We start from the raw sequence: 72,089 nt of genomic DNA on the forward strand, positions 1-72,089 counted from the left end.
ATCCTTACCATTGGTATACGAGAACACAGAGCCACCACAACAGTGCTCTAACACACTGGACAGGAAGTGCGCTCGTACTACTCCAGTGACCCACACGGACCACTTTGCCAACTTAGCAGTATGTATCTCAGTGGGAAAGAGAAATCTTCCAGAGACAGGCACTAGCCAAGAAAGCTCCATGACGTGCAGCAGAGCATCAGAGAGCTCATTCAATCCTCTTGGGGAGGCTGCAACAGCCATGTTAGAAGGATCTTTCTATTAGATCCATCACTTTTTTCCTTAATGTATCACTGCTTCACAAAGAGAAAGCAGAAGTGCTAAGGATATTTAGATAGCATTTCATTTTCCTCTAACACTTACTGCAACTCCTTTCAAAATCAAGCAGACTCTTTGCACTGACATTCATAAGGCACTGACTGGATTCCTAAACTCTAAATATGTAAGTTGTTTTTAAAAATCAATCACATTTCACAAAACAAGTAATTCTCAAGCAGCATAGGTTTTGGGTCATGTGAAATACTGAGGAAAAAGCTGATACACCAATACTCCATGTTCAGAAAACATCTGCTCATGTCAACAGACAAAAGGAGAAATAATTATACCTTGGTGAGCTTTAAAGAATTCTAAACTCCTTCAGCAACACAGCTCAAATGCCAACAAACATTTTAGCTTTTCTATTTCACAGAAGAGAGGAAAAAGCATCTTCCAACTTCCTTACCCTGGGACAATGACACTTATGTTATAGTAATTTGCACAGACCTGTGACCTTCTCTAACATTTATTTTCAAGAATCTAAAGTTAACAATCTTGAGATGTACAAAGTGGTTCGTGGTACTCCAATTCAGTGCTCTACGCTGGATGCAGGAAAACGCATAAACATTTGCGTTATTCTCACTTTGCATTTGCACGTTTTTCCTCATAACAACTCTATTTTTACTCAAAAGGAAAAGTAAGGATTCCAGTGAACGCGTATCAGGGCTCAGAGCAGAGCAACCTTCACTGTTACAGTTTGAATCCAGCACCAAATTTGGGGACAAAGTCTAACCATCTAGCTTAGTGTCAAGGCAACCATGAGTACCAACTCAATTCAGAAAGCACACCACCAGAGTCAAAAAAAAGTAGAGTGAGAACTGAGATGTTACTTGACAAGACTGCTGCATGCAAGAGTTGCTAAAGGGGACAGCTATGCTCAGAAGCCAAAGGAGCAGAGAAAACTATGGTAGAAATAGAGTGCAGGAACAGATGCAGGCACAGATGAGTAATAAAAAGCCAGAGGGAGTGCTGTGACACAAAGCAGAAATGAGAACCTTAATAGTAAGATGTCTGACGGAGCTAGCCTAGAACACACTAGGCATCGTCTAAGGCAAAGTTAGCAGGAGCCATGCTGCTTAGAAGAAAACTTCAGCTTAACACCAACTACATCCTTTGACCCACCTAATCATCTTCCTTCTCACATCAGAGAGCATATACCATTACAGTATTGATGGCCAAGATGGTATCTTACAGGAAATGCAAAGTACATTTTAACAATTCAGTTGCATGGTGTTTTATCACCTGTACTCAGTAACTTCAACATACAAGAAACTATGTTTGAACCCAGATATTTAGAACTGTATGTACAAGGCAATATCTTGTTGCAATATTAGTCAATGAAAAAGAAATTACTTGTGTACACTCAATAAAATCAAGTATCTTCTTCACCAGTAGAAAAACATTTCACAACTGCTTTGTTGCAGAGAGGCAGGGAAGCATGAAGAAGTTGGAGAACAATTATTCCTCACATTCAAAAAGTAGGAGGGGCATACAATATCAGCAGGTAGCAGGTCTGGTATACACAAAGAGAAATAAATTTTCTCTGTTAGCACCTAATTAAATTGTAGGATCCATTACTACAGGATGTTGTAGAGTATAAATGGTTACTAAAAGAGATTAGATGAATGCATAGAGAACAAGCCTGTTGCAGATTATTAAACACAATTGTTAGAAAACAGCTGGGTCAGGAAGAATCTAAATGGCTGCTTGCAGGTGTGATATGCAGGAAAGTATCACTCGATACATGACCAGATTGTTGGACCCTTTGCATCCATTCCTTGCTCGAACAGGAGTTGGGACAATAGGCCAGACAGACCTTTGTCCTCACTCAGGAGGCAAGTTCTTTTTCTATAGAATTGCCACTGCCCCTTCCTTCACTGAGGCAGATCTGTGACTACTCTAGCACTCTGACTTACATGCCCATATGTATTTTGATGTGTAACTTCCCAAAATGATTCTTGAAAAAATCTGCTAAATCAGCTTGTTACAGGACCACCTACAAGCTCACAGGCTTATCATATATTTACTTCATTAAATCTTGAGAGATTTGGAAATGATTCAGATCAGTTCAAGAAGTTTGGATTAATGACTCCTGAGAACCATATCAACAGAAGCTAGTTATTCTACAGTAATAAAGATTTTCTTAAGGCTTAGTAGATTTTATATATATAAATATATATAAATATATATATATATATATATATATATGTAACACTCTCAGGTGTACACTATTCCCACTGACTCAGTATTCTCAATCCTTACTGGCTAGAATGATGCAGTGTATAAACTGCAGCATTCTCCTTTCTCTTCAATATTTAACAGGATTCAAAAGAACAGCTAGAACAACACAGAGAAGCTGTAAAAGCCAATTTCCCATCACCTCTGCACTCCTTTGATATCTCTGATAACTTTTCTTGCAAATCTGAGCAACTCAAATGATAGAGATCTATTGATACATGTGGAAGCCTGAAATGCAGTTTGCTTCAGACAGTGTTGAACACTCTACACTGCATTTAAATGTAGGCAGATAATTTGTTCCAGCATACACCACTCAATATAAAGAGTTCCAGGATACAATTGCATTAAAAGAATTATATAGAGAGAGTAACAAAGCCAACACATTATTGCTTCAGTCTTACATGAAATGGAAACTCATCTTTCAAATGTTCTATTCAAAATTACATACATTTGTATCATTTACTCTGTCAATCAGTGTCTCCAGCTAAGCATGTGAAATACAGTAAGCACCTCATTCAACAGATTTTTCTGCTCTAAGGTAGTACTCTTAACCAACAAACTGAAATTTTAAGATAACTCCTTTCATGAGTTCCCTACCTCTCCCAAGTCCTATTATTTCAAATATAAATACCAATTCATAAAAATAACATTCAATTTAGATACAGAATTCCCAACAACTCAGAATTTTTATTCCTACAATTTTTATCTCCTTAGGAGAATAATCCTGATTTTTCTTGGACATAGAGTCTCTAAAAGTAAAGAAAACAGTTGTAAAAAAGCAAAAGAAACTATGATTTGTAGTGCAGCTAGAAATCCTTGCTCTTAGAAATAAGGGTCTGAGGCAAAACAGTGAACCTAGTTTGCCAAAGAGGAAAGAAAACTGACTTTTATAAACAGCTAATAGGAAAAGCCCTCTGTCAAGGGAATGCAATTTTTATAATCTTTGCTTTAAACCAATATTAATAATTTGTTAATAATTCAGTTGCTTTTTGCATTTTATTTTTAAAATCAACAACACTGATTTATTAAGTACACACAATTTATTCTGATTTACATTTTCGTTCCTGAAAGCATAAGATAGCTAGCTGCATTACCTATGGTCTTTTAACTGTTTGCTCATTAATAACAAACTATTTTAAATACAACATGCACATTTAATTTGCACTTATTAGCTTTCACTCAGACCAAAATGAATTAAAATATTTAGTTATGCACTGTCTAAAATACTTTGCTAGATACTATAAAGTACAACATCAGAACTCCAAGTATAATTATTGGAATCCACTATTTTTGGCAATAAGTTGTATTATTAATCCAAGGGACTTTTTATGCAGCCAATCCTTAAAAATCCTTTACAAATTTTACAGCAATGCACTTTTCATATATTTTAACACACACAGACTCTGATTGAAAAGAGTCCGTAAATGAATCCAAGTTTCCTCGAGCTGTGCTGACAATCTGGATATTTCTTCTAATAGCCTTGGCTCTGATGAGAGGATCTGAAGATGCAACTGAAAATAAAAAGGAGGAGTTAATGAAATAAATTCAAATGAAAACAAGAAATTAGTGAAATAAATACAGATGATCAAAATTTAGAGTATCAGCTTCCTCGTTCACTTCCACAGGTTTGCTTTCAGTAATATCCCCAATAAAGAAAAGATTCTTTTCTTGCAATTGATTCCCTCCATTTAATGATGCCTTCATTTTGCCAGAAGTCTTCTTAACCATTTTACTCCCATATACATTACATAAGATACAGCAACAATATTGTCATTAATACATTACTGCTTTACTAGTTGTACTTCTGCTGCTGAATCTATCCTAATATACACTTTTCTAGACAGCAACTTTTCTCTCTTTCTAATATGCATCATGAATTCTTCTTCAGACCAGGAAGGCTAAATGCATGCCCTGAGGTCAATGAAGTTCATTATTTAAGCAACTCGTGTTGCCTAATGCAAGAAGAATGATGTCAGCACACTGATACAGGGAGAGGATGCCTCTACAGAATAAAGAGCAATCCTGGAACAAGGCATAATGAAAAGAAACCTCTCAATCTTGAAAAGAGGCAATACATTTTTACTGCTTAATGCATGAACTAGTTACTTCCTTTGCTACAATTTAAATCCAGGAGTTTTGCTACAACAAAAGATATTTGTGCTCAGGTATCACTGGTAAGTTTATATTAGCACTTCAGAGCAGGAGTGTATTTCTGAGTATGAAACTAAACTGGAAGACGAACCTCTAGCACGTAAGGTTTCAGCTACTAATGGACTAGGACTAGTCCATAATAAAAAAAATCACTAAAGGTATCAGGACCTCACAGTCCTATTTCACTTTACTCCTATTGGTCTGCACTACTTGCTATGTAGATGGATTCTGCCTAACGCGAAGAGAGGAAAAAGGACAAATATACACTCATATTTGTCTAGCATTATACTCCCTCTATTTTTAAAACCAATTCCTGCAGTAGCACTATTAAGAAATTTAAGTTAAGCAGACATTACCAGCTGTCTGAATGGTTATCATCGCTTTTCCTTTTAAGCTGTAATTATCTTTTCCCTACAGTTTCATAAAGTAGAGCATACCTTCACCAGGTAAACATTTTCATATCAGAAAGGCTGCACTCTTCTACAGAACTATCTTTTAAGAGTAACTACTATTGCACATTATCATGGTAACTTCCTAACTTCCCCATATCTGAGAAGAATTTTTTATTAGTTCTGTGCTGCTTATTAACAGGTAACAAACAAAATCATCCCACTGACATGCAAAGTAGAAGTCAGGCTTCCAGTGTGTCCAACAAAATGCCTCTTTTACTTTCCTAGACATTGCACATTAAACACTTTTCTTGCTTAAAATGAAGCAAATTACAGCTTAGCCATTAACAATCATTCAGAATATTAGGTATGTTACAAAAATTTATAACAATCACGTGTAACAAATACTAGACTAAAGCCTGTCTAGTATTGTCCTTTTCACCATATTTTTTGAGTCTCCCCCCCCCTTTTTTTTTGGACTATGACCTGCTGAGTTGTCAAATTAGCCAATGCATTGAGTAAATTGGTTTTAAAACCATCTCCAACCAAAAACATTTAAGATGATTATTCAAAGTAGACAATTTGCACAGGCAATTTACATCTTGTTACTGGGCAAGGATCATGTAATGACTGACACCAAGTTTTAACAGAAAATCATTACCTTTAAAAACAGTGCAAGGTATGCTTGAGCAAGTTCGAAGTTGCGCTTCTTGTCCAGCATCATCCCAATCATTCTCAAAAAGCTTAGCATCACCTCCATAGAGCCGCCACCTTCAGGGGCCAAAGCCCTTATTTCTATCTCAATATTGGATGGTCCCATCTCCTTCAGTAAATTAAGTGGAGCTGTATCTATGTTAAAGTATTTAGGAATAAATTAGGAGTAATGTTTGCCGAAAAGCACTTTAGCAATCCTTCACATGGACTGAAGTATTCAAAATTCTTAAGCAGTTATTTGGTAACAATGTCTCAAGTTTGTATGGTTTCCCTATTTTATTTTTACTCAAAATGCCATCCTGCCTTTACTTCACTTTCTCATCACATGCTACAGAGCATGTCTAATAAGACAGTTGTATTGAAAAGTTTGCTCCAAAAAATGCAAGCGGTATCTTCATATTTGTATTAGCTTCATTTTTTAATTCTGTTTTAAGCTGTACAAAGTTTCTGATTAACCATATAATACTGTCATTTTGCATTGTTCCTCAACAAGAAAAGCTATTTACTTGGACTTCAAGTGGTAATTACAAATATATCCTAGAAGAGTCAAATTACATAGTACTTTTGCTGAGAACCCTTCTAAATTTAATGTTATTGAGATTAAGCTATGTTAAGGATAATCTGGTCCTTCTATGGGAATCATTGGTTTTGTTAAGTAAATTTCTCTTGTTTTCTCTGAGAAAAAAAATATTTTCCTTGTAAAAAGGATTTACAAATCCTTACAAATAACTTTCTCTTTCTTTGTAAACGTGCTTCCTCAGTGTTTCTCCAATCCTGCATGAACTCTGAGAATTTTATCCATATGCTTTATAAAACATATAAACGTAAAGCACAGAAATAAAAATTTACATGGTCGGAAACACAGCTCTTTGTAACAAAATTTTAAATGTTGTCTTCTGATTAGCACTTCAGTTTCTGAAATTTCTAAGAGAATGTAACTAATGGCAACAAGCGTTGGCTAATATTTCTTAGATGGGATATTTGATTCTACCCGCAAACAATTGATTGCTGAGAAAATCATTAGTGAAATTGAGATATTAATAGTACTGAAAACATTCATTAAATAATTTCTAGGCCGTAAGAGATTTAAAAAATAGAGAGTATATTATGGAATCAATACACACAAAACTTGGAAAAGGTGTGCAGCACAACTTATGTCCCACTGTCCTGCTCTTACATGCAAAACCAGCTTCTATCCTAATGGTACGCCACGATGCCTTTGAGTATATGTTATCCATTTACATCTCCTAGTTGCCTTTGAAAGAGGCACTTGTAAACTGGCCAGCACAGAGCTATATTACACACCAGCAACTTCCTGGATCTGGACCAGTAGGATTCTAGGCCTGGGATTACAGTAAATCTGCCTTACAGCAAAGATACGGCCTAAGGGCAGCCCTGGGGACCACAACCACAACACATTGCTCGGTCTACCTGCTCCCCAGTATAGACAGCCACTGTACTTGACTAGATTTTTAAATATTCAGCCACGTCTCTCTCTTCTCTGAGCATCTCTGAAGGAATTGTGTATAATCCTATCAATTGAAATACTAACACATTGGATAAAAACACATCTTGTTTGTGACAGATGTCTGTAATATAGTCTACACACAGCATTTTAAGGGCAGTTGAGTAAGCTATTCATCTCAAAACACTTTAAGGAGGCATGGAAGAACTTGCAACAGAATTGCCTGTGCACAAGCTTTCAGTGACTGCCTATTCACATTTCCAGGACAGCTATATTAGCAATCTTTTCCAAAAATCCCAGTTTCAATGATTCTGTAGGAGCACAATTTAAACAAGGATAAATAGCAGGTACATTCATCTCCACAGGCACCTTAAGAGACTGAACTTAAAAATGAATTGAGTGTCAAAAAAACCAACAGATTATATTTATAATCAGTTATTTCTTCTTAAGCTTTAAATTATAACATAATTACAATTAAAGCTGCAGGTTTTCCTGAAATTTTAGTGAAATAGCCTTTGGAACAGAACTTTCTAGGAAAAATACCTTTTTCATGTTTCAGTAGACCACCAGTTTATGCCTTATCAGGTGTTTCCCTTCCTTTCTGACTCTACAAATAACACACAGCATCTTTTCTGGACAAGACCATCACACTCTCCAAGAATGTTTAACCACCTCAGGAAAGTTATCTGCTTTCTCTATACAGTTTTTAGCCTGACTTGAGCTTCACAGTGCTGGCAAGATGGGCAATCATGGATCTTTGGACTATTTGGCTATTTATACATTATTCAGTTCTATACATAACAAGTCATTCTCCTTGCCTTTGCTGCTGTACTATGAAGATTTTTCCTTCACATTCCGTATCAATTCTGCCTTTAAAAAACAAACATTTGTCAAAATATTAGTAGCTTGTACACTTTCATTGAAATATCTTGTTAACTTACATTCATGAGTGTTCAGGGCTTCTTCAAGATGAATGCAGAAATCAGATTTCTGTGCCAGTACTCCAAGGTTTACTATCTTTGACTAGACCATGAAAGTATAAGAGTATACATGAATATGCAAACACATTTTTACATATCAATTAGATTCTTTTCCTACTGACAGCACAAGAGATTTGAAGAAACAAAGCATTGAAGTTGGTATTGTCTCAGAAGACTAAAAAGTATATTTAAGATTTGCTTGGAAGAATACACAAGGTGTGCAGTATTATATCGAGTCTTGGTTTTACCTGTGTATCATTTTCTTGTTCTGGAGCAGCGTATCGTGGTATAAGACCAGGAACTGTTGGGATGAAGAAAGGGGCTGACTTGGGAACTTTTGGCGGCTCTCTTGGTTTATTCTTTTTCTGTTAATTAGATATTTGAATTAAAGTCATCATCATAGTAAGAACAATTGGGAGGATTTTTTGTTAAGAGAATTATTTTAAAAATTTTTACTGTGAAAATTAAGGCCTGCCTGAAAAGTAAAGAGATAGGAAAAGCACTTTACTACTTAATATGAAGATATTTAGTTGAACAACTCCCACTCCAACGCTAGAAACTGTGAAAAGCAACAGTCTTCTGCAAAATCCTAAACAACACAAGAAAGGTGAGATCAAGTCTTGAAAAGATAAATACAGCTCATAGGCAAGAGCAAACACATCTGGCTGTATGTATTGTGTTTTTTTCCCCACCTTCTTCTCTTAGTTACGGGAATGCCTGACAGTGGTTTGGAAGCATAACCTAGGACAGCTTCACAGCCACTTATTAAGTTCTGTTGACATGTAAATGCCTTCCTTCAGATAGCTATTTTAAGCCTTGCATGAATAATAATTTGAAAGTTACTAAACAGCCTTCCTTCTCAAGGATTTCTTGAGCACCACAGAAATATTTAATAAGACTGTAAGAATGTAAATCTGTCTCACATTACAGAAGAAATAATCTCTATTTAACCTACTCTGAAAAAAGCACACAACCCTGACAGTGTGCCTACGTTATTACCTTGATGATATCAAGATTGAGGAGATTCTTCCACCTTGACTCAGGTAATAAGGACAGGGTTACCAGCTGCTCCCCCAGTTGCTCAGGTGAATCATATTCTATCATTTCACCACACATTTCTTCAGCTTCTGCTGCATCCACATCTTTAGAGAACAGGTATCTATTGTTAAAATATGCACTTCACATTTTTTTTTAATTAAAACATGAGTATTTCTTTTGCAATTTTTGAAAAATGTGCATATACAGCATCCATATAAATTAGTGCTAGCATAACATATAGCTGACAAGCTACAGAATCAATCTTTATTAACTTGGTGAAGTAATTTATTGAAGTTCAATAGCAAAAATAATAGAATACTTTAAAAATTTTCTTGTTAACTGATTATTTCAAAATATGTACGCAGTGATCTAAAAATTTTCTTGTTAACTGATTATTTCAAAATATGTACGCAGTGATCTTAATTCTGAGTTACAAATTTGGAGAATCTTTGCATTTTAATGTGCACAATATTTATAACCTGTTCACAGGTATTACTGAAGCTGCACATAAAAATGAAGAAAATCTTAATATTAAAGCACACAATAAAATCTGGGTTCTGTCTATAGGTCTGCTCTAGACTTCTGTGTGGTCTTACCCTCTTTCACTTTCTTCTTCCTATTTGCAAAAATCATTAGTATTACAATGGCTGAAACTATGAATGTCAGAGAAAAGCCTAAAGCCACAAAGAAACTTGAAACATTAAAAGCTTGGCGCAGCCAAACAGAAGCCTTACATTTACTGAAGAGAGGAAGTGAACTCACGTGTTCGGCCCAAACCAGACACTACTTACAGGATTAGAACACTCAAAGTTTTGGAATGAAGTCCTGTCTCCTTGATTTAAGGACTTGAATTAAGTATTGTCTTAATGAAGCTGTCATGGCTGAGTAAGTTCCTCGCTTCTTTATGTGGCTGATACACAGAGCTAGCAGTGTCTCTCCTCCAGAGAGATCTAAACACAAGCACTTAGCTTAGGAGAACTGCTAGACTCGAGCAGACAAGAGCTCCCTCTAGAGGTGCAACTATTTCTCTCTATTAATTGTATTAGAAATAAAATTTAGGCCTTTTTCCCACTGGGAATTCAACAAGGATACAAGCTAGGCAGGCTGAACCCAGTTCTCTTGCCATCATGACAACACCCAGCACTAAAAATCCTATGGAATATATGCAGACATAAAAGTTGGGGGGAAGGGGAGCAAACAACAATGCCTGCCACTGAGGTTTCACTGAGGAAGCTACATGTCTTCAACTAGAAATTCAATACCAAAAGTACTCTTTTCATCTGAGGATTACCTTGCACAGGGCAGGTTCCAGGAACTGCTACCATAGAAGGTTCATAATCCGCTGGAAGGGGCCGTAAAGAGACGAGTGAATACAGAGAACGGTTTGACCTGAAAAATAAGACATTTTAAAAACAATTGCGAGGTGAATGGGAGAAAATATTTTAGATAGGATTTTAATGCAATCTGATACTACGACACAATGACAAAACACCAGGTTCTGTTCAAAATTAGATTTTCTCATCTACAAGGTAAACAAGAAATAAAATGTGATGACATGTTTTCTAAAAATCTGAAACATGGAAGCTATGCTTAAATTTTACTGTCAAAAGCCTTTAATACGTATGCCATTATGAAGCAAGATTAATTCAACTAGTTTGAGTATTTGAAATGGCAAAATTGCCTACCAAAAGTTTACTGTATACTCAATATATACAATGCATTATGCAAATATAAATGATTTATTCTGCTTTCACAGAATTTCAGAGGGGTACTCTTAGAAAAATTCCTTGCAGTTCAGAACCACGAAGAAGTTATCTGTAAAGAGAATGCACACAGATCATGTTGCTAAATGACTTTTGTCAATATTAACCAAGGCTAAGAAAACCACCTGTGTTATGGACAAGGAAGAGCATTTTACTTAAGCATAGAAAGGTCGAGCAACTGACCACTCCAGAAGTTAAACCACTGCAAAAAAACAAACTGAAAAAATCTATCTACTACATGGAACAAAATCAGACCAATTAAATCATGCGTGTCAAATCAGTCCTAGACCTAACCATATGCCTCTAAGCCATATCAGTAGATTGAACTAAAACGCATTTTTGTTCACATCTGTGCTGATGATTAATAAACAGAAATAATCACAATTTCCAAATTCTACTCAAAAGTCTCAGACAACACCGTAGAGCAGGACAAAAACAGGAGCCTTCAGAAAGTGATGCTATACGAGAGGCAAACATTTTGAAGGGCAAAAATATTAGTAGAGTCAAACAAAAAAAATGAGTAGTGATATAATAGGAATTCTTTAGAGTAAAACGGAAGCATTTAGAAAAAAAAGAGTTCAGTTAATTATGAGTAAAGGTCCTAATCATAAGAGATTTCAAGGTTTACAGATTACAACAGCAGACAATATCTCAATCTTATTTGGAAATAGAGAAGACAAGTCTCTAGAGGGTACTTTACAGAACAATTCTGTATTTGCCATTGAATTGATTACAAGAATTATTCTTCATCTCATAAATTCTGTATAGAAATAGATGTATTATATACTCACCACAAATAAATTCCAAGCTCATCCACATGTGATGAAGCTAGAAAATCTCCTGTAGGAGACATAGTAATGCTCACAGCTGCCGAGTCCACCAAAAAACAATCTATGAGGCTAAGGAGAGAAAACACAACGCACGAATTACAGCATGACTGTGACTGAACGCAAGCAAAACACTGGAAGCATATAAACAATCCAGATGACTAAAAGTGTTCAAATACTACATATATGAACATAACGAATGAATGACACTGGCCAACCCATCACACACTAACCTCTCTAGAGCTCTATAAAATCGGCTAGAGCTGGTACACTTGTGCTACTTCCTTAGACATGGAGGTTTTGAGGAAAATATGATGAGCCATCTGTCCACATTCAATTCCTCAGGCCTAGCACTAAGCTTTTCAGTGGCAATAGATTTTACACTTCCAGTCAGCCCCAGGCTGTTCTGACCTCATCTTTTAATTCTCTATCATTAGTTGTCAGCTCCCTCAAGATACTTCACACACACACACTTGGTTAAGTGTGTTCCTGAAGTGCCGAATGAACTATACCCTGCAAAATCTGATTACCTGCAACAATTTGTCTTGGCATACATCAAGCTGGCATCTCCAGCATGATACACCATTCCCTGATCACTCCTTTTACTATTGCAAAAAAAATGAGAAAATATCACATAAAAAGAAATGTAAAATATTTTGATGTCTGTGATTACTCTGTAATGGTAAGTCACTTTTGAGTTCTAGCCCTTGTCAAAAGTCCTGGGTATGCATATCACAAGAGACCTCTGTCAAAGTCCCGGTTCTTAGCACTGCTTGTCATTTGCTGACACATACATTTCAGTTACTTCAAGTCTCTGCACATTTCTGCACATTCCAGTGCTATTATCACTGTTAGTGAATTTAATGTCATCATTCAGGTAACAATGAAAAAGAGGAGAAAAAGTTATAATCGGAAAGTTAGAGGGAAAAGGGTCACCAAGGAGATAAACTGATATACTGAACCAACTACTTTTTTCTCCCCTTAGTACTGTTCATCTCACACACAGAACGAGGTGTGCTGCTGGAAAGAAATCATATGTCATTGTGTAACTGTAGACTGTATTATAATATGCACAAATAAAGTAGGAAATAGAATTTATGTTGCCCAGGAACTTTAATTGCATCTTTTCCTATTTTGGGGTGCTAAACGAACAACTTTCAAAATACAATTTTAAGAACATTTATGTAATGCCCCCTTAAAGAGCAAGAACTCAAGATTTTTCTTGCTGCAAATATACTGACATGCATTTGTAGGAATACAAGAAAACTTTTTTTCAAGATGACATTTTTAGCATTTAGAAGACAAATACATAAGCAAATATGGAAAGGAAACTCAGAAGCAAACCATCTACACAAATTTAACGTTTATGCCAAATTTCTTTTCAACTGTTTGTACCACGCACACTATTAAGAATGCTCTGTCACAAAAATCTAACATGTATGAATAGTAATACTACATCCATTACTCAATTTCTTTTCTTACTCAACCAACACTAAAACTCAAGTCAAAATATGAAAGATAACAAGTCATTTCATCATTATTTTAGAGCCAACTTTCTAGAACTGTAGTCCCAGCTTCCTTAGAAAAAGAACACAAGCATTTTTTTGGAAAAATTTAGTTTCTACCTAGCTTCTTTAAATAACTCCAAGTATTCCATATAAACCTTCTCCTAACAGGTTTGCACAAGTTATTTTGACCCGATCTTGGTATTTCAACCTCAAAAAAGAATGGTTTTGATTTGTGTTAAAAAGTGATTTCTTATATTACTGGTCATAAGAAGAGTTTGATAATACTATTGGATATACACTGCAAGAATTGCTCTGACATAAGGATAATGCTCAAACAACAAAACAACAACAAAGACAAACCAAGCCTCCACAAAAAGAAAAGCGAAACAAGGGAAATCGAAAAATGTGTTAACATACATAGAAGTCCTAATGGAGTGTTAATTCTCCCCCAACTCATATCGGCCAGGTGACAGTCTCCTTCCATTCTGTCCCATCCCAGACTAGTGCCATGTACCACGTAAAAATAGGTCAATTGCTAGCTGAGACACAACATACATTTTGTAGTAAAATGAAAGCTGTCATAGTATGCAAAACTACTTACCGAACCACATCAACAAAATTAATCAATCCAAACGAAACCATTCAGTCCCAGGTGTCACTAGAGCTGCACTCAGAACACCAGTACTTTAAATGACAAAGAATCAATCTGATGTGCTGCTAAAACAATGCAGCAAATGTGAAGTTACTTTTTTGCCCGTTTCTTCTGGGCTCTTCAACAAAGTTGTGCACTTGGCCAACTTTTCATTCTGAGAAGATTACTCAAGAGTCGATCAAACAATACCATTTTTGGCAGTTACAACCAAGTACAAATTAAAAATATAACTGATCTAAAACCTTGTTGTGTTGCTAATATTAATAGAGTTGAGAAGACGATTTGTATTTTTCTATTTACAAAACAACTAGATTAGCACTTCAGCATATTACAAAGCATTGATTTCAAGTTATCTCTTGACATTTATATCACAGTGCTGCTTCTCACTTAAGAACGAATTCACACTTTTACTGTATTTTATCATCAGATCTTCAGGACTCTGCTTTTCTAAGATTTTATATTCTCAGCGAAAAGCTCATATTTGCTAGCATCACACATAACACTGGGTATATGCAACCTGAAGACAGATAATAAAGCCAGGGGGCTTTTCACCATTTAACAAACAGAATGGGAATTAACACAACTGTCTGCTATAGGTGTTTAAACTGACTCACCATCCAGAAGGGAGGTCCCAAGTCTTAATGGTACAGTCCATTGATGAAGTTATTAGCCAACGACCGTCAGGACTAAAAGTCTATAAAAAAAATACTCAATTAAAGGCAAAACTGACAAGACAGTCTATAGAACAGGTCTTGTTTTACACAGGTCAAGATTAGATTGCTCTCTAAGATCACAATGCAATGAATGGCCGTAAAAAGAAATCTGACTATTTTTTATTAAGAGAGATAAAAAGATCGAAAATATAAGCTATTCTAGAATAAGTCTGCATATACTGATGAAGGTTACATATTCTAGGTCTCGTGCACGCATTTATGATTAAAGCCATAGAGCATAAAAGCGAGAAAAAAAATCATATATATATACTCATTTCCTAGTACTCAGAATTAAGTCAGAAGCTATAAATGAGTACTAAGTAAACACAGAACACTTCAATGAGCACTGCAAAGTGCTGTTTCACACGACAAAGTAGGGAATCTTAAGTGTTATATAACTTCAGAACTGTTTATATCTTATATTTAACTGGTATGTTCTGTCTACACAAACGGTTCAAGATTGCTACACAGTTTTATACCTCAAGGTGACTTTCAGTGTTCCTAGTATTTATGTTTTTCTGTTAAACTGAAAATTATAGCATGTCATAAAATTAAAACAAAATCTCAAAGCATGCTAAAAATATACGATCTTTTTCACACTGTACATTAAGTTGCAAAAAAACATGACTACAGCTGCTATAGAGTTGACATATACTTTTTCTGTTGGCAGCTGAACATAATACTCAATGAATTAATATATGCAGACAAATTTATCATGTTTAAAAACAATTAAGTATTTGTATATGTCACTTTCTGTTGTGGAAAATAAATTAACAATTACCATGTCATTAATTCGTCCCTGGTGTCCTGAGAATCTCCTGACAATCTTCCTGGTTTCTATATCCAAAACACTAATACCGAAGTCATCAAAGGCAATTCCCAGAATACCACTGCCAAAAATGAATACCACATTTGACAATGAAACTCAAAGACAAAGGAAAACTATATCCTAAACTTGCTCCAAAAAAAATTTTATCCTGAGATAATCTCAGAGAAACAGGATTGTATTTCTTCAGCTTAACAAAATTGCTGGTACAAGTAGTAGACAGTTGTACTTCAAAACATCAGAAACTTAGGCTCTGTTAGTATCTGTCCTAGTCTTAGGCACTTACAGCAAAACAATATGCATATGAAATAGCTTTAGTTTCTTACCTATCTCTGTGAAGTAGTATTCCACTTGGAGAAGAAGAAAGATCAGTGGAGTGAACTAGGTCTTTAGTTTTGAATTTCCAAAATTTAATTAATCCTTCTCTTCCAGCTGTGATTGTCAGCTGGTTTAATCCATCCACTGCTACTCCTCTAATGGCCCCTTCATGTGCTACAGATCAAGGTAAAAAAGCTGCACTTCAGAATTCAAACACACTATTTTGTATGTATAGTATACGCATACTACATACACTAAATGAGCAGTAAGTATGTGATAAAAAATTCCAAAGTCGCTTGATAAACTTATAATATTCAAACAGTTCTCATCAGCAGAAAAAATAAATCCACAAAACAACTTGCTTGCAAGTACGTGCTGTACAAGATTTAGAAAGCAGCAGGAACATACCACACGAGGACACATGACATGAAATACATATATGCACAATTGTTCAAAGGAAAAGCTTGAACACCATCACTAATGTTGAAGTCCTATGATTGCATATACTATTATTTAATTACCCAGTTGCAAAGAGATTTATGATATGTGAAAGCATTCCCATACATGAAAGTATTCCTTCATTTTTTAGTGAGAAGCACAAAACAGATGGAAAAAATTAACTCAGAGAGAGAATACTATCAGAAGCAGCCAAGTACTGGAGATGTCTCAAGAATAGCTGAGGCCAGAGGATCTCATTTTAGTACCAACTATTTTGGTAACTGACAAATTTATGTTGATTAAAACCAAACAGATGTCCACATCAGAACTATCAAACCTAGCAGGGATCCTTCCCTTCAGAGTAGGTTTCACATTACTTCTGCTGACAGTATAGGGAAGGATAGCGTAGGGTAATGCAGAAATGGAAAAGTAAAATTCCTGAATTCAACTCAGAAAATGTTTAATCTCCAAGATGACAGAATACTAATTTGTTGCTGTTCTGCTAAAAGGAGATATTTTAAAAGTGTAGCAATTCTCACCTCTTCCTTTGCCATAACATCCTCTGTGAAGGCCAGACTGCATGTTATACACATCTACCTGCCCTGTTGACATCCCAATTACAGCAAAGTTGCCGCATGCAGTAATATCAACAGCCTTTCAAAGGAAAAAAAGACAAGCGAACACAAAAAAAATTCTTAAAAGTGTATATCTCATTAGCAAAGTTGTTAAAAGCTACATGGCTTATTTTAGGAATGTAAATTTTTTAAACGTTTTTACTGAACATATTAAAGGAAAGCTGCACAGAATAAACAGTATCTTATCATCTCAAAGAAGCAGAGAAAGGAGATCTTAAAGTAAGGAAACTGGCAACAAATAATAAATGAGATAGCACATGCTTAAAAAGTAAATAATGAAATTCTGACTTATTGACATCCATTTCTTGTTAGAAGTCACACTGTAACTTAAATAAGTAACCTATATTATTAAAACATCTGTGAACTCAATCCCTAAGATAAAAGTCAACATGCCTGCTACCACTCCCCTTAAATGCCAGTACTGCCAACAGCACTACAACAGTGGAAGTCCACACAGAGCTCAAGCTCTAAGAAACAGAGAAACAATAGTCCATGCCTTTGAAAGGGTAATGTCCAAAGGATCTGAAGATCTAAGAGAAACCACATATTTGCAAAAGGACTTATGCATCTACCACAAACCGCTCGGTACAAGATTAAACAGTTATCACAAGATAAAGTAGCGCTATGAGCTCATAGCACAACAGCTATGCCACAGTCACCATTCCTGTTGCAACTTCTGAAGCCACATTAAACATTTATACTTCTTTCACCAGTGCTTGACTTTCACTGTGTGCAGCTTGAGTTGCAAGACATTTTAAAGGGAATTTCCTGCTGCAATTTGAAACTATACTTTTTTATAAATAGGGAATGTATCTTCAACAATTTGCTTTCACAGAGCAAGTATGAGAGTTTACCATTAGAGGCATATAATCAACTCGACACCATTAAAAGAAATTAAAGGTAAATATGTAATACCTAAGCAACTGAATCAGAAAACAGAATCTGTAGTTTACCTGAATGTTTAAGGAAAAATACCCACTCAGTACTTTTCTTAAAACCACTTGCATTACAAAAAAATAGGTAGGACACAATGAGCTTGCAAAAAAAATTTTGCAAAGCGATCAAATAAAACTTCTCTAGCTAGTACTTTCTCAAATACTGCTTCTACACAAACAACCAAAATGGCATGCACTGTAACACTGGAAAAACATTGGTGTGAGATACTTACCGTTGCATATATATCAAGGGGTTTGTTTTTGCTAAATGCTTCTGGCCTCAGTTTATGAATTCCCATAGAAGTTTTCTGATAGTTCCATGTTGTACAGGTTATATACCCTTGATGGCAGGCAACAATACCATCCCAGTCATTCTGACGAGCTACTTCTGCAGTTCAACACGCATTCATTTTAGAAACAGTACTTTTGAAGTCAAATAAACTTCTCTTATATCGCAAATAATAACATTTTAAAATATCTTTAGTCAAAACAATTTATCACATCAATGATTCATGTTAGACATAGTCAAAGAGCTATCATTAAAAAAAAAAATTACCTGGCAAGCACTACTGCATAAGCTATTGTAATAGGAATTCTGCCAAAACAAACATACAACATCTTTGTATACTTGAGCAAATATGGTTTGAAAAGCATATTTAAGCTTAAATGGTTTAATTTAACAGTTCATGCAGCATATACTTACAGCTGAAGCTGTAAGCATTTTCTTAAGCTGCTGAATCAGCAAAAGGCACTCATTTAACATTCAAAGTAGGGCCTTTTCTGCATTTTTCTGCATTTGCAGAGAATTGTTTCCTCAAAAGTTCAGTACAAAAATTTTGTTGTCAGAATCATGTAGGAATCTAAGCGTTGAGTAAGTTTTCATTTTTTCTGGATTTCTATTCATTAAAAATTAGCATGAGGGATCAAAATTATGTATTTCCAGACCTTTAAAGAATAAAACAATCAGATACAAAGCAGTTCACTTCATAAACCAAAGACAATATAGTAACAAAGATGCAAATCAAATTAAAATGTACTCAAATGTCTGCTTAGCTCTCCAAACACATTTAAATCAGTCAGGCAGAAGGTGTAACACTCATTAAAAAGAAGGAAAAAAGCACACACATTTACAACAAGTACGTACAGACACAGTGTATAATTTCAAATGAATACATTTTGCTAAAACAAAGAGAGGAAAAAAGAAAGTGTAAAAGACTACTGTAAAGTTTGCTTGACAAGAACAACAGTAAATGCGGTGCATGTTGATTTTATTTCCAAATATGCCCCCAGTTGCTTCAAAACAATTGTCAGTTTATATAAAAATCTGGAATCTTAAAAATAGGGTAGCGAAGACAGTATCATTCAGAACTTCCGGGAACAAAATAAGAGCATTTGTTAAAGGAAAAAAAAAAAAAAATCTCTGCTGTTCTGTTCACGTATCTCAACCCTGACTTGGAACAATCACTCCTAATAGCAGCAAGTAAGCAAAGATACCTGCAAACAAAAATAACTGACATCACTAATGAGGTTACTAACATTAACGCAAACTTCTGCGCTCACTTCTGTGTACCTAGTTTCACAAAGTGAAGATGGTGTTTGTACTTCTGGCTTAATTAGGACTCCATGCAGGGAAAGCAAGGCTGGGGATCAGTAACAGATGCTTCTGCAGAGTTTACTAAATAATTAGACAAGCATCTTTTAGCCAGTTCTCAAAGGTAACTGAACGGTAACTTTCTCTCCCATAAACCTACTTGAGTTATCACTGGGAAAACAGAATGTGAGCATTAGCATCATCTACTCCCTAAAGCACTGAATACGATGATTTTCATTTTCTAAATTGAAGTTAATGTTCAGAAAACTTGTGGTAATTCATTCTTTGGTAATACACTTGTATTGATGGAGAAGGAGAAAAAGAAACTTACATCCAGACTCTTCATACAAACATGTTTTATTCCAGAAAATGTTAAAAAGTAATAGACACAAGCCTTTGCTTTGATTGGATTGAGTGTGTCAATATAATATCTAGCACAAATAAGTAAAACCCTAATTAAAATATTTATATTTTAAGCTGCATAAATGAGGAAAAGCCCAGAAAAGTTAAATAGTAATTTGTTTCTGTTCACACAGATTAAGTGACTAAGTTGAGCATCTTGGATCTTCAAATTCCCAGTACCCCAATTTCTGTCTAGTGTTAAATATTTAACTTTTTTAAAAGACCTAATTAAGTAAACAATTAGTTAATAATCCAATGACAGTGCCACTTGTATTGACAAAAATTAAAGAAACAGTAGATAACAACTAAAGAAATTAGTTCACAAATAATGAAGGTAAGAGCATTTAGGAATTTTGAAGATCCAAGTATGCAAGTTATTTCCATTTTAATGTTATAAATCAAATGTGCATCATACTGCATCTCCTTCATCAGCTGAGGAGATCAGCTTCTGGTCCTTTATGAAGTTAAACTTCAGTTGATGAACAGACGTGAATAAAAAATGTCTCTCAAATGTATTATACATCATGCTTGAGGCACCATCAAAAAATATGAACACATTTCTTTGCATACTGCTCACTACATATGAATTCAAACATTAACATATCTTGAACTCAAGAATGGTTTTCATGCTGGTAAATTTAATCAAAAATCCCAGTAATTTCTCAGCACTAATCATTTAATATCCGTTTCCACATCATACTGCAACTCAACACCAAGCCCTGAATGCCTAAATATGAAAGATAGCTTTTAATAGCTGTTCTGTTTCAAAAAGTTAGGTCCACTATTTGCAAACTGAACCACAAACAGAGTAATTGAAATATGACTTTGAAAAGTGACTCAAAGAATGGAATCTGGGGATCAAAGTCAACCTTTACACCTCAGCTTTCCTTATCTGACTATGATCTTCATCCCCCTAATTACTGGTCCTCCCGCCTGGAACAGTATGGATGCTAGATTTTCACTCCTATACTGGAGTTTTTCCAGCCAAAAGCTGGTTAAAGGTGTTTGAAATGATGCTCTTACTGGAAACAGGGGAAAAAAGGGGGAAAAAAAAGAAAAGAAACAAAGAGATTACAAAATAAATTCTTTTTCAAAGAGTTTACCACATAAAATGCCATTTTAAACTGGCATTCCACAGTTCACAAAGTGCCACAGAATCCCAATAATCTCATCAGTACAGAGTGGACTTTCAATCCATTAGTTTTTTGAAGGTTAAGAGGTAACAATGAACACATGATGAGCTCTGCGATGTATCTCAAAGATTACTTACCTGAAGCAAAGGTTGTAATTGGTGGAAGTGCCATTGTATCATGCTGAAGACCTTTCCTTTTTGATTTCTTTTTGTTAATTGAACCTTAAAAAAAAAAGTATTTCAGAGCTAGATATAAGAAGATTGGTTTAAAATGGGCAATTCACAAAACAAAAGTTCCTACTAAAAGAGAGAGTAAGTCAAAATCATTATCTTTTTTTTTTTTGAAACTGACTTATTTCTTGAAACTATTTTTACATTTAACAGACACAGAATTACCTATAATTAAAATTAAGCTTGTCACTACACAATCCTCATCCTCTCTTTACAGGTGCTTTTAACTCAAGCTTCAGGTTATAATTTGCATTTTAGAAGAAACTTACGGAAATTTTCATATAATAAATTCTAGCTTCTCCATGATGTGAGGTAAGTTTTTGAAACTTATCAGTAATATAAGGAGCAAGTGGATTATTTTGGTATCATGGATTTTTTTTAAAAAAACAGGAAAACTCGAGAATGATCATATTTGTCACACTAACGCATATAGTCAATAGCTAACATAGAGCACACATTCCTCCCTGAAACAGAATCCATGATTTTCACGACCTAAACACTCCTTTGTTTGATGGAAACTATCCAAAAACCTCTCTGGTGAAATATGTGCCAAGTCCATGAATAGGAAAGAAAAGGATATTAATTACTATTTTAGTTTAACTGGCAAGTGTTTGTGTAAAAAATCTGAAGTCCGAGATGATCCATCACTGGAAACTACTAATCACTACATTGACATAGCACTATTACTTCCAAAGGTTTGAAGAGCTAAGAACGTAAACAGAGTTCTTGTCACACAATTCATGCGATGCTGAGCAGATCACTACCCTGATATATTCACAGATATACTACTCAACTCTTTTCCAGGATCTGCTGCTGACATCCTGAGGCAGAGATGCCACCATCACAATTGAAGAGCTCATCACACAGGCATGACTATGTAAAGCAATATATTAACACCTATCTCTGATTACCAAAGGCTCAGGAATTTGAAATTCAATGTCCAAAGTATATAAATGACCAATTAATGTACACCTGTCTATTTGAATCTGTTGAAATATCTTGATATCCATGTATATAGATACCTAAAAAACAGAAGTTATCTTAGTCTTTCTGAACTGTGTAAGAAAATGCTCCATAACCATGGCAATGCTTGGAATGTGTGGGGTTTTTTTTTTAATTAAGCTCTTTGATTAAATCCAAGGAAGTGAAGTCAAGAGATCTGAATTACTTGTATTAATTTAGCCAATTCAACAGAAAGGAACGGGGAAAAAGAGATAAAGTTAAGCATATAAATTGAACTAAAATGTCACTTTTTTTTTTAACACGTTCTTAATAAAAAAATTACACACAATTTTCTCACAGCAAAGTAATATATACTGTCAGGCTAGAGCAATTACTTTGCTTAAGTATTTTAATCAGGCAAATATATCTGAGAATGTACTTTATACACATCAGGAATGATTAAATTGTTGAGCAGCTGAGGTGCATGGTTTTCATACAACAGTTTAAGCGAAAATTAGGTCTAATATTTTGGCACCTTTCTAGATAAATACTCTTGCAATTTCTCTCATCGCTATTTGTACTTTCACTGAAATACTTACCACGTCCTAAACTTTTATTGAATCTCTCATGCACTGTTGAAAACGACTGCAATGTTCCATCCAGACCTGATGAAATAACAGAGAAGGGAAGGGCAAAAATCTACTTTTATATTATGCATAATCTATCCAAACAAGAAAAGCTGAAGATAAGCGCTCAGAAATCACAGATCAGCTCCACAAAATAAAATATTTAATAAAATATTTTAATCCATGGAGAAATGCAGATATACTATAAACAGTGGAGATAATGAAGCCTGGCCTGTATCTCATTCCCACTATTTTGCCCCTCACAGATGAAAACGACATCTCCCTCCTTTATTCATCTTCTCCTAGAACACTTCAATTTCTCTATCGCTTGCTTTCTTCATTACAACATCCAGCTATTCTCAGCCTTCCATCACTTTAAAGATACTGTTTTGTCCTTCAAATCCCTCCATAGTATCTCCAAAGCTTTCCCTGACCAACTACCACACTCCTTCACTCCTTCCTTCACCTCCTAACCTACATATGCTGCAGCTGGTTAAGAGCCACACCTAGGCTAGCCAGTAAGTTAATTCAAATAGAAAAAGGTGAGATCTGAGTCCTCCATCTTTCCTGTAAACCAGGACACTAACGGGGCTTCCTCCCTCTTCCCAAGAATTGAATTTACCAGAGGGACACATGGCTCAGACTTGAAACTGGCAAAAAAAGTCCAAAAGTTTTGCGGGGGAAGAACAGGCAAAGTTGAATCAGAAACTAACAGACAATGTTAGACAACAGACAACAAAAAACAAAAACACTCAGCTCTGCATGTTATCATCATCCTAGTAGGAAATCAGACTGAAAAACATGACTGAGAATTCATACCTGCACTAAGAATTTGCTCTCCATTTTGCCCATGGTATCTGATTTTTGTTGGAGGTGCGCTATGTCCCATTCGGCTCCTCAATATACGACCAGTACCACCAGGTCCATCAAAAATCCAAACCTGCCCCCAGAAAATGCAGAAAAATGAAGCTTGTAAACACTGCAGTGCCAATAATTACACCTCTTGGCAGTAAGGTAAGCAGGGAGCTGGCATAGCAAAGTCTACACAAGGGCTGTTACTCTTGGCTCTAAAACTTTAGAGGTACCAGAGCACCTGATTTTTCCCAGCTGTTCATTCTGCCCCTCTACCCAAGGTTACTGGCATCAGAGAACACAACCGGCATTTCTCAGATGCAACATTTAACCAGAACATTAATGAAAACTGAAGTAAATGAAGATATGAATTTGTGTACCATGGTATAAATTGTGGTTCTGGATGAGTGGATCCGGAACTTAATTCTTCAAGGCTACCATGTTCTTATCATGGCAGCAGACCCTTAAATTGCCTCATTATGAATCAACACAGATTGAGCAACAGCAACTTCAGTAATATGAGTTATTTGTTTCATTTTAAAAATCACTGCTTCAATCTAGACTAAATATTTAGCAACTTACCCGTATAGCATTATCAGCACCATTGGTAATAAGAAGTGGCTCTCCAGGGACAAACGACATACCAGCTATTGCTGTGGAATGGGCATTTCGCATTTGACTAATTAGTTTCTTCTCTTCTAGATCCCACAGTGCAATGTGTCCAATAGGGCTACCAGCTGCCATTACGTGGTGTCCATCTAAGCACAAAATAAAAATTAAAAAAAAATAAAAATAAAAGTCTGTTTCTTGACATTCAGTACAACCTTATTGACTTCTCACATCTCAGAACTAATGCAAGAAAATGATATATGTCACAATTCTGAAGAAATCGTTCTCAAGCTAACTCTAAAGATATGTTTTTATCAAAATATTCTAGTGTTTCAAATAGGAAAAAAAAATGTCACTGATAATAAGAACAGGATTTGTTCATATCGGATAATCCCAGATATGTTTAATGCAACATTTTGATGCAACAACCAAGGCTAGGAGTTTTGCATGAAAGCACAAGAAATCTTGACTTATACCATTTTTAAAAAGTTATTCTATATCTTGTGTTTTTCCCTATATTTTTTATAGTCTTTATGCTTCAGATGGTACGAGGTAGTGTAAGACCACACTAGAAGCGAACGCTCTTATTTTCAATCCTGCAAATTTGTGGCTTAACAGCTTGCAAAAAAAAAATCCATAAATTGATTACACATTTATTGAGTTGTTTTAAGTAATAAAATTAAAATTCACATTCTACTTGTTCAATCTTGTCTAATATTAAAGTAGATTAACAGGTCATACTAGCTTCTAGAAACATACTACAAATATTCAGTTAAGTTAAACAGACATCATGTAAAGGTTAGAGAGTCATCTATCTCCTGCATAACTGGTAACTAATGTTTTAGAGCCGAGAAAAGAAAAGTTCCAATTTACAATTAAATATATCATGCACAGCTAAAAATAGGCTCAGGGCTTCTGTAGTGCTTCTCCAATATGAAAATTTGTCAATAGTTCATTTTAATTTTAATAAAGAGCACTTTACTCAAAGCCTGAAGTGATTACATGAATTCAAAAGAACTAAAATGATTATTTTGAAACAATAATTTTTACATTATATTTCCCATCTGTAAAGATAAGAGGAGAGAGAGACAGACAGACAGAGACACAGAGATGAGAGGGAGATGAGAGGGAGTGAGAGATGAGAGGGAGTGTGAGACTAACAGAAGAGTACCCAGGTCTGCATATTCAAGCAGACAGTAGATATTATTTAACTTTTTTGACATTTTGAGTTAAATGGTCCACCCAAGAAGGCACTGTTTCTGCTTTTCACAAATCATCCCAGTTGCATTCCTCCTCAATACATCCTGCATCAATCTCTATTCTGTTAAGATTTTAAAGTTAGTCTAGCTAAATGAGAGATGAGATTCAGGATCACAATGCTGCAGGCAGGATCAATGTTAAAGTCATAGTTGAGTAATTAGTACTTGCTTATTACACAAAAAAAGTTGTTATATATTCAGTGAGTCCCAGTAACATCCATTCAGGAATAATCCAGCTATAAACCTGTATCTATTAACATTCTAATTTGTTTTCATTGTGAAAACACTACCAAGAAGCAAGCCTGCGTACTAACTTACAGTGTACTGATTACTTTGCACTAACTTCCATGGTGATAGCACACTATAAATAAAAGCCTGCTCACATCTACTGAAAAAGGAGTATAGTACTTCATGCTTCCTGTGCACTGAGTGTGTACATAATAGAATGCTATAAAACAGCAAGCATGGTAAAGATGCACAAACTCTCTTACTTTTTGGTAACTCCTCTAGACTATCTATAGCCTTGGAAAAATAAAATTCTTGATACTTACCCCAAACTTTAGTTCTGAAATGCTTTTACCAAAGCATTACCTTCTATTAATTTTATAAGCATTTTCACAGAAAGTGCTAAGATTTACCTGTCCGAAACGATATTGCTGTGATGGGGCCCCAGTCTTGCTGAAATTTCATCAGAGTTTCATCAAACTTAATATTATGTATAATGATGTGACCAGATACAAGACCTACTGCAACAATATCCACTGCTGGAGCCTGCAAGAAACATCGAATGGCAATAGAAATGAAAAACAAAAAGCTTGCGGCTACGCTAGCAATCTTTGTAGGTACAAGACAATGTATCTAAGCCTAGGACAAGTAGTACAAAATTTGTTCAATATAAACAAACAAGGTATCTTGCAAGGCATTATCTATCTGTGTTACCTGATAAGCATTTGATAAATCTAAACAAGAGAGACTAAGATTTTGCACTTATTTTTCATTTGATAAAATCATTCTGTTTTCAGAAGCTTCAAATTCTTGGAAAAACAGCTTGCCAAGTTTTCAGTATTTCTGGTTGACCATTATACACCCTTGCCTCACACATTCACATGTGCAGGTTTTATCCAGGACAACTGCAGATCATTTTAAGTTGTTACCAATGTTTTAAATGCTACCAGATAGTTGTAATTCTTTTTTATATTTACAAAAATATAGTAATTACAATTATAAAATCTCCTCTTGAATCAACAAACATACATTTTCTAAACCCTTAAGGCAAAATAATTTTAAACACTAAAAAATTAGCAGTGTAACAAACATCACACATTATACACCTACATCTTACTAACAGATCATTTCTGTGAATTCATTAGGTTATTTGGTGAATAAAGACTACAGAAGTAATAAATGGCTAAGATGTTAAATATAATAGAACTGCTAGGCCTAGAGCAAGGCCATATAATAAGCCTTCAAGTCTACTTCCTTTCAATTTCTAAAAAGCTAGAGAGGGTTATTAACATGGAAAAATATAAGTAAACTTCACGGCTATAATATTAAACAACAATATTTTACCTGCTATTCTCAACCAGTTACATAAGAGTTAAGATACCAAAAATACTAACCTGTTGAAGAGTTGTGACCCCTAAGCCCCATCCTGCAAATGAGTATAGGAGTTTACTGCAAAAACAAAAACAAAAATATCAGTTTACATTTAGGAATTTTCCACAATAAATGAATGCTTTACATATACTTAAACAGAAAAGACAGATTTTGATCTGCATATACCAGTTAAAGGGGGGGGGGGGAAAGACACTAGTAAATATGGTCAAAAATAAAATTTATGGGTACGAATATTTATATGAAAGTGTCATGCATTACTTTACTTTAAAGTTGACATAGTTATATAACAAACAGGGAGAAAACTCATTCCAAGCGAGCTGCTCCCTATGCATTTCTCCTCCAAGCAGACCTCTTCAGAACTTTCACCATCCACAAAATAAGCCAGTCTTGGGCCAACTTCTAATAAAAACAAATTCCTTATTTGCAGAGTAGCTTCACCACACAAAGACACTTATTTGTCTTTCAAGTATACTCTTTCTTCTTTCTTTCAAAAATGTAAGCATCAACAGCCAAAGCATGATGTAAGAATGTTCACAGACAAAGTAGTCACGTAATACTTTAGATGCCTACTAAGGGTATAAATGTGAAAATGAGATGTAAGAACAGACGCAACTAAAAAATTACTCAATCAGCTATAGGTTGCTATTTTTACAAGACTGACAGTAACAGTTTGCTCCCATCTCTCACTTTCCTTTCTTGTCAGAGGCTAACGACCCTTCCCTCCAATTCTGTCATTTTAGTTTTTTTGGCTAGTTGTGCCCAGACCTATCTGTGAAACTGCATAGAGAAAGAGCAGTGGAGAACAGAAATGACTTTACCCAGCTGTGCAGGCAGAAGAGTAGTAACAGCATCCTAAGTTCTTACACAGTTAAGGGAGAATCTAAGCCAGCTAAGATCTTTTAATGCCTTAGATGTTTTGTATCTCAGATGTTGCTTTACTGGGACACGCTCAGAAATGACCACATGTCTACACATCTCTTACTGAAGTCTATGTATCAGAAGTTAACTGCCTTCACATTTCCTGCCATCACTTCCTTGAACCAACACCAGCTATAAAATCAAGCTTGCAGAAGAGAGGCAGAAGGCCTGCACATGCATTTAATATCATCCTAATTATTTTCATGGGAAAGCTCTGTGATTCCAAGAAATAAAAGAGATAATGTAAAAATAAATTCATGCATGATCCCGGGCATTTTGCAAGGAAAGAAAACAACAACACACAACTTGAAAGAGATCAGCATTAAGGGTGCAGCAGCATTCTTGTGTTCCTGGAGATAGACCAACTGAAAACTTCTGCCAAAGGACTCAGTAAAAGAATCCATGTTCAAAAATTACCATACTTAAAAATACCAGCTGTTGCATATGAAACTACTTGGAGCATAAAGTATATCTGAGTTACTAAGAATCTTACTTGGATCTTATATTCCACAGCTGCAAGCTTCCTTGTTCACTACCAAGGAGAATTTTATTCAAATAGGTGCTTGGATGCAGAATTGCAGAAACTGAAAAAACGGCCTTATCAAAATCCATTTGAAGATATTCCTCTGCAAAAAGGTAAGAAACAACGTTAGCACAGCTACCTCTACAAATCAGCAGGCTCGTCATCCCGTGGCAAAAGCAAAAGGCAGAACTGATGTTTACTCTGTATGAATCCCGCAACTGAGGTTTCTTACATGAAAGGATTAGCTAACACACAACAGGACAGGCTAAACTTTTTTACATTGTAACATCTCTTGGCTTGAAGGTATGTATTTTCCCTATAAAACTACCCAGTACAACAATGCTGGCAAAACTGCAGTGATTTGTATCTTTATGAAGGATTCCTGTTCCTGCCTGAGCAAAACACCTCATCTGATCAGCATACCTTTTGCCTGTAATAGCAAATCACTAAATCACTTCAAATCACTAAAGCCAGTTTGCAGCCACTTAAAGAGCGAGCGTGCAGGGAACTACATGGGCCAACATGACAGTCTGAGAATGCGTTCAGTCAGGCCACTGAAACAGGATTCCATAAGGCACTTTCCAATAGCATGACAAGGTGCTGACACAATCAAAAAATTATTAGTAAGAACTTCATCTTATCCAGACTGATAACAACCAAAGACTTACAGGATTTTACAGATGATGCCAAAGCTGCTGTAACTTGGCAGTAACTTGTTTACCAGAAAATGGAGCATTAATACCTAATTTCTATAGGAGCTGAATTCTATGCCTATCAGGATCTCTACAAGTGGTGAAAGACCCGTGCATGAAAAATTATTGGAGCATTAGAAATTCAAATTATTGTTTAACTAAAAGTATTGTTTAAGGTTTCTTTTTAGAATAAACTAATTCCTAACATGCACATTAACGAACCCTTCTTAAATTACTGAATGTTTAACAATGTTATGTTATAGAGACATTAGACTTTAACAATAACAAAGTGTCTCACCTTCTGACTGTATATCCCAAACAATAAGAACATTAGCAGTATCCACAGAAATGACATGATCACCAAAAGGCAGCAGAAGGTGTATCTTTCCCTTGTGACCTTCATAGGTATGAACTACCTAGAATTTCAAAACAGACATTTTTTTTCAACATAATCCATTCAGGTAGCTTATCATGTTAGCCTAATGCTTGAGGACTGCTAATACACACTTTAAAAACAAATTTTAATAGAATACAGGGAAAGATGATACATCTTCAAGAAATAGATGTGTTATTTTCTTTGTTATTAAAAAGTATTGGCAAATTATTTTAATACATAAAACACAGGTCAGCCATTACAGAATTTGTTCTTGCATTTTCCTATAGTAAGCTTCTGCAGAACACAGTTTTGTTTTCCCAAAACTGAAGGTATAAAATATACATGGAAATGTAAGTGTGCAGAAAATGAATAAAGTGGCTAGAAAACAAACACTACTCAACAGTTTCATTCTACTAAGCAGCAAGTTAAAATGATAAAAACCTCTTTGTTCCTGGCAAAAGCATGGAGTACATTGTCATAAGAAGCAAATACCAACATCCGGTCTGCTGCCAAACAAGTAATATCTTGTAACAATGCATTACCTGTTAATGAAAAGACACAAAAGTTCAACAAGTTTCAGGTTCACAGCAAAAGAGAAAGTCCATCAATGCACTTCTTTAGCACGGTAACCTCCTAACAAAGCTGTTCTGCTGAACATATTCTTAAAGAAATGCATACATTTTAGAAGAACACAAACAATAACACATTGATAAATCACAACATTTCTTTTTTTTGAAAAGCACTTAATAAAATACCTAATTATCACTAAGTAAAGGCAAATATTAATTTTCTGAAAGTTTATAAAGAAGTTATCCTAAGTTATCCTAAGGACTCTCACAACCCCACTGGACTGGAAACACAGATGATAAGAATAGAATTAGTAACGCCTATCAGGTTATGCCATTCTATAAACCTGCAAGCTACTACCACACTCCTAACACCTGCTTCTTTCTGAGGATAGCCAGTGTGACAGGGAACTTACTGCTTTAAGAATAAATATCATTTCCCACCTAGTGACTGATTCAGGAAGTAAATCTACTACTGCTACTAAATGAGCTGAAGTGGTAAAAGAGTATGTTACAGGTTCAAGCTCCAAACTACACAAAGAGGTGGATACGGTTCCATATGGCAGAAACCTGAAAGAACATACCTACATCTAAGAAAGTATAAAAATAAAAAGCTCAGCACTTAGACTGTCTGAAAAATACCAGACCAAGATTCATCTGTGCAACCTTAACTCACGTCACCATAGCAGTACAGCAAACTTAAATAATTACACAGTATGTCCCTCAATACTGCTTTATACTATGAGTTATCTGATGTAAAGAATCCTATACTCTTTGCTGTACTGCAGCACAACTTCATGGGGAAGAACTAAACAAAGTAAGAAAAGCTGCACTTCATGAGTTGTTTCATTTGTTTATACATGTTAGATTCCTCTGATAACACCTCTAAAGGGACTTGTGCCTGAAGTCGGAGTACAGAAATCTGGTACTCCACATAAGTGGTAGGCAAAGACAGTTCTAGACAAGGCCAGATTACAAGATTCGGAGCACCAGTCACAAAACATCACTAAACTGGTAGCATCACATAGAGGGGCATATAAATTATTTTTTCAATCATGATTTTGTATTTAAATGTCTCAACTCTTCAAAAGGCTTAAAATTTCACAGAATATGCAATATTTTTATGATTTTGTATGTTGAAAATAGAACCTGCAGTAATTTATTTACAGCAGTAAGTATTCACTACTGTAGTTCTAATCCCAGTTGTGTAACGATGATTATTCTCAAGTTTCTGGGTGCTCAGTTACCAAAAATGTATTTTTTACTAGATCTGTGTAAGAATTTTGTGGTATACAGAATTAAAGTCCTGCTTTTCCATGCAGTATTCATCTCACAGAATCATATGAATGTTGGCTAGAAGGGACCTTTGGAAGTCATCTAGTTCAGCATTCCACTCAGCCCCTTCTAAAAGGCGGGATCATCCCCAGTACCAAACGAGGCCAGCTGTAGCTGCGTTCAGGTGAGCATTGGAAACTTCTGACAAAGGAGGTCTCACAATCACTGCACTGTACTGCAGTTCCCTCTTAGCAAAGATATTTTTCCTAACTTCCATTCCGACCCCTGCAAGCTGCAATCGGCAGCTGTCGTCCCTTGTTATACTATCTGCCACTATCACCACAAATTCAGCTCTGCCATCCTCGAAACCACCCTTCACGCAGTTGTAGGCTTCTAGGTCACAGCTTAGTTTTCTTTTTGCAAGACTAAACAAATCAAGTTATGTCAATCTCTCCTCTTAGGCCACGTGCTGTAGGCCCCTGATCCTCTCCAGTTTCTCAACATCCCTCCTGAATGGGGGGGGGGAAGGGAGAGGGAGGCACAAACTAGACACAGCAGTCCAGGCACAGCCTCACTAGTGCTGAACAGAGTGGAGTAACAGCTTTCCTTGGTCTGCTGGCCCTGCTCCTCCTAACATAGCTCAGTACATGGCTTGCCTTACTCACGATGACTGCACTGCTGGCTCACATTCAGTCTGGCACTGCCATAACCCCAGCTCCTTTCAGCAGAGCTGCAGCTCGGTTCCCAGCTTGTTGTTCTGTCCCAGGTGCAGAATTCTTGCCCTTGCTGAACTTCTGTTTCTGCTTGGCCCAGTTATGAAGTTTTGCAATGGCTCCCTGGATTGAAGTTCTGCCACTCCACATGCCAGTTACTCCTTCTAACATAGTCTTATCTGCAAATTTTTGCTAAGAGTACATTCTGTTTCACAATCTAGGTTGTTGATTAAGGTACTGAACAATACGGGCTCTACTATGACATGTAGGCTGTGCTTGCTGCCAGCTGGATGCCTACTCTTTGTACCCTGCAGCTTAGCCAATTTTGAACCCTCCTCAAAGTCTTCTGAGACTTTCACACTTTCCTCTTATTACACAGACTTCCAGTAAATGTAATAACAAAAAAGGGACTGGAAGTAATAGCTTTATTCATTGCCCACTCCTTAACATCTAGGGTGGTTTTTGTTTGTTTGTTTAAGAAGAACAGGATGAAAAAAAGAAAAAGAGAGGTTAGCACAGTATATCCCTAAGAGAACTCAGTTATGGTTGTAAAAGCAATCTTATGATCAAGTTGCATGCCTGGTATTTCTTTCTAAGACTCCTTTTAACATAGTTTAATGTGAGCTTTTATACAAATGATTCATTTTCCATTTTTAAATTCAGGATTAAACGCAGGTATTTGTTAAAAAAAAAAAAAATCTGCACATACTTACTCACTGCAACAATACCAAGTTTATTTACCTGCAACGAGAAATTGAAAAGACACTTTTAGTTGCTTGTTGCACCAAACTTACCATAAGTAATAATTCAAATTCTAGAAACCAGTCTAGATGACGTAAGAAATTCGCATCCCTCACCAGCAATGAAAAATACTTATTTTAGTTTGCAAGAGTATCTACAAGAGAACCTGTGGACAGTAGGTCAAAAGAAAAAGGAAAATATACTTGCAGAAAGACAAGCATTCAGCACCAGCGAGCTGTGCTTCTCAATAAACTTTACCTTGATGCACCTGGCAATAAGCACACGTTTATAGAGATTTTGCAGAGCTTGAGCAAATTTGTTTTCACACAATCTCTGCTCCTACGTTGTTCCCACTACCACCACATTATGTTATTAGCTTCAATCAGTTTACATAGAATTTGCCTCAACGGCACTTCACCAAATCAGATGTCATCCTTGCCCAGAGATGATCGTTACAAAATCAGCTCAAGTTCCAAAGAAAAGGATTTAGCTGTGAAAAACCGGCACCAAGATACACAGAGATCCGTGCTGCCCACGCTCTGCTGTGCCGTGTAATCACTTGATTCGTCCCTGTTTGCTATGCAAGCAGAACGCTGTTTCTGCAGACTGCGGCCGCTCTTCGCGCAAGGCGAGACAGAAAGCGCTCGGTGCCGCCGGCCTCCCTCTCGCCGAGCTGATCCGCGCCCCGGCGTCGCCCACACGAGCAGCCCCAGCGGCCGCCCGGCACCACCGGAGCGCGCCCCAGCGCGGCTCACGCTCCGGGCTGCGGCCGCTGCCGAGGCGGGGCAGCGCCCGCTTCGCCGCCGCCGGGCCGCGCTGCAGCGCGGGGGCCCCGCGGCCCGCCCCGGCCCGCCCCTCTCCCCGGAGACTCACGTTGTAGGTGTGGACGCTGCGGCCGGCCGCCACGGTCACGTAGAACTGCCGGTGGCGGCCGTGGAAGCGCAGCGCGTGCGGGACCGGGCCCGAGTAACGGCCGAGCGCGCGGAACACCGCGAACAGCCCGCCGCCCTCGCGCGCCATGCTCCCCGCCGCGCCGCGCCGCGCCGCCCCTTCCGGCGCCGCCGCTTCCGGCGGCGCGCCGCGGGAGGCGCTCCCCGCGGCAACCCCGGCGGGCGCCCGCGGTTCCGCCCGCGCGCGCGCGGCGCGGACCGCGCGGACCCCGCGGCGAAGCTGAGAGAGGCGCCCGCGAAGGCGCCGCCGGGCGCGGGCCGGCCCCCGGGGCTGCCCCCCGCCCGCCTCCCCGCCGCGAGCGCCTCCCGCGCCGGCTGCCCCGTGCTCCCGCCCGCCGCGCCGCCGCCCTCCGCCTTCCGCGCGCGTAACCAGCGCCGCGCGCTGCCTCCCGAAACCGCCTCTGACCGGCGCGCGGCGGCTTTGCGGCGCCTCAGGCACTCGAGCAGACAGCGCGTACTCGGAGCGTTTTGCTTTAATAAATTAAAAAAAGAGGAAGATCTGCAAGATGACCCGTTACAACGATTGCACAGTGGGCAATAAATATGTCCTGAAGTTCGGGGGGGGGAGGGCAAAATCTCTACGCTAGGTTCATGTAGCTTCTCCACATGGCCAGGAGCTCCTGCACTTTGCTGTCGTCGCAGAGCCCGCCGCCGCCGGCGCCCGGGGGCGCCCCCCGGGGCTCGCCGTCCCGCCGCTCCTGCGGGCGCACAGCCGTTAATGCCCGGGCGCCGGGGCCGGCGGAGCCCGCGCTGGCGGCTCGGCCGGGCTCCGCGGGCCGCCCCCGCCCCCGCGCACACCTACCTACCTGTGGCGGGCGGTAGCCGCGGCAGTTGCGCTGCACCACGCGCAGGGTGCCGCGCCACAGCGCGCCGTGCCGCGTCCCGCCGCAGCCGCGCGTCCCGTCGAGGACGCACTCCAGCAGCCGGCCCGCCCGCTGCGCCCGCCAGCCCTGCGGGGGACGCGCCGCTCAGCCGCCGCCCGCACCGGCCCCGCGCCCCGCCGCCCCGCCGCCCCGGCCCGCCGGGCGCCTCGCCGCCCCCCCCCCCCCCGCGCCTCCGCCTCTTCTTTTCACAAAAACCGTTTCCCTCTTCCCCCTTTCCCCCTTCTTCACCTCCCGATTTCGCCCCCTCCCCCGGCCCCCGTCCCTCCCTTCGCCATCTCCCGGCGCCCCTTTTCCCCGTTCCCCCGTTTTCCCCCGTTTTCCCCGTTCCCGCGGGCCCCCTTCCCCCCGCTCCCCGCGTCCCACGCAGCGCAAGCGGAGGCCACCGAGCCGTCGCGGTCACCCGGGCGAACCTCGGACTGCTGCGGGCCCGCTGGCGGCGGCGGCGGCGCCTCGTCGCACGTGTGAAAATCGAGCTGTAGCTCCTGGGGGGAGACAACGAGAGGGGCGGCCCGTCACGCGGGGCGCGGGGCGCCACGTCGCGGGCGCGCGGGGCCGCGCCGGGGAGCCGCGCCGCCGAGAGCTGCAGCCTGCCCTAAACGTCGGGGTGTGCGTCCGCGGCGTTTCTAACCCCCGCATCACCTTTGCGAGTGGGAAATCGTCTTCGGCGGCGGCGGCTCCCGGTGCTACCGGTTTGCGGGGGCAGTGAAGGCAGCAGCGCTCGGACGGGAGCCTCCCCCGGCCCCTGCGCTCCGTCCCTGCAACTTGCGGCTTCGGCTCACATTTTAGGAAGGTCGCCGGAGGACGACAGGAGATAATTTCCCCGTCCTCTTCACATGCACCAGTTTACTAAACTATCCAGCTCCCGGCTTGCTAATCGAGATTTTCAGAAAGTGGCTGCCAGCAGTCAAGGATAAAATCGTGGAGGCAGTGCTGTCCCGACAGATTCCCGCTGATGCCACCAGAGAAAGCACCAACCTCGTTTAAGGTCATGTGTGAATCCAAAACGTTTAGGAGATCCTCTCGTATCTCGTCGTGGTTACAGAGGCTGAAATTGTAGGTAGACTCCCGCGACAAGTCGGCGATCTGAAGAAAGATGATCAAGCCACAAAAGGCTGCATAAGAAAAAGCCAAAGGTTAATTCTTCTGCACCGCCGCATGACCCGCCAAGGCACGGAGGACGGATCTGGAGAGAGGGATGCTGGTGCTTCGGGAGTACTAGAAAAACTGGTTACCCTTGTGATTATCCATGGTGTCCTTACACGTTGTTTTGCTCCTGCTCGGCTTCAGATCGTTGCTGGCTTCATATATGTACCTGTACGCCTACGGAAATGGTGGTTTCCAATTCCATAACCGGGGCTCATTTGGACGTCTCATGCACCTCTTTTCCAGAACTGTAAATAATAATTATTAAGACTTGTGTCAGTAGTGATTCAAAAAGAAACCGGGGATAATAAATAATAATTGACCACAGCATTCAAAAAAAAAAAAAAAAAATCCCACATCCCGCTGATCTTGCATGAAACAAGTGGGAATAACCCTCCCAACAATGCGTGGCATCCGCTCTCACAGTAGCCTACTGGAGTAATACGCGATTTTCTCGCTGAGGCGAGGCACAAAACGCTTCTGGGCACCTGCAGCCGGGGCAGGCGCACATGCCCTCTGTACTGGGCTCGCAGGGACATTTTTAGTGCATCACCTTAACGAGGCAACCTGGAAGAGGGTGGAAGGTGGGGACCGGTCGTTTCCTTGCATTGCCCACAGTTTTTTTCTCTTTTTTTTCCCTAGCTCGACGGTGAGCGCTTTTCTTTCCAAAGCACCTTTCGTGGGAAGCTCCTTCGTGTGCTCGGGCAGCGGGAGCGCAGCCAAGGGGCTCTGCCGAGCAAGGGGGGAGGAGGCGAGCAAGCGGGGGGGGGGGGGTGGGCCGCTGCCGGGGGGCCAGGGGGCTGCCCCGGGGGCCTCCAGAAAACTGACCTGAGTGGCGGGGGAGGCTGGCGAGCGGGGCCGCAGCCCCGACGGGGCGGGCGGCCCGGGCAGCGCCGCGCCGTGGGCAGCGCCCCGCCGCCCCCCTCGCCCGGGCGGGCCCTCGGGAGGCCTCGGAGCCCTCGGGCGGTCCCGCACCGGCCCCTGTGTCCAGCCCCCCGCAGCCCCTCGGGCGCCCGTCGGCCCGCGGCGCTGCTCCGTCGAAGCGCCCCGGAGCGGCGCGGCGGGGCGGGGAGCGGCGGCGGCCGCGGGGGCCGCGGGGGGGAGCGAGGGGCCGAGCCCACCCCGCCGGGGGCATCACCGCGGAGGTTTTAAATCCGGCCTTATCTCGGTTTCAGAGAAAGTTCCTGTACATTTTCGGGGAATGATTCTCACGCGTGAGTCACAAGGGAAACCCAGGAGAACAGCCGCCTCCGCGGGAAGGAGAGGCTTGGGGGTTTGTTTAGCTTTTTAAATTTTTATTTTCGCCAGTTGAACTGCGAACGGTACAAGACAGATTAGCCAACACTGCGTGCGTGCCTGCCTGAGTGTGGAGTTTTGGGTTTTGGGTGGTTTCCCCCCTCCTCTTGCTCCCCTTCCTCCCGCGGCCGCGCCGCTCCCCCCTCCCGCCCCGGCCGGCCGGCGGAGCTCAGAATCGCTGGTTTAAAGCACGGCAGCAGCGGTGCAGTGGTGGTGGGGGGTGTGTGCGTGTGTGTTGGGGGGGGGGTCAAATCTAGTCCCAAACCGCTACTTTAAAATCCCGGCTATACGTCCGTTGCACCTGGCAGAGCAGGTGCCTTGAGCTGCGGCCGGGCTCAGCCCGCGGCAGCCGCGGCCCCACGCCCGCTGGCGCACGGTGGATGGGTCTTGCCAGGGTGCTGCCAAACAACCCCCGGTGTCTTGGAGGTGCTCACTATCCAGAAACCGTTGGGATTTTCTTGCATGAGGCCAGCTCATGCGTCGCCTTTCTCTAGGGCTTTCTGTCTGAAGTCATTAACAGATGGGCTCCATAAAACTAAGTAAAGCCTCCAAACAGTATTTCTAAACAGCTGTGTTTACAGCTGCACAAATAACGTAAGGCACACTCTAACGTAAAGAGAATCACAGAAGGTGAGTTTCACAATATTCGTGATAACTGGCAGCATAGTGGCCAGGAAGCCTATACATTTTCTCTGAAACTCACCTAAAGAACAAATTCAGGACCAGCAAAATATTATTGTTCAGCTTTCCACAGTCCATTTGTCCTTTCAAAACAGTACATAACAACCCTCTGAATAGTTAAATAAAGATGACGACTTGTTTTGGCTTTAGTGCAGGCACCATTAGGCTAAAATTCTCTTCCATCACTGTCAATATGCACTTTTTTTTTCTTATGTATGTTAGCAGTAGAGCAAAGTCGCAGTAAACAGTGGCAACATAATCAGATCAGCAAATGAAAAGTAAATATTTAGAAGGAACCAAAAATTTATATAGCTATACATGACAATTTGCTATTCGAAAAATGCTTTCAAGTAATTCAGGTGAAAGACTATTACAAAAAAAGAAATCTACTTACCTTCTATTTAATTGCTTTTTTGTGTGTGAAAAATCCTGTGAATAAATAGTAACTGTCAACAACCTTTTTTCTCCTCTACCATAATTTCCACTAACAGCAACCTCAGGAATAACAAATTATGATAAATATGATTTGAAATCTATTTTCTATTTTAACTCCTTCAAAGTTCTTAAAACCATTCAATTACTAGCATATGTACCACAGAGGCAAAAAAAAAAAAAAAAAAAAAAAAAAAAAAAAAAAAAAAAAAAAAAAAGCCTAATTTGGAACAGTCTGTCCATTTTTATACTTCTAGCAATCCAGAACATTTTACTTTTACTTGCTCCAGCCAAAATAGTGCAGAGGCCTGTCTTCTGACAGCAGCTTTTGATTTGAGCCAAATCAGGCAGATTTGCATGTGATTTCCATTAAGAGAAGGGAAGTAATTCAGGACAAGAGGCGGGCTTTTTTTTTTTTTTTTTTTTTTTTTTTTTTTCTTTTCGTTTTCTTTCTTTTGCGGGACTTGCAGTAAATCTACGTTCTTCCCCAACGCCTGCAGCCTGGCAGTCCTGCTCTTTCTGCAGGCTTGAGCTCACCTTTTTGGTCATGCCTGAGTAGAGGAAAGACGGGAGTGAGAAAGAGCTGCTGCGATGCCCCTGCGGGTCGAGGTGGCAGCCGCGTGGAGGGAGCACCGCCAGCCCTCACTGCGGAGGGGGGGGGAAAAAAGAGTCGAAAGCCAACAAGAAGCTGCTAACTTTGGTAGACATTTCTGATCAATGTTACTGCCATTATAATTTTTCAGTCTGGCTTGTATCCACTGAGACAGTGTTTTACAGTTATATTTTGATACCCGTGGCTGCAGGGCAAACCTTGCACTTTTAGGGTACATCCAAGCAATAGTTTTCAGGGTAAAATCTATACCACTGCCGCAGTAATGCCAGGGGAATCCAGGACATTTAACAGAATTGTATTTTGTGGATATAGGATATGCCACTTTCTTAAATTATGGAATAAGGTGCGTGGGAAGGAGAGGCGGAGGGCGACTACGTTGGGGTGGTCTGGGAGGCAGGAAGGAGCTGCCAGTGCCGGGCAAACCGCTCCGCTGCACCCAGGTGGGCAAACGCCGCTTCCCCCGGGTCCCGCTGGCTGAGGAGTCCCCTGGGGAGGACACGGCGCACTGCTGCCACGCACCGGGTAACAGGGGCCTCCTAGGCCGGCCCGCGGTCTCTGAGCACCGAAAACGTCTCCGCGAGGAGCCAGGTGACTGGAGGGCGCAGGTGGCACGCTGCCTCGCCACCGCGCGCAGCGGGGTGCGAACGGCCCGTCTGCAACCAACCCTGCGGGAATCAGAGGGCACACGAGCGTCGTGCACGCCTAGGCATCGCTCTTGAAGCGACCTCAGCGGCTGCTTGAACGGCATCTCTTTCCGCTAGCACCATCATACGCCCTCTCTGTAGCGGTATGGTTATACAATGCAGCAGCCAAGGGTTCAGTACGTAGCAAAGCTGGATGTGATGTTACAGATGACCTTCATGCACGTAGCAAAGGGATAAAAGCTCAACAGCCTCACTTTTTTTTTTTTTTTGATTATTCTTTTGCTACAACATTTTTATTTCAGAATTACTCTTTTGAGAAAATGAAAAAAAAAAAACCCAAACTGTTCGAAATACCAGCTTCTCCAATAGAAAGGAAATTCAAAGTTTTGACCACGCTTTCTTACCACATTCCCACCTGACACCTGGACACTGGTCTTCATGGCTCTAGACACACAAACCTGGCTGGAGGTCCCTACTGGTGTTCAGGAGCTTACTTTCTGGCTTTGGCCAGTGCCTGCCCACAGGCAGCAGCTGAATGCCGGTAGCGGCCTCTGCAGGCCCCTTGGAAGTGGTTCGCGTATTCCGGTCTGGAGCACCAGAGGTTGGCTTGAGGTGAGCTACAGAGCAAACAGCTTGGAGAGGACGTCGCAGAAGTTGCTGTCAGTGTGCCTCAGGCTCCTCAGAGATCAAAGGACGTGTCAGCAAGACGCAGGAGCAATCTGCATTATTGGAAAACATTGAACCCTTTTCGTGGAATAGACTGTCGATGATGATGGCTATTTGGGTAGCCGTTAATTAGACCATCAATGTTAGGCACATCAGTGGGACTTAGACATTCGGGTCCTGAAATGAGTACAGGATCCCTCCTTCCCTACCTTCCTAATGCTGAGGACTTCTACGTGGTGCCTACACTTTGGACTGAAAAGGTGTCTGAGCATAAGCAGAAGGGCCCAGGTTCGACCAGCTGGGTCTCCCACAGCACCCAAAACTAGCATATCCTAGCTTTTGAGAATTTCACACAGTGGCCTTAACATTTTGCTAAGGACTTCTTGTATTTAAAATTAACTCCTTAGCTATTTAGGAAAGCAAACACACTGCAGTAACAGAGGAACCAAAATGATGGGCACCTTGCTTCAGCATGATCCAGACTTCCCTCGAGCTGACTAATCCCAGTGGCAGGGGCCCATTGCTCCCCTGAGCGCATGAGTTGCTAGAAGGAAGAAAACATACAGTCCCAAGAAGGGTCATAGTGATTCGCTGCCAGAAGAGGACTGCAAAGACTCAGGACTCTTGTGGTTCATACTGGGTTCCATAAGGGATTGCAAGCTGTCGCTTGAACACATTTTCCTCTACTATCCTGCCCGCTGCCACCGCCTACTCTGTCTCCATCTCCACTTCGTCTGTCCAAGCGTCATCTTCCTCCACATTCCCAGTGTCAGCCTCCGAGTCTCGTGCCCTTTTATTCAGTCCCCACCATTTTCTGAGTCCACCCTCAAATGCTTATTTTTAAGCTTTCCCCTTTCCTCCTTCTCTGCCTGCTGTCAAACTCCTCTTCTCCTTTCTCCTATTCCTCACTTCTGATGTCTCTTAGGAAGTTATAAGAAGTGTCATAAGAAGTCAGCTGCATCTAGGCTGATTCACAAACACTAGAACAGCAGAACCATAACTGTGTGCTTTTGGGGAGTCCCAGCTTACCAGAGTTGAGACAGTTCAGGTACATTTGTCTTGCATTAGTATCTTGTTGACACATTTAGCTTTATCTGAAGTTTAGGTTATGTTTCCTAAGTTAATAGTTGGTCATCAGAAGAGTGCTGCAATCTTTTTTTTCACTCCTTGCTTTCTTTTACTCCAGTTTAACTCAGCTATTTTTCTCTCTTCAGTTTAACATACTCATGATGTCCCTATGCTTTAAAATGTAGTATTCAAGTAGAAATAGAGGATTGAATACAAGTGCTTTGATCAAGTCTAGTGCATTGAGCAAATGGAAGATAGCACTTCAAATTGGTAACAAAATAGCTTTCATCCTTCTGCTGGAGTGTTATGGACATACCCAGCATTAGTACTTTTAGTCCTGAATCATTTTAGCTTCAGCCTCTAGCTTCAAAGTTGTATTTCACTAGAGTTGATCAGAAATTTCCCAGCTAGCAACAATTAGTCAGAAAACATCAGTTCCCCAAGTCTGAAATATTTCATGCTAAATATCTCTCTGAAGACTTATTTTAATAGAAACATATCTTAATTCCTGATGGATTTATCAAGGGAGAAACCACAAGGTCTGTATTTAGGAAAATGAATTAATAGCTGTGAATTCCTAAGAAAGGCAGTCCAACTTTGTTGAAAGGAGTACAGCTGAAAGTGCCATGCTTTCACTGAGCAGCCACAGGATCCACAACTTCTGGAGAAGCTGAGAAACCACATCTGTCAGACTGGAAACAATAATTTCTAAACAACATTTTACTTTCTACCACAACTCATAATCCTTTTTTTTCTCTTTTTTTTAAAAAAAGATCAATAGCAATTTCCTTTTCCTGTCTTTGCTCTTTCATGTTACTTAATGTAATGACCATTTCATCAAACGTTTCTAAACGTTTCAGTTGCATGCTCTTGAACAGTTATATAATCAGATGAATCTGTGGAATTAAAGAACACTCTAAACGAAAGGATGAACTCATAAGGCATTTTTTTTTCTCACTGAACTTAGTAAACTAAGTAGCTGAGTGAACGAAAGATAAGCTCAGACTTAAAGCAAGAATAATACTGAGCTGCAGCATTCGCTATGGGGAGCCAAATAACCCTAACATCACAAACAGCTTGCCAGAAACCACTTTCTCATCTTGCCATTCCTGAAGGAAGCACAGTGTTGAGCAGCTTGTATCTTTGTGCTGGTCTGGTAAAGATCTGGGGCAGGTCTAGCCAATATTACAAGGTTCAAATCAAAATGGTATCAAGCTGTGATATTTCTAGAGCTGCAGGAATGATCAGAGATAAGCTGCTTCTCCATAATCACCTGATCAGTGTTGTACCCAACTATAATATGCTTTACATTTTCTTATAGGAATCTGGGACTTAGCTGAATTCCCTTCTCTCCAATAAGGAAGAGTGTGCCAGAAATCTGCTCCATGTAAATAGCATTGAACTACGTTTTGCTAAGAGAGATTGCCAAGTAGCGTAATGGATAAATGCGGTACAAATGCACAGAAAGAAAATGGAAATTCCTGCTTATTAGTGAGGTCTCACTTCACTCCCAGTTTCAGTATTGTCACCCAGAACTGCTGTCCTCAGTGCTGGTGCGTTACCCAAGGACCCTTAAACCCTATAGAAAACCCTTTACCCAGAAATATCACAGATGGCATCCAAAGTGCCTTGCATCTCATGGCCTTTGAGGGCAAACCTGGATGGACACCTGGCTCTGCAGACATGATTCATGGTCTCCAGGTAGCCCAATATTCTACAGCAAGTGGTGGCACCATATGGGAGCTGTACCTTGGAGCACACTCTTGTCCCTGTGCCCTGGGGGAGGAACTGGCCTTTCCCACCCAGCCCTTGGAGGGAAGGGCACGATCTCCAGAGGTGGCCACTTCTCTGGCTTCATTGCCGGCAGGACTGAAAAGGGAGCTTTTGCCTCCCACCAAAAATGCCTTCCTCCTGAAGCGTGCATGATAGCGTGCACCATGGCACGCTTGTCCCAGAAGCCACCGCTGCTCTGCATGGGACTCGGCGCCGCTTCGCTTGTGCGAGGCTAGCGCTGCTGGAGCCCAGACAAAACGCGTGCAAGGCCTACCCATTTCGCCGTATTTACTTATCTCCCGTCCGAGGGTTGGCCTCCCTGCTCAGCCTGGGCCAAACACCAGTTCTTCCCACAGTCCCCAGCCCCATCCCAGGTGCAGGTGGCTGTGCGCCCGTTTCCCTCCCCTGCTTACTCGCTCCAAAAATCTGCTTTCCAATAACCCAAACGTCTTTCAGCAAATTTAGCAGAAATGCGTAAGGAGATTAATCTCTCTACTCCTGTTATCTGGTAACACAAAACAGATTGAGCAAAAGGCAGAGGGCAGAAGAAGTTGTGGCTTTTACACTTACGGGAGAGCCCAGCGCCCGGGCGGGGAGTATCAGTTCAGACCTGCTGCTCGTGTGGGCTAGTCGCAGCCTTGGCTTGGCCAGCAAGAAATGTTTTCCAGATGAGTTTTGTGTGATGTAGAAACGTTGTGTGGGGTAGAGACATTGCAACGGGGTCTGAGCCAGAAGCAGATGCTTAACTGGTCGGGGCTGAACCTGGCGCCCAGCAGAGAAGCGCTGAGCTGGCAGCAGGTCTGTGTTTCGTCCCGGGCGTACATGGGACGAGCAGAAACCAAACTTCTTCCACGTGAATCTAGATCTGTGCTTAAACAACGTTACGGAGGTGGTTCTTCTGCCCAGGGTCCTGGAAACCTCGGCACTGGCGCGCCGCCGGGGCACAGCCAGCCCCGCGGGGCGGCACGGCGGGGCCGCCGCGCGCCCGGCTCCCGCGGGCAGGGGGACCCGGGGCCGCGTGCGGGGAGCCTGAGAGCGCAGAGCTCCTGAAAGGCCGTGGGCGGGCGGGAGCGCTCGTACCAACAGCCTTCGGAAAGATCAGTGCCGCGTTTGGCATCGTGGTGTATGGGGAGAAACGGTGCAAAAGGGACGCTGATGAACGGAACTACGACGTGCGGGTTTCAAAACTGCCTTTAGTACCTTAGAGGTACTAAAAATGCTGAACAAGAGGTAAAATATTTTGAAGGGAAAGATAGACTGCAGAGGGTATACTTTCAGGTACGTCGTTTCCAGTAAAATATGCTGATATTTATAAAAATGGGACTAAGTAACTAGGAGGCGGTAATAGTTTAGACGTGACATTTTCAGATTACATTTTTCTAGGACTCTATCCTAAAAGTATAGGACAGACTTTTTTTTTTATTTTTTTGGTTTTTTTTGTTTCTGTAAGGAAGAGCCATCATTAGCGATAAGTATTTTTTAATTCCTTAGATTATGGATTATTTTGTGCTGGAGCTGAATATGTATAATTTCTATTGATACAAAAGCATTTAGATATTAACTGTGAAGAAAAGGGTGAAAACAGAGGCAAGCTGTTTGTACCAAGCACCTGTTCTGTGGCAGAAATAACTATATTTGTATGGTAAATATTATACCTAACTCTGTCCAGCTTTTTCTGTTGAACTACAGAGCTGACGTTCCTAACGATTCGCAGGTCCGAAATTATTTAGACGCACAGCGACACGCAGCTTTGGACGTCACGGCCCGTCAGGCTGTTTCTACCGAGCCGACGCACCGAGCCCCTGGTCACCCTGCTTCGTCTGCGCGGGAGCGGCGGCCGCAGGCAGGCGGATCCCCGCGCGAGGAGCGCCCGGGAGGCCGGCCAGCCCGCACCGCTGCGCGCCTGCTTTCCTTCCTAGGCACCCTCTCCTCACCACGCCTGCGCTGGATTTAATCCGGGAAGCCTTTCGGTGGGAACTGGCGCGTCTTCTTTACCCCTTCTCTCCCTTACAGCTTTCCTTTCTGGGTCATTTTATACTCCTCCTTTTCCTCCTCGGTGTTTTCTGGCTGGCGGAAACGCTTAGGAGACGAATGACAGTCTGGCTCAGGTGCACAAAATGCGGATAGCTACGATCCCCCCACAGCAGAAGTGGGTTTTCTTCCTGCTGAGACCCGACGGGGACATATTTTGTCTTCAGCATTAGATCGGTTGCTTATAAATTATTTCACTCACGCCATGGCTGCAGAGAAAACGCCTATAGACTCCATGCACAAAACTGGTATTTAATATATGTCTTTAACAAACTGTATTTAAGTCCAGAGAGGTTGATAGCTCAACTAGTGTGAACTCTGGCATTCTGAACTAAAATGCCAGGGGGTCAGTTTTTACCCATGGCTTTCTTACTGTTAACAGGCACTTACTCCCCAGTCACGATCTCTGCCTAAGAGCCGTTGCGAGTCCGGTTTCAGAAGCCTCATTTTCAAACCGTTTTGTCATAGCTGACTTAACGGTGCACACTTGTGGAGCATTCGCCACCTCTGTGAATCTGACCTAGCCTGCTACTCATTTGGTAGCCGGCATCCATCCTGTTTAACCAGCAAGGTCTAAAGAAAATCGCTTTACTCCCAAACTTTGGTGTTTGTGAATGCGCCGTCCTGGCTTCTCCTCAATTTTGTTGATCCTTTTTTGTGGCCTCTTCCCTCCAGCACTGCGTTTACCTAAGCCGCTATTCCTACGTCTGCGTGAGTCTCGGGCTCCCTGGCTCACAGACCGCATTTAACGTGTTTCTAAAACTCCAGTGAGGCCATGGACAAGAAAAAAAGCCTCCTTTCAAGTCCGTGTTTGGAACACAAACCTGGATTCTCGGGGTTCGGAGCAATCATCTTCCATCTCATGCATTAGAAAGCGCTTCCTGCTCGTCCTGGCTGACACGAAGAAAAGATTTACGTTCCGTGGCAGGTCGCATAGCCTTGTCAAAGCAGCTTGGCACTGATCTTTATCAACATCCCAGCATCAACACTTTGTTTCCCAGTTATGATTTTCTTGGAAATATTTGCTGAAATCTGGAAAAGCCAGAAACACAAGTTTCTTCATACCCTCAGCTATGATACATAGTTAATTTTAACTTCGTTCTCCAATTATGGCTTGGGAAAATCACATGCCTGATAGATTCCAAGCCATTTGTCACATTCTTAGCATAAATGTCAGGAAATCAGGCTCTAAACTTCTGCAAGATCACCAGAACTGGACCACACAGGTTCATGGTCTGGAAGTCTCCAGAGCTCTTGTATCCCATTACGGGAGCTTTCTTGAAGGTCTCGAGGAAGTATGAGATAGCTCCCTGACCTGTTTCTAGGAGACAAACTGAAACATTAGCATGTTGGAAAGGCAAGTTGGACATGCTCTGCTAAGAACTCTGTGCACCCTGAAAAGACTGAAGCATCCATCCTCTTTCAGGTGAAGAAGGAAGAACTACATGGGTACCTCCACCTGAACAGGATGTTCAAGCACCTTTTGCTGCTTCTCCCCGCTCTCTGGAGTTGGGTTGCTCTAGGATGAATGTTATGATTAAGAAGCTTTGTGCACCTGCATTTTGAGTGTGCATAGTAAATCACATCATCCCAAAAAGGTTCTGACACCCCTTTTCCCACTGTGGACCGATCACTGGCTCCATCCGCCACCTTCCCAGGGCAGTGCTTCTGAGCACACTTGCAAGTCGGTGTTAAACCTCCAAAGAAATCTGAGCTTAAGTGAGGAGCCTGACTGCATGGACTGTCTTTAGGTAGCGCTGAAGAGTAGGCAATCTGCATTGCTTTCTGAGAGGTGGGTGTATAGCGGTGCTGCCTGAGCTGACAGTCTACTCAAACTAAATTGAACTTTATAAGCTTGGCTTTTAGAACTCCATCCTCTCCCCTCCCCCCCAAATTATACATATATAATACATATATACATATATAAAAAATTATGTTTACACAGTGAAACACTGATCATCGTAGCAAACGAAAAAATAAACACAGGCTTTGTGTTGTCATACGTAACAGACCACGGAAATGGTTCAGATAAACTGAATAGGATGAAGAAAATTATTTTCTAGGATTATTTTCCTTGCTTAGATTTTAGAAGTAAACTCAGTTAATGAAACATTTCCTTTCTCAGTCTTCCTTTAGCTTTTAATTTTGAAGAAAAAAGTGCATGCCTGAAGCAATCACTGGCCTGGATGCAGTCATAAGTGCCTTTCTTAGACATACAAATGCTCGCCTGCTCCTGAGTCAGGACAGACAGCCATATAGCTCATTCCAAACATTGGAAATATGACAATTAAAGGGCAAACAGCCCAAATACTCCATTTGATGAGTATCCAGACCTGTCTACTTTCTTCAGAAATGAGATTATGAATATGACAACTCTTGGATCTAGGAAAGACTCTAGGTCTGTGAGGTTGTGAAGTCGATGAGAAAATGGTGCTCCGCGGAGTTTTTCAAAGAAATTAGGATGACAGATTTGAATTTTCATAGGTCTAAAGACTGAATTCTCTATCCTACATGTTGAGTTAGCAATTTTTGACTGGCACATATTTTCCTACTTGCAAAAGTTAAATCTAGTGGTGAATTACTCTGTCTCAATGAAGAGGACTTGATAATATTTTTACAAATAGCTCTGGATAAAGTGCTTCTGACATTTTTCTTTTGTGGCTGTACAAAAAGAGAAAGAAACTTTTGATGGTGCTATTTGTATACAAATCACAAGGTAGCCTACATTCCAGGCCATGAAACTACTCAAAGCACTTGTTAAGCTGGCATCACTCAGGACCACAACAAATAAATCAGCTGATTGGAAGGATAGTTAGATATTAAAAAGCTTCCTGTGCAGACATTACAGAAGAAAGCATACCATTCTCAAGCTATTATTTATTAAAACAGGAAAAAACTAAGCCCTAAAATAATCCAAATTATGAAATGAATCTGATTACAGATCTTCCAAAGCATGTTGCACAGGCATTACAAAAGAAGCATACCATTTTATCTCTAGGGTTTGTTAGGAATGGAAAAGAAATGGGTTCTGAAATAACTCAGCTCAAGTTATCTATACTAAACAAGAATTTGGAAGTTATCCTGTTATTTTCCTACAACAAATTGTTTTCAGTATAAAATAAACATATGATTAATTGAAAAGTGAGCTTCATTATATTAACTTGCTTTTTCAACTCTGAATCTGTGTGAACTTACAATGCAATTTATTTTCATTTTAGAAAAATTTATTTTGCATACATAGGCTAAAGCTGTGTGATACACGTTGTACCCTCTCTCCTTGATGCCAGAAAAAATGAAACTAGTGGCAGGTCCCAATCCTAATCATAGAGACCTAGGTTCTGATCCAAATAAAAGCTAGTGTGCTTTAGGAAACATCAGAGTAAGGCTAACAGCTTCCTATCCAATGGAAATTAACAGAAGCAGTAGTATAAGAATATAAATACAAACCCTCTCCAGTTCCTCACGGCTTATTTGTTGTTTTTGCTAGCTACTATCTTAATTCTTAGTCATGTCTGACTAAGCAGTTGAGTAGTATATTATTATACTTGGTGTAAGTGATGGATACCTACGCTCTGTACGAAGGAGTGGGCGATGGACTAGTCCAGAATTTGCAAGTCACAACCAAGGCTTGAAGAAGCTTGCGTATGCTGTGTGCAGCACATACATATATAACACACAAGCACTGTGGGGTGCAAAATGACCGAATTCAGTTGCTCCTTGCAGTACTACTCTGTAAACAGTATCTTATCCATTAGCTTAAAGCTGACTTGGGAACATCCACCCAATCCACAGCAACCCCAGTGCAGCCAGAGCCTGTGAATCCGTGTGCTGTGCTTTCTGTCATAGTCCCTGCTTGTTTTATTTTGTTGGTTGCTGCTAAGGATGAGAAGCCAAACCCCCTAAAGTTTTTTTTTTTTTTTTTTTTTTTTTTTGAAGTTGTCTATATCCCTAAAATACCACAAAGGGTACAGCTATGGCACTGGTTTAAAACATAATCATACTGGAACTCCTGGAGCAACTGTGAATGGTAGAGAGACTTCTGAGCCAGCTTTAACCTAAGCCATTCGGGTGCTTACAAAAGCATCATCACAGGACACAGAGCTTCAGCACAGACTGCCAGTTTGTCTAAGTATCCACTCTGATGCAAAAGCTCGCAAGGTTACATAGTCTCAGGATATAAATGAGATGATAGGTCAGGCTTATGGCTATTTCATCCAGTGAAATCCTTTTGATGACCCTTATTTAATCGCAGTATCAAAAATGAAACTTCCAAGAACTGTTCTTTGCTAGAAACACTGATTTCTAGCCTCCTAATAAAGCACAAGATAAAATTAATCTGAATAATACGATGAAACAATCAGAATTTGGAGGGGGGGAGAGATCAAGTCTCCTTTCTCTAACCACAGATAAAGCTCTGAATAACCCTTTCTGTCTATAGACAGAAACGTCATACAGTCTCCAGGTGCAGACTCTCAGATTTCTTTATGGCACCCCAACCTTCTGTTTCTGAGGCTGTAGTGGCGGATGAGTACCTAAAGGAGAGAAGACAGCCTAGTTCGCAGAGTTGCCAAGGTCATTGCTACACATGCTAAGAAAATACAGTCAGCAAAGAGGAAACTACAGACCAAAAACCACAAGTCTTCCAACAATCACTAGCTCACATCCCTGCCTGTGGGAAATCTCTCAAAGACAGAAAAGACAATTAACTTCTATCGAAGAGATGGGAAACAAAAGGAGCTGGGATAGAAGCTGTTTGGAAAGTGAAAGGCAGCGGCGACCGAGGCCGATAGTTCTGGCTTACTTTGTCCCTTCAGTGCTGCTGATCCCAGCAAGATCTCTGCTTTGGTCCCTCTGGAGCTGATGCTCTTCCTAACTAGCGTAAAGGAATACTAATTTTTGTGAACAAAACCTTGGTGACTGAGAAATCAAATGAATTACAACCGGTGAGGATTATAACAGGTAATAGAAGCAGTTTTACCAATCCATTAGAAGTCAGTGAAAGACAGAAGGAAGCACAGACCTAGTACTTAAAAGAGGGGGTGTAAATAACAAGTGAGACTTTATTATTCATAAAAAATTGCATAGAGCCAGAGAGGCTTTCAAGAGATGATCCTTCCAACCCTTTCCTAAGGCAAGATCAACAGTATCTGTATCGTTTTGGGCAGAGGCTTGTCAGCATGCTCTTGAGCACCTCTGGCTATGAAGCCACCACTGTTCAAGGCAACTTACACCAGAGCTTCTGCATCTTATAGTTGAAACATTTTTTCCTAACATTTAGTCTAAATCCCCCATAACATAATTTTAGGCCATTACTTCTTATCTTCTCTACCATGAGAGAGGAGAACACATACTCCTGTCCTCTCTGCAGATGTTTTTATATTCTCAGGGAATGTCATTTCCCCTCAGACAACACTTTTCTTTAAGAGAAACTAGACTCAACACTGCATTGGCAGGATTATCAGTTTCACTTGCTGCTGTAGATGACATTTGAGTTTAAACATCACACTATGTGGTCTGCTATTTTTTCCCTGTAGTTTCACATTGGTGAATCATACTCAGTTTTTATAGTATTTTTGCTTCATTCTTAAAAATAAAAAGTTAAAACGTGGGTAGATGTTAATACTAAATTAATTGAAGATAGCTCCAGAGGCCAAAAGAAAGAAGGTAATTTCCAGGGTCCTGGCGAGCCCCCCTTAAGAATGAGTAATGGATTTATCGGTTTCCTCTCCTTTATTGCCAAGGGTGTTAGAAAGAGTTGTTTTAATTCTTTAGAAAAAAGAAAGAAATCTTGGGGATTTCACAAATTTCAAAAACATTCCCATTCCTGCTTTAGAAATGATCCACTTTTTCCTCTTCTGAGTTTTGCACCTTTCTCTTATTTTCTTATTCTCATAATGGGTGTTTTTGATTTGAAATTTTCATCTTCAAATCAAAATAATGTCATCATTAAAATGGAAGTATAAGAAGCTTTGATATTGGAGGAAAATGCCTTCACATGTGGGAAGTACAAGAAAGACCTAAAGATAGGAAAAGTCCTTGAAGTAGCCTGAGTAGAAGGATAATATTTAGTATACTAAGACCCAAATAGTAAGTTGTATGAGAAATATAATGGGTTGGGAGAATTTATCTGTTAAGATAATGCTATATCATGCTGCGTTGTGAGCTGCGATTACACACTTTGAAATCATGGCACACAATTTGCTTAGAAAATGGACCAAATGCATAAGGCTACATCTGAATGTTGAGCTTGAATGTACTCCCATGGTACTGTAAGTCCAGTTGCATTGAAGGCTGCTTTATTTCTTACCTGGTCCCACCCTGCTGTGGTTCTGTGTGCTTGTTGCTACTCTGAGGGCATGTTTTGCGCAGCAAGGGGAGCCCCAGGTTCAGCAATGTGCTCCTGGGCTTGCACATCCTTCTTTGCACAGAGAGCCATGTTTTGTGCTTCTCACTGGAAAAAAATCCCAGAATCACTTGACAGATGGAGAGAGTGGACAGTCCGGTCCTACCTCAACAGAGCCCCTAAAATGCCAAGCTGGAGAAGCTGGGCAGGGCAAATTCCTGTATTGGGAAAAGCTCCGGTGAAGTTGTGGAGATGGAAGAATAGTGCTGAGACCTCTTACAATTGTCCTCTACTCCAAGCTAAGTACTCTACTACTCCTCTACTCCTCACCAGGAGACTTACTACCATCCTCCAACATTTGGCGGATGGCAGCAAAGGGACCCAAGACCAACCTAGAGCTCCAAGGAGCCCTTTTTCCAGCAGCAGTTTGAAACAGAACCAGGAGGAAAAAAAAATAGTCAGAATCAAGGTTGGTCAGGGTACATTTATCCTAGTATCCTAGCTCAAGTAACAGTCACTTTGGGAAAGAATATGAGAAGTAGGACGTGTGGAAAATGAATGCTACATGTGGTTCAACGACTTCCTCAGCTGGAGGCTTCATTCAGGCTACGATGTTTAATAGCCAGCAACAGACCTACCTGGCATATCCCTATTCTAAGCCCCTTCTGAATTCATTCGTTCATATTTTAGGTTTCCATGGTTTACAGTGCAACTTGTGCCACAGCTTAACTAGGTGTAGGGGGGGGGAGAGAAAAAAAAAGAAAATACTTCCATTATCTCTTTTAAATCTGTTGCTTGCAAATTTCATGACCATTTTATTATGAGATAATTTATATTTGTTCCCTAGTTACCTTTTAGATGTCACTCATGCTTTTATAAATTGCCCATTACAGCCCTCTGCAGTTCTCTCTTAGAAGCAGAAGAGCTCCAACTATTTAATCTCTCTCTCTTCTTTTTCTTTCTTTTCTTTTTTCTTTTTCTTTTTTTTTTTTTTTTTGAGAGAGAGAGAGGAGGAAACTGGACTTGGTATTCAAGATTTATCATGAATCCATCCAACTGTGGATTCATATTTTTATTTTGTTTTTTATTCTTTTCCAGCTCATGTTATTATAGTAATAAGGTAGCCAGTAAGACTAAGGCAGCTTTGGATTAAAAACAAGTGATCTAATAACAGATATTATATCCACATTATATCCTACATCCACAAACTTTGCCTTCTTAATTTTTTTATCTGCCTTTTTGAATGCTTCTGCATATTGCCTTGATGGCTCCAACATCCATGTACTGAGCAATAATACCTAATTTAGAAACTGCATTTGTTTAAGCATCAGTAGAATAGTTTCTTCTCCTTCACTTTAAGTTTAATTCATCAACACTGAATTTCATCTACCATTCTAGCACTCTGTCACTGAGTACTAAGAAAATTTCGGTCAAACATAAAACTAATTGCCTGGGGTTGACTGTTCTGGATCATATTAATTATCATTGTACCATCTGCAAAAGCTACCATCTCACTCACCGCCCGTTTCTCCTAGATCACATATCAAATCGTTAACACGAAGTGATTTCAGTGATCTCACCGAAAGCGTCCTTTCTTTGGGAAAGATGACAATTAGTTGCAGGCCTTGATTTCTCAGCTGTTAACTGGTCCTTAGTCATCCCTACGACCACCCAGGTTCTTCAAGAGGCTTTGGTGGGAGACCTGGAGCTTTTTGTAAACGGAGCGGGGAGCAGGCTCGCACACCCGCCAGGCACCGCTCCTCCTTACAAAGGCCGGGCCGTCCTTCTCCTCCACGCATTTATTTCCCTTGATTGTTCCTTTGCATTTTGCTTATCTGCTAAATTCACTGACTCTCTGGCATGCTTTCAACTTCTGAAATAAAAACAACGGAATAAACGCATTTTCATTTATGTCTTCAGCTAGTTGTTCCTGTCCTTTGTCTGCCTAGCCACATTTTTGTGACTAAATTCTCAGAGGTCATGGTTCAATCTGCCCCTCATTTGGACTTGACTTCTACTTTTAAAAATTCCTTGTCCTATGACAAATAACCTTCATCATACTGCTGTTGAGCACAGTTGTTTTTCTGTGTGCGAGCGTTATCTTTACTGTCTTCCTTGATATGCCACAGGCATTTACTCTGTTTAGTAAGTAATATGTATCCATGACACTTGCAAGCATTTTATCTTCTGATCTGTTATTTCCAATTTCCCTTTAACACTCTTCCTTATTTTTATATTGGTCAATGTACCCACACCCATCCTATTTAAACAAAAGGTTGGTTCAGCAGAATTTTCACCTCTTGAGCATCTTGTGGCAAGCCTTGCGGAGTAGCTACTCCATAACCATGTCTTGAACCAAGCCCTTTGCATTATTTACAGCTAATTAGACTTTGCTTGTCTTCAGGTGAGTTCTCGAAGAGTTGCTCCAAGAAGTAGTAACTGATGGTGTCTAAAATGTTAGTCCCCACATCCAAATCCAGTGTGGCGTTTGTATTGCTCATCCAGGTAGGGGCACAACTGAGGTATCCCACTGCTAGACTGTTTTTACAATAATAGAGAACATTGTAAGTATTAAATCATTCAGTATACAGTCTGATCTACCACCTGATCAGCTAGCTCTCAGTTTACACCTACGCATATAATATCTTCCTCAGAAACGCTGTTCTTTGCGCTTTATATCACTGATCCAGCTTATCACAATGATTTTAAATCCTATTTGTCGATGTGCTGCCTCCTACGCTTCGTGTAGTGTGCAAGTTTCCTAAGTGCACTCTGATCCAGAGAGGCCGAACCTAGCACACTGTAAGCCAACGAGGCAAAGCTGAGATTAACTGAGCAGGAGGGCAAATGAAGGGATTATTCTTATCATATTCCTATTTTATCTCGCTTATTTAATTCCGTTACTAAGATGCAAGGAATAATTACATCTGGTACACCTTGCAGCATGGCAGGCAAAACTGTAAGTTAGCTACATAGACACTAGGCTTAGAAGACAAAATCTTAGGCTGAAAGGAAAACCCTAGGGCACATAAATCTTGCACTTTACTGCAGAAATCTGCTTAGATGGAACTACAGTGAGGGTTTAAATCATTCTGCTGTTGCACAAACCTATTCGAGCACCTGTGCTCAGCTACAGTTATGGGTGTTTGATTTTAGGGAGAGCTCTCAGAGTTTAGTTAAACCTAAAGTAGGATTTCTTTCTATAAATATTAAGTAAATTAGTCAAACTGGCTTAAAAGAGATTACTTTCAGATAGAACCATAGATCCCAACTAGCTTTCATATGTTGCCTGTTTTGACCTATAGCTTAGCATGCTCTGGGTCCAAGCAGTCTAAATTCAGTGTTTGCAGGAAATCCACCCTCCTAAACTACACGAGCAGCCGACCCAAAGCAGAAGGTGGGAGCAGGCGCCGGCCCCTGCTCGCTCCCTCCCCAGGACTTTGCTGGGTGCTGCGGCAGCCGGCTAAGACCACAGTCCGAGTAAGAGCTTGCTTCTCCACAGGTGCTGGCAGTCTGAAAGCGGGTGAATCCCTGTGTGCAGTTTTTGAAGAAGTTATGGACAAAGTAGGGACCTGGGAAGAAGCGTGTAGGGAATCCCGGCCATGTGAAACAGCAGGGGCAGAGAACATACAAGAGGAAAAGTAACTTTTGATTTAGTCCTGGATAGAGCACAGGCTTCAGGTCCAAATTCTGCCGTCTTAGGAGTCGCTCCAGAATTCCCCAAATCAAAGTGCCTAATGGCTGATCCAGGCAGCTGCTGCACCTCGCAGTAGGGAGCCAAGCAGTTTTGCGTCCCAGCTCTTACAGCCCCTGAGTGAATCCTGGCCTGCACTAAGGGCTGGTTGCTGCTCACCTGTGAGCTTGGTCTGAGGCATCAAACATGGACCCAGCTCTTCTGGCTCACCTTAAAGAAAGCTAAGTTTGGTCCCGTCTTCCTCAGCTCCTTCCGCCTTGACTTCTTCAGCTTAAAGAACTGCACACAAAACTTAGCGATTATGTTAAATGCTTAACACAGGCAAGCCTTGCCTAGTGAAACGCTGGGGCTAACCTTGTCAAAGCCAGCAACACACTGTCTACGTGACCTTATAGAAAATTTGGAGAGGGGTAAAGTATTTCTGCATGAAAAAAAAACCAAAAACACATGATGTTAAAACGTTGTAGAGAGAGAAGCAAAACATGATATAAATGAAAGCAGATGTAACTAATAAAAAGTATTACTTTTAACCCTGACCTAGCGCAACAGTGCTTATGCATGCATGTATAAAGTGTTCCAGTAATGATGCTATATTTGGACTTGACTTGGCTGTTTGTCACAGCTCTGCACCGAGCCGCCTTGACCACTCACAGCCTACAGAGCTCTGGGCTTCCCCGCGCTTCCTCTTGCAGGCTCTGGCACGCACGAACAGCCCCCTGCTCTATTTGTGCCTGCCCGCACGGACGTGTGCAGCCATACCGCAGCTGCTGGTCATGCTGGGAGCTTCCTCGTGGTGGCCAGGCCTCGCCTGGGTTACCTCCGCCGTGTGACGTTCAATTCATCACTTAACGTTCAAATCCTCGATCATCCCTGGCTTATTTGCTAAAAAGCAAGTGATGGAGAGACATTCAGAGCAGTGCAATAATAACCTAACACCAGCCACGTGCAGGCAGAGACCCATGGCCCGAGAAAGAAGGAATATGTGCGGTGCCAAAATTTCCTATCACATCTTCATGCGAGCACACTTGTGGGCCAGCCGAGGCCATAATTATTGCTCGCTGATTTTTACATTAGTCTGATGGAGGGTGCAGTGATATTTGTGGGCTAACTCGGAGTAAGGGATTTAGTGGGCATTATTTTTTGAACAGAAAAGTCAACGCCTTGTTTATATGAGAAGTTTAGAAGCAACGGCAGTTGTAGGTATAAAGCTCGAGTGGGAGCTTGTAGCCTGATGACTGAAGCAAGACATGGAGTTTTCATTCTCTTGTTTTGCGAGTTTTTCTTCTGAACGTCCTACCTGGAAATGGATGCTTCCAATCATTTGCCAATAATTAATTCCTAGATATTTGTTTTTAAAGTTGTCTTGACTAAGAGATCATAACCAATGCAGCTACCCGAGAAGCAGTCAAAAAAGGGTCCAAATTTCTAGAAAGGGGGAAAATGAGACAGCCCCATTTCTAAGTCAGTCATCAACATCTGGGCTATGCAATTTATGATGGTTTCTGTGGAAACCCAAGTGTGAAATCATTTAAATATTCAAATAGATAAAGCAAGTACCATTGCTGAAAGCATCTTTGGAAAAGTCATTGTAATGCAAATCCTGCATCCTGGAAAAGCGAAAGTCGGACAGAATTTCCTTCTGAAAAAATAGTAGGAGGAATCAACATATCCGGTGTATGAGTTTTTCTTCTCTGTGCAAGCCTGAACAACGTTTCTTTCACATTATGTCAAAAGAGCTAGTCAGACCTACCAAAAAATATTAGTTTCAAATTAGTAACTAGGGGTTTTGGAACACTGTTTGAAAGTGGTTACCTAATCAAATGCAAAGGCTTTTTACTTAGCAAGGTAGGTCTGCTTGATAAACATTGTAAGAGAAGGCCAATCTCATGGAACTTCTACTGAAAAACTGCAGAAATATGTGGGAAGAACAGTTGGGAAACTGCTTCTTATCATGCAGAAACAAGCAGAATATTTGAATGATTCAATTTCTATTGCCTTAAAGCTACATTGCAAATAAATGCACTTAAAGACATTGTTTCCAGATCATTTATGGTAAACTGAGGAATTGATTTGGATTAAGAACAACTTTGAAAAAAAAAGAGTTTTGAGCTGGGATCGGTGAGATGGTGAGAATGTCTTCAGGATAGCTGAAGAAACACTTGCGAAGCTTAAAGCGCAGGAAACTGGGATGTAGTGTCATCATAACAAATTAGGGGAATGAAATGGTAAGGGTAGAAACTAATAAGAAGGATATGAGACAGCTGTGCTAAACATAATTAAAATGCAATTACCAGTTACATAATGAAAGACTGTAATTCTTTGAATCATGTTTAGGACTGTCATGACTAAAACAATAATACAACACAATTCAACATCTCCTCAGGTTAAGAAAAAGTAAGGTTAAGGGAAGTATCAGCCAGCGCTGGGGAGCATCACAGTGCTTTTTATGGTGCCATCATCATATTTCAGGAACAGCATTTGAGAATGAAACAAAAATGAATCATTTCTCCCCTCAGTAAATAACTTCCCAGATCAATTTTTAAAAGTACATTTAACTTAATTTGAGCTCAGCTCTTGTTATACTGAACGTCATGCTCCATTATTGTAGCATGACAAGGTTTGAAATACATAAAAATTAAGAGGCAAAGATCTTCTTGATGCTTCAGGATCAGCAAGGAACTGAACTATTCAGCAGGGAATTGAATAATGCATCATAACGGCACAGCACCTTCCATCTGAGGATTTCAGGCTTCTATATTCAGGAAAACTACAGTGCATATTAATGCTGTGAAGAGCTATGTAATTGCTATGAAGCTTCCAAAGCCAACAAAACTGGCAATTGCAAGGATGCCTGGGCAGGGCTGCCAGACGCCAAGGTGGTCTCCAGCACATCCTCTCCTCTGCTCCGTCTCCGGATCAACTTGGACCGCGCGCTACAGCCAGATCGCCAAAGAGACCAGAGAAATCTGGCGTTTCTGTCCTCACAATGAGGAACAAGCACATTGCAAGAAGCAAGAAAGAGCAAGTTACTGTTGGGCTCTGGTACTTGCTCTTTGCAGCTATCCAGATTTTGCTGTTGGCACAAACTTCCATTATTTTATAGGCTTCGGTACTTTCCTGTATGTCCCACTGTACAAATAATTCAATATAAACTCCTACAAATAAATCCTAGAAAAATGCTATATAGTAGAAAACCACCTCCAAAGCTTATAAGGAAGAAAATAGTAAACACGTTAACAGCATTTGGCAGAAGCACAGAGCCTCCTCAACTTTCCCCTTAGGTCCAGAGAACAGGATAACAGCCTAACTATCCCTGAAAGTCACCTGCCCCTGGGTATGATATCTCCTTTTTAAACGTAGAGACTATTCAATACACATCTTCCCGAGAAAAGAACAACGATCCTTCCCTCAATTCTAGATCCCATAAGAGATGTCTCGGTGGCAGGCACCTGTGGCATCCCTCGCTGACAAAATGGCACTTTGCACTGGCAGTCACTCAAATAGAGAGGACGATCCATCGCTGTTGCTACCTCGCAGCCTGGTCTGATAGGAAAAACTAGGGAGGGGCTTACAGACTCATCAACGTTACGTTGAGCCCCTTATAGTAACTCATTGAGCTCCCGAATTTCACAGGGGATTTAGATTTCTCCAGACCCAAGGCTTGAATGAAATACGTGGTGTTAAATTATCTGTCTTCAATCAGTTAGGCATGCATGAAAATCCATGTTTTTTTATCCTGACTTCTATTTTCATGATGAAAGATGTTTTAATCCACATGTTTAGTTAAAAAAATCTGTAAGTTTTGCTGAGCCATTTTTCACAGTGTAGCAAATTCACCATCAGAACTTTGATCAATGTTCTGTACCAAAGCGCTCAACAATATTTCCCTGTGGGCTTCATCAGTCTTTTGCAGTTGTTAGTTCTTTGCAAAAAAAAAAAAAAAAATATATATATATACACACACACACACATATATATACATATATATACACACTGTTCACCCTTGGTGTTCAGAATAATTACCCATAGGAGCAACTACTAAAGCTTTTTTCACAATGTAAAGACGACAGGAATTTATGTTCAAGGCCTATAATCTGTTACCATAAGACGCTGACTAAGAGGAAAAACAGATTAGCCGGTTACGACTGAGGGACTCCACGGCACGGCGGAGGCCGACGTTTGAGAGCTGCCTGCTCCTCGGACTGGTCTGAGAGTCCCTGACAGTGCAGGACCTCCCTTTCCGCGCACAGGGAAATTCTCCCTGGCCAACTGTCCTATTTCTCTACCTGTTGGTGTAAGAGGGCAGCTGGTCACAACGGCTGGGAAAGAGGTTTCTTTCCCACTGTCTCAGAGCCTTCGAGAAAATTTGGGTATAGGGCTGAGCCAGGCGGAAGCTGAGAGGGAGGGAAGAGGCCCTGGGGCAGGCACTAGGGACGAAGCGGGGCTGAGAAGGAAGCGAGAGGTGTGGGGGCTGAGCGGGGAGAAGTCACAGGTGGCTGCAAGGCAGCCACGGCAGCACGATGTTGCATCACTGCAGCACATTAAGGAATTGGCAGCTGGGGGCCTGCAGGGCAAATAATTACCTCTGAACTTCAGGTTTGGGAGAAAGCCGGAAGCTGCTCAACAGCAGGCAACCCGCAATTTTGGGGAGATTTACTCCAAGTTGTACTTCCTTGCAGGAGCTCTTCATTGAAGGCCATCCTCTTGGTTCGGCCACTTAGGAGAGCTGCTGAAAATCTAGCTGTCACAAGCAATGCCCACACGTTGTGTGTTCAAAGGATGCATTCAGGCATCCAGGATTCACTCTTTCTTTTAGATCTTACAATTTTGGGGAGCTAGCTCTCAAATTTTGAATATTTGGGATTAGTAATACATGCTGCAACTCAGGAAAAACAAGTTATTTGCCTTGAATGAAAAGGCGACATTACAACCCAGGCAAAATTCCAACACGAAGAAATATAACAGGAGCAGCATGACATTCTGAATTGGATTCAGAAGAACCCATGGACACATATGTTGCTTGAATTCTATCTGAATGTACGAAAATATTTTAATATATTAAGAAAACTGTGCCATTTGTGTGGCTTGCCCTTCTGAAGAATGAGTCAGTCTTTCCCTGTAAAGTCAAATTGAGAAAACAGTGCTGGGTGATACATCTTCCTTTCTCCTAGATTGTGAGTCAGGCAGCGAGACAGACAGACCACACAGTCACATCCATAGGGAAGAATACAACAAATAAGTTAACAAACACATCTGCGCCTCTCCAAAATACAAGTGCCAGCAAATGTCATAATGATGCATTGAACTCCAAACAGGAAAACTCTGGCTGCAGAGCGCTACAGGCGGCGGCCGTCCATAGGTTGCAGAGGACAACTGTGCTCCACTGCAGCTTCGCTGCGGGCAAATGCCGGCGTTGGAGTAGTTGCCGCTTTCACACCAAGCCCGCTGACAAGGCTCCAGAAGAGAGCCCCAAATCTTGTGTTAGGGGGACTTTGATTTCATATTTCACCTTTCATTAGGAGTTCCTGGGGATGCTTTCTAAACACCAGTCTTGCAATTTTCTGTACTCTAGTTTTAAAGTGCTATTTTTTAAAAAAAGTTGGATATATAAACTACAAATTGTTGGCCAAGGCCTATAGCTATTGAATATTTCATAGAATATCAAGTTATTTTGGCAACACAACCCACCATGAGAGTCTTTCCTTTTGATATTTTAGAAGAACTACTACTCTTAAGGAAGGCAGAAAGAAGAAACATATTTTTGGAGTTCATTTCTGAAGGCTATAAGGGCAATCTCTCTACTATTTCATGTGCAAATACCCCCATGCAACATAAACGTTGCATCTACCGTGACATTTTTTGGCTTTTACATAAGCAAAAATTTGGCTTGCGACTTCTGGCCCCAGAAAGCTTATACTTTTTTTGTCACATGATAAAGTGGAGCTATTTCCCCCAACAGCACAAGCCCTCTCTTTTCTCAGTTGTGTTAGAATAGCAATATGCAAAGATGATTTAACACTTTCTTCCTCTCTTGAATGAGTTGCTGTAATGAACTTTAACATCACTCCTGCAATTCCCTCTGAGAAGCCCTACTGTAACATTAAAAAAAATTGAAGACCAAGTGAATAAACAGCTGTATGGCAGCTGTAATAGTCTGGGACAGATGAAGAAAATTTTGTTTAACTAAATTTGTCTAACAGAAAAGACAGCATAAGCACATTAATATTTTGCTATGTTCCTGCAACAAAAAATAACTTGAGATCGAGTTGATAGAGATCAGGCAAATGCTAAGGCTTTAAGCCATTATTCATCTAATAACAGTCGCATTAAAAAACACTAGTGATCACTAGGGGAAAATCACACCTCTTTAAAAATATGTGATGGCAAGCAACGAAACACAAGATTTTACAGGCTTTTCTAGACTGTTTTGACCACCAGATTTACTTATAATTGCTTTGCAGGTTACAGGGTTGAAAGGGAGAAGGTGAGAGAACCTCGTGTAAATCTCTGCAGAGAGGAAGGATGGCATCTTCCACAGGACAGCTGTGCAGTGTCACCGCAGGCAAGCTGGTGACCTCCATTCGATGCTAGGCGGCCTGAACTGCAATATCTTTGTGTTTCGTTGTTTGCTCTCTTTAGAAGAGGCAAACTCGATCTATTACTTTTAGTTAGTGTGTCTTAAGCTTTTTTCTGCATTTTATCGTGTCCCTATGCTTTTACTTTTCAAAGCAAAGCACACCCTGTTGCTGTAGGAATGTGAAAATGGATGCGCTTTCTCCCTTCTGATCTTCTTTTGTTTAAAACTCTTAGTTTCTTTCACCACCCTGCAGAAGCTGACTCATTGCTGGGACTCTCTCGACACATGAGAGTTCACAGAGTGTACATTTTCCAGGCTTTATTCCATCCCTCAAATTTCCTTTCCCTCAAGCATTTCTTGTCATTCCTTTGTGCTACCATCCCCATACGTCCCCTCCTTGTAAGTCATGTATTGGCTTTTTTTTTTTTTTTTTTTTTTTTTTTTTTTAAAAAAAGCGACTTTCAGTACAACTTCAATGGGAATTTTCCTCCGATTTAACTTGCATTTTTTTTAGCCCCTCAGAAATCCATGCATTTTGACCCATATACTGCTGGGAGATCCTGAACCCAAGACAGCAAATAGGACCTCAGCAGGCAGCACATCAGCTCTAGAGAGGACGTCGGGAGCCTTTCACATGCCCGAGGACCCTCGACTCTGCTGCGACTCTCCAGGGGCTCGAAGCAGCAGCCCGAGATGCGGGTTGGACCGAGGGGAGCTGCCACCAGGCAGCACCAGAGCTGGTGGGACTGGCAGGTGAACAGCTATGACTCGCAGAGGCTGCCATCCCGGACACTAACATGCGGGGATACAGGCAGGATTTACCACACCAGCTGTGCTGGCCACATGGACTGAGTCAGTCTACAGAAACCTGAACTACACAGATGGTGGCGATGTCTAAATATTGCCAATGCCAGCCATTCAACCCTGAAATCACAGCTCTGGCTTAAATAAAATATATTGAAATGCTTCTATAAGTGTCATGACACTGACTACATGATGAAGCACTCGTGAGTATTGGGAATTGGCTCCTGGTGGTCCATGTTTTCTTATTACTATTATTTTTTAATTAACTAATGACAAATGGATTGTACCACTGGGATTCATTTCATTCACCCTTCAGTAAACAAACCCAGGGAAACACTATTTTTGGTTATACCTAGGAAGTAGAAAGTGATTTTTCCAGTGCATGGCTGGCTGAGAGCTGAAGAAAGCAGCTGAGACACCGCAAAACCTGCATGGGAATTTTCCTTGGGAATTTTCAAAGTTCATCCAGAGCAGGTTGCTCAACTTGCAGGCTAGGTGGACTACCCGGCCTCCACAGGCCTTTGCCAGCTTAAGCTTTCCATGAGTCTGTGCTCTCAAGCTGTTCTCTGTAGCCATGAGCACCGCTTCAGCAGTGAAAACCGTCTTACAGTTTCAGGATTGGTTTCTTTAGTTATATAAAATAAGTAAATAAAAAAATGCAGCAAATATAAAGAGAATTAACAAAAAAAAAAAAAACCTTCACAAAAATAAATTTCAGGAATTTTTAAATAATGTTTGTTCTTTATAAATATTAACTACAAGATTTCATGCAAGGTTATTTTAATCAGATAAACCATGACAAGAAACTATTCTTAAGTAAATCTGCACATATGCTTGTATTTTCCTGTGCTTAATTTTCCCAGCAAATACTGGAATATTTAGTAAAACTAATAATAGTTTTCACTTGCTATTGCATTCCAGTAAAATAGTAACCATAGTATACAAAGTAATATATGAATCATTCTTGGTTTAGAGTCAAGTTTTCTCCCATCTTCTTTGTATCAGCTGTGGAAGTTCCCCCAGATGCTGTCCTTGGCTCAGTTTTCTGGGTTCAGGCTCCTTAAGGGAGGACTAACAGTTACAAAAGCTAAGCCCGCAATTAGTCCTGCAGTAAGTTATAAATCTAAGCTGCGTATAAAACGACGCCTAACGTGCAAGGTTTGCAGACTTGAAATGGTACGCAGGTGCACGCCGTGCTCCTGGATGCCCTTCCTTCCCGTGGCACGCACAGGGCACGGCAGCGGAGCATCACGACCACATCTCCTGCCCTCCTCGTTTAATTTTATTCAGCCGTAAGAAGATAAAACACAGGGCAATAATGACTTTGAAGGACGCTGCTGTGCTTTCTGTTACTAACAGAAGGCTGTTTTGCTGTCGTCCAGGGAAAGGCACATGTTCTCTGAGTAATGCACTCGGACCACAACCCAACCACGTTGCTAACACACCCAAAGCATGTGTCCAGCTCCCACCTTAAAAATCTGTGTTTTTCTTAGAGATATGCAAGATTCATGCACAAATAACAAACTACTTTAAACACTGCACTATTTTTTTTTTAAAAAGAAAGGTCATTGTTCCTTAACTTAGCAACTTTGAGAACTGCTCAGAGAAGAATTAAAGAGGCTACACACATGCACCACCCTGCTCGGTGCAAGAGAGACACTCCTGCACAACGTCCAGCTGAAGTAGCTCTGGTACAGCAAATTCCTATTTTCTGTGGGCAGATTTGGCCACAGAGCTGCTCAGAAGCTTGTGCATCTTCTTTGATATCCAGGCACCTAGTCTAACCTGCACCTACTAGACTTAACAGGCAGCATCCCCAGCAGTCATGGGGCCATAGGTGTCTCAGTGCACATTTATTCAGTTGCTTAAAATTAAGCTTTGGAAGTGAGATAACGTACCTACCCAACTGAGCCTGGGTGAAAGGCTTTTGTCTCAATATAACTTGTAGCAACCCTCACTTCTCTTTCTCTCCTTTCTTTCCTCAAAGTAAGGAAGGGGGAGAACAAAAAAGAAGGAAAAGCAGCACAGCATTTCATCTGTGAAAGGCATCTGTTATCACCACTGTATTTGAGAGGCATGGACGTACCAGATGCAGACTAAGGAAGCAGGACATATTAGACTGTAGCTGCAGCCCTAAATGTCTTAATCTTCTGTCTGACCCATGAAACAAATAAGCATATAACAATGATAAATTTGGAGTAAAGGGAAACAGAGGAATAAGGAAAGCTCTGTAGGAAAACATACCATTCATCTTGCATATGTTAGCTTTTCACTTCACTGTTTCAAAAGAGGAAACACTAATTATCCCACTCAAGTTTACAAGTGGATTTTAGGTAGGAAGCACACAATTACCTTCTGGGGAATTTGCCAGGATCTAATCTTTTGTCAGCGAAAAGCTCCAAAGAACTGACAACAGCAATAAATAATTGACAGTCATAAATAATTACTTAGCTGTAAACATTTCTACATACTCCTAAGAGTCTTCTGGGCTATATGCAATTCAGAGGTACAATCCAAGCATAGTGGGAGCAAGGACCAAGCTACCTTCACATATGATTAACAGTTGTCAGAAGAATGTCTTACTGATGAAGATGAAAAAGATTTTCAGAGTAAATGATCCCTGTGGTCAAGGAATAGCAAAATCTGCAAGTCACAATCTTAAGACAAGCATAATTTAGAATGAATTTTAATCCAGGAGAACACACCAGGTAATACCAGCAGATGAACAAGGATAAGTTGGAGAGAAGAATGCCACTCATTTTGCAGCTGATGAGATGAGACTTATTTACCCTATCAGTTAGTATGTAAACATGACACAGCTGCAGGAAAAACAAACATATTAGGCGTAGAGAAATTCAGACAATTACTGTTAGGACAAAATAATCTTACCAGATAAACTGATGGGTACCTGTGATCGTCCAGTTATTCACAGTAAAATCTGTCAAGGTAACGCCAACAGACTCAAGGGTTTTGCTCGGCACGAAGAGAGCGCAGACAATTCATCTCGGTTCGGAGGCCAGCGCCTGGCTTTACGCTGCCCTGACTGCCCTGACTTCACCATCAAACTCTGCCTAGTTTGATGCCTTTCAGCAGTCTGGCATCTGCGACCGTGCAGCTATTGCCTATGGTGCAGATCTACATGGACCTACTGTTTCCTAGTCTTCCTCAATTAGCTTCTCAATTTTTTTGTTGCCTTTTTTTCCTTCCTCCTCGCCCCCCCCCCATCAATACTACAGCTGTAAACTCTTGTGGAAGACAAACTTTTTCCTCTGTGCTTGTGCAGCAGCCAGCGCAGAAGAGTCCTATGTTTGACCAGAGCTGCAGCGTACTCCCATAACAGGGAAGCTGACCGACCCAAAGCAGTCACCACCTAACACAATGTCATCTGGAAAGCAGAACTATTTTGAATTTGTCAAAAGCCAGTTATGACTTCTTGCTTTCATTGGCTTCTTCTGCTTTAAGATTTCACAAATTAATTTTGTAGTACTTATGAACTCTTCTCCAAGAAGCAATAATACTTGATCAGTTATTGCATTTTTCTTTGCTATTGCAGATACAGGATTAGTCATGTAGATAACATGATGCCAAAATTACTGAGAACAGATTAGCAAAGTGAAGTCATAACAATTAATATTATAAAGTTTCAGCGTATTCATATATAATCATTAATTGCCTAGCAAATAAAATGCAAAACACGGTAAGACAAGTGTGAGTCATCTCACTCCCTTCCTGTGCTCTATAATTGGCTTGTATAAACATTAAGGACCTATTTAGTAATATGTACAGTTTTTATTAGGTTATGCTTCCAGGCCTCTTATCACCCTCAGTGCCTTGTTATGCTAAGCAGCGAAGAAATAAGCAGTGATAAGAGAACATCTGTGTCTTGAAGAGCTCCTATTTAAATCAATGCATCTGAGGACAAAAATGAATCCTGGTACTTAGCAATTTCCCTGGTACTCATAAAGTCATATTATTTCCAGCTAATTTGGTTGTTCAGTGAATAGCCTACAAACTATGCCTATGACATTTTAGATGACAGTTTCTAGGAATAAGACTTGGGCATTCTGGTTGTACAATAAGTAGTTTGATTATTGGGTACCAACTCAAACAGTCGACAGAAGAGCTACCTATGAGATGTAACTTAGAAGATTTCCACAGTGCCTTCTACAAAGTGATGCATGTTCCACAAAATCTAGTTTAACCATAAATAATATTCATTTGCATAACATAATTGAGAGCTCAGTCAAGTCTTCTGATATAAAGATTATTGAACACATGGAAAATCTTTCACTGCAGTCACTAAAAGCTTGAGCTGCAGACCTACCTATTGCCTAAAGACGCAGCTAGCAACAAGAAAAAGGCAGCAGTTTTCAAAAAAACCCACTCCTGCTTCCGTACCATCTGACCCCATTGCTACTTTACTTGGAAATGTAATGAATCCAGTCCACATACTCTGCTATTAGTTTTATTATTCTTCCATCTGCAGTTGTTATCTTAAATGATGCATTTCAGGCACAAAAGCGTGATAACTAACCTTGGGATAGAGGTTTACTCCTTTGAGGCAGGGGGATGATAGGAAGAAGTAACTGATGCGTGTCTTCCTTTGGTTTTGGCCGTCTCTATAAACTGACATAGAGTTAAAGAGTATTTCAGTATTTCCAGCAAACAGAGGGCAGAAATGAGTGGGAAAAAAACAAACAACTCCCCCCAGAACATAATCTGGATATAATTCTGTTTGTTGTAGGTGACAAGTACCTTTAAGTGCTAGAAACAAAAGGTTCAATGAATAGTCCCCCCCCTGCCCCACAGCTCATAATACACAAACCAGCCTACAGAATTTCATATATTTAGCTAAGTTGACTGGTTTAGCTAAGCTCAGATGTTACTCACAACGGACGAGAAACCTTTGTTTCTCTTTCCTCAGACGACTGAGCACCTGAAGGGTTTTCCTCCATCTTTCACTAAAAATATAGTTTGTAAAGAAACTTTAGTTGGAAAAAAATCATCAGAACTGGTTTTGAAGTTTAATTGTTCAAATTTTCAGTGGTTCTGCAAGAGATCATCTCACCAGATATTTGCATCTGTGACATATCCAAAATATCCGATGAGAGCAATGTGTTACATAGGCACACAAGAACAGCTGTTCTGGCTGGACGAGACTAAGGATTCATTTGTCTTGATACATGGTTTGGCCATAAAGGTAGCATAAGAACATGTTAAGTAGATGGATACTCATCTCTTGCTACTTCCTAAACTGGTTAGTGTTTCCGAGATTTAACAACCCGGGATGGATTTTTCCCTTCTTTTTCCTTACTTGTTCAGCCTCCCCTCAAAGCCACATCAGCTTTTAATATTATTTTAATATTTTAATATTCACAGTACCCTTTGGCAAAGGGTGATGCTGCAGGTAACAGCCTTGATTGCATGAGGAACCATCTTCTTTTATTTGCTTTGAGGCTGGCTCCTAACAGCTTCCCTTTGATGCCTCCTAGTTCTTGCATGGAACAGGGCAGTCAACAAGTTTATCTCTATCCACTTTCTCCTACAGCTCTCTCTTTTCCTCTGAAATCATCTCTTTCCAGATTGAAATGTCCACGGCTCCTCCATCACTCCTTTAACAAAAGCCTTTCCCTACCTTTAATCATCTGTCGTCTTTGCCTTCTTTGACTAACAGCATCCCACTAAGACACGATTAGCAACTGTTCCCGTTAGACTTGCAACCAAAGATCCCAGACGGTGCTGGCTACCCATTCGGGTTACAGCTTAAAAGAGAATTCCCTTCTGCACGATTACAGCCAAAGTTACAAAACAGACAGTGAGTAGAGATGAGATTCATCATATCGGTGTCTAAATATAGTGAATCATTGCACATTGACGGAAAAGTCTGAGGAAACTAATAAAAGTACAGAAATAAGGGGGGAGCAAAGCAATATAAGACGAGTGTTTGTTTTTCACCCTTATCTACATATGCAAGTGGACAAACTAGTCGCACCTTAACAAAACTTCTCATTTTTTTGACAAGGCCAGTATCACTTTTGGTGTTTCAGTCACTGGACTGCACATTCTTTTTCCCTTCCAAGTTATTATTTTAATAAAATTCTCTTTTATTATACTCCAAAAGCATAGCTGCTATGGTTTTAGCACTGATTAACAGACCTTACCCGAGATCTTAAGTCTGGAAAACACCCATCATATTTTGACATAGTTTTCTTTAATCATGTTTTTTTCGGTAACATCTGCAGTAGACCAAAGCTGACCCTCATTAAACTCCCTTTGATCTTAACAGCTTCAAGATAAGAACACAGATCACTGTATCCAGGCCACCCCTTAACTAGCATTAACTATTTTTGATGATCTAGATTGTAAATGTCAGCACCTGTATACCACCGTTTGGGAGTCAGATCTTCCCAGAAAGTGTATTCATGTAAGCAGAACCGAGTTCATCCGACTTCTTCTGGGTAAAGCTACCCTTTTCCTCCCACTTATGTAACACAAAGGAGAAATGCTATAATAACCTGTATTTCTTAATCACAGTGAGTCAACCTTGCACAAAACAAGTTAATAGTGCTAAAGTCTGGGTGACTTTAGGAAAATAAGTGGAGGAAAAAAATCCCCCCCCCCCCCCAAAAAAAAAAACCCCGAAGTACCCTAACATCAAATACACTTGTTTCCATGCTGTTTTCTTCAACTTTTCAACTGCTTTCTTACAGGATAACTATTTTCTACACCTCATTTTTTCTTAAAAAAGCTCTTTTTAATAGCTGTGATAAAAAACAGAATCAGAAAAGCACAGCGTTTTAAGACAAGTACTTCAGCATATGCTTTTTTAGCATACAGTACCGGAATCAAAAAGACTTATTTCTAATTTCAGTGGGATAGAGTATGTTGTTATTCAGATCTGAATTAACAAACACAGCTGAATAAACTAAAAAAAAATTTTTTTTTAATAGTTACATAAATAGATGAGATATTTGTTTATCTCTGTTGAAAGATTATTCTGATCTTGGTTTTGAAATGTGGACAGTTACACCTTCCATTTCAGGATGCTGGGGTCTTGAGAGGAATTTATCATATAATATTTGTGTTTTGTTGCTAGAGCTTTTATTGCATGTTGGACCCATGCCAAAGTGGACCTACTCACTCTAGGGGCAATGAAGAGATGTGCATCTCCACCTCGGTGTGAAAGTAAATAGAGGCTTACGAGTAAGTATAGGCTTATGAGTAATTAGCCAAACAGCCATACTCTTAATGCCTGGAGTACAATGAATAGAACGATTAACTGAGCACACTGAAGAGACTTTGAAATCCCATTTGCAGCCTGTTTTGCTGAGAAAGACGCAACCTATTGGAAGCTTTTCATTTCTGCAAGCGTTCTGTTACTACACACTGCTGTCTGCAATACTTAACCTCTCCCTTCTCTCCCAGGTGTTTGGTATCTGATATTCTCCACATTATCTGTCGCCAGAGCACTGGAGAATTGCACGGTACCCACTCTTCCTGTTTATAACTGATAAATTGCATTAAGAGGACAGCAAAACCAGCAGCTTGTGCAATTTTCTTATACTGTGTAAACATCCAGTGTAATTGTATGTGACCTGGGCCGATGAGTCAGGCCCCTCAGGCTCTTAGCTACTTTGGCTGGTATCTGGCCTCTGGAAAGCCTTAGACCCTCACTGATTTGGATCAAGTGAAAGTAACTTTGTTTAACCATCCACATTCTACTTAAGTAAAAGAAAAAAAAAAAAGTCAAACTAAGATGTAACCAACAAGTCATATTAACCTGCTTTAAACTGTATAGCTGCCGAGGTACGTAAAGGTGGGGTGGAGGTGAGGGGGAACAGAACTTTTTAAGGAACAGTTACTTTCAAAGGACTACAAATTATCTGAGGAGAAAAGAGCATTCAAACTGTAAGAGGCAGTCTAAAAAGGTGGAAATCAACTTAGAGTTACGCATTTCAAGGGAATTGTTCTTTTCCTCAATTCATTTAATTCAAATATCAATAAAAGGCTTACCTCCAGATCCAAAATCAGCGCTTGGGCACCTAAGTAAAACATTGCTCTTCAGAAAACATGCATTTTACTGCTGCCTAAATCTGAGACACCAAACTTCACAAGTGCTCCAGATTTTGCAATAAATGCATCTACAATCTTGGAGGACTTGGTCCTTCAGCTGTTTCCAGAGCAAACTAATTAAATCAGCCTCCTGGCAATGTGCAGCACCAGATGCAAATGTATTCTTTAAAGCAGGGCAGAGAGCGCTCCCTTCAGTAAAACCCAGAGAGGCTGAAGCATCCAATTCCCATCAGCTGGAGCTCGGACCCCACCTCGCACATCCTCTTAGTGAGCCCCCCCAGCGGCAGGGGCTCGGCAAACGCACGTGAGCCCTTTGCTGCCAGCCCCATGGGAAGCCCTTGCACTTAGTGTAAGGGGACAGGAGCCCTTGCACTGAGAGGTTTTGATGGGATGAAAGCTGCATTCAAGTTGTCTGGTTTAATAAAATGTACTGCCTCCAAGCTGGCCTTGCAGCACAGTACCCCATAAACAGCTGTTAGGTAATAAAAAAATGACTACGATCTTGCTGATCTTGCTCAGCTATTGAAGGAGAAGGAGGAAGAAAGGAAGACAATGTAAAATATTTAGCAAACCATCTGAGGAAAGAGAATATCTTGAGGCACCAAGGGAAGCTCAGTGGCCCTTGATACTTATGTTTTGAGAATTTTGCAGCACCTTATTCTACTTTTGTGGGGAAATCAGGCCTGTGACCTACCTTGAAATCTGTTCAGCCAAGGGACTACTCTTCTGAAGCATTAACTTGAAAAAAAACCCTGCTTTCCTCAACAAGTTAAAAAAGTGTGCAGAATTTCCAACATCAAGTATCTTTGGCAAAAAAGCAATATAGAAAATATCCAAATGCATAAATAAGAGGTCATCCTCCATCCACACTGGCCACCTGAGCCTCCTGGACTGGCTATTTCTCTGGCTTCAGTCCTCACCCACCCCAACAAAATGATCTGGCCTTCAAGGATACAGTAGGCAGGCAGGAAGAGCTGCTTATAAAGCTGCTGCTTTCTGTCTGTCGTGCTGCAGGCTGTCTCTAATCTGGTTTAGTTGAGTTCAAGTAAAATCCAGCTTTGAGCTATCAGAGTGCTTGCTCACTTTAAAAGCAAAATGCTGACAGATTTACCTTGAGAACTCAGCAAAGGGAGTCCTCATCACAGCAATGCTAACAATTAATATCAGATGCATGGTAACCATTTTCTAAACTTTCTCTCTTCCTAACCTAAAACAAATGTTGTTCTCCTTATAAGCGGGACAAAAAGCATACTATTCTTGTTTTAGAACAGGACTATTGCCTGCTCTTTATGAATTGGCTGCTCTTTATGAAATTTGCATCTTATCACAGCAAAACAAATTCTTATCTTTTCTTCATAAAATTAGCTACAAATATAACTGCCAAAATTATACCAAACAGCACACAACACAAATGTTTCTTCTCAAGAATAGCTAGGGATGTTATGTGATA

The 72,089-nt window shown here is 40.7% G+C and overlaps 1 protein-coding gene across 3 annotated transcripts; it reads right to left on the reverse strand.

Moving 5' to 3' along the window:
* Nucleotides 1-762: 762 nt before the first annotated feature.
* WDR36 (WD repeat domain 36) lies at nt 763-33,988 on the reverse strand. 3 transcript variants are annotated; one of them, XM_062599888.1, is made up of 23 exons: nt 33,841-33,988; nt 32,940-32,967; nt 30,114-30,214; nt 29,595-29,712; nt 28,575-28,707; nt 27,166-27,220; nt 26,185-26,317; nt 24,261-24,436; nt 23,646-23,766; nt 22,800-22,865; nt 21,166-21,249; nt 18,136-18,290; nt 16,872-16,986; nt 15,903-16,068; nt 15,532-15,640; nt 14,652-14,731; nt 11,842-11,949; nt 10,579-10,676; nt 9,249-9,391; nt 8,498-8,614; nt 8,211-8,292; nt 5,752-5,939; nt 763-4,061 (listed from the first exon to the last, which is right to left on the reverse strand). In XM_062599888.1, exons 1-23 carry the CDS (start codon nt 33,985-33,987, stop codon nt 3,912-3,914), a joined length of 2,673 nt encoding a protein of 890 aa, XP_062455872.1. In that variant the 5' UTR covers nt 33,988; the 3' UTR covers nt 763-3,911. The 3 variants fall into 3 exon arrangements, with proteins under 3 accessions (XP_062455872.1, XP_062455875.1, XP_062455873.1); XM_062599891.1 differs by lacking the exons at nt 30,114-30,214; nt 32,940-32,967; nt 33,841-33,988 and adding an exon at nt 30,215-30,241; XM_062599889.1 differs by lacking the exons at nt 763-4,061; nt 8,211-8,292 and having other exon boundaries at nt 5,831-5,939.
* Between the last annotated feature and the right edge of the window lie 38,101 nt (nt 33,989-72,089).

This window comes from Rhea pennata, chromosome Z, assembly GCF_028389875.1.
Source record: "Rhea pennata isolate bPtePen1 chromosome Z, bPtePen1.pri, whole genome shotgun sequence".
NCBI lineage: Eukaryota > Metazoa > Chordata > Aves > Rheiformes > Rheidae > Rhea > Rhea pennata.

What these genes read in the sequence shown, in the direction of transcription:
- WDR36 (XM_062599888.1), bottom strand. Translation starts at nt 33,987, where the DNA reads ATGGCGCGCGAGGGCGGCGGGCTGTTCGCGGTGTTCCGCGCGCTCGGC. An exon ending in TCAATCTTGATATCATCAAG is followed by an intron (nt 8,615 to 9,248) that starts GTAATAACGTAG and finishes TCTAATTAACAG; the next exon opens with AAAAAGAATAAACCAAGAGA. An exon ending in AACAAGAAAATGATACACAG is followed by an intron (nt 8,293 to 8,497) that starts GTAAAACCAAGA and finishes TTCATGGTCTAG; the next exon opens with TCAAAGATAGTAAACCTTGG.